Below are 72089 nucleotides of genomic sequence, written 5' to 3'. Positions count from 1 at the left end.
CAAAAAAAACAAAAAAATTTTTTTGTTTTTTTGCCCCGCGGGGCCCTTTTAAAGCCTCCACATTGACGCCGCCTCACGTGCCAACGTATTTTCTCCGCATTTTACACCCTATGCCGCATAACAGGTCATATGACTTGTTTATAAAACTTTTCATTGGTTCATTTTACTTTTGGTTTCCTAATGATGGAAGGCATGATCATGTGACCTAAAAACAACACTTTTCATAGGATGAAAACTTTTTTTTTTCCCAAACGATGAAAGCCCCACCTTGTTTCTGGATGTTTCAGACTGAAGCTGGCGTCAGCATGAAAGCACCACCATCTCGTAGCTCAGTCGTGGTCATTCCGCGAGCAATCATGGCAGCCGCTCCCCACCAGAAGCCTGCAGGAGTCGGAGCCCCCAAAACTTTTGATGAATTCTCAAGGCGGAGGGGACGCTTTCGAGAATGGGGTCCAAGACCTAGCAGACAAGCGTCCGATTTCCAAGGTGTCCCAGGGCCATTTCAGTGGACCAGGCCCAAAAAGGAAACAGCCTGCCGCCATTTTGAGAGTCCTGTGACAGCCGCCTATCGCTGCACCGCAAGAGTGGGCGCAACTCAGCTGAATTGCGGCTTTTGACACAGTGGACCAAAAACGGACGGAATGGCAACTGAAACGGTAAAGGGGCGCCCCACTACAACAGATGACACTCCACCTGGAGAGGCCCGTTCACGCCGCCTCCCCCGGGGCGCTCCACGCCGTTATTCGGAGCAGCATTGTAGGATACCAAAACCAGTGCGGCAACTTACTGGACATCACCTTGGTGCCATCGTTCTGCTGCCTTGGAACTATTCGCGCAACAGTTTGCTACTGATGACCCACCCCCCGCGACGCCCCACGCCGGAAATCTGGACGTTGTGCTGCGTTGGGACTATTCGCACAGCCGACCGCTACTTCGTTGTTTTTCCCTAAAAATGTTTATATGTTATTACTATTTTTGTTTTCTTGTATATATTTATAAATTATTAAAGTTTTATAATCTTACTACTTTGTCGGAGTGCTATATATTTTTAATGTGACACATAATTGTAAAAACTTTGATGTACAAACAGTCATCCCTGGAATCTTCCGCTTCAGGCTCGGTCCCCTCCCCAATCACAATACAGGATGGTTTTCAGATAATAGCAACGTTTCTGATGTGACGGATCTCATCGAGTGTGGGCCTTGATCTACTATAACTCCTTTGAAGAGGGGTGATTCTTTACAGCTGTGGCCATAAACTACATCTGCAGGGCTAGCTGATACCCTAGGACCAGCCTGGACAATCGGACACAGAGGAAAAGGAGTGTCAGAGGGTGCGGTAGTGAATAGGGCGAAAGGGAGGTGTCGGGCGGGCACAGGGTGTGATTCTCAGGGAACAGCAGCGCAGATGGGGGAGGTTTATTACCCATGCATAAGACAGAGAGCGGGGGTGACCACTGCCTGGGGGAGATGCTTGCGAGGGTGGGGAGCCATGCTAAGGATCGACAGCGTGCACAGAGTGGGTCTGGTCAAGGCATCTAAAATGGCTGCCGTGCACGACAAAAGTGTGGCATTTGAAAAAAGACAAGATGGCGCAGACAATGTTTTTCAACACTTCCTGATTTCCTTCGAATCGAACGTTAACAGACGTTGGGGCATATTACCAAAGTTAAGCGATATTTATCCCTAACGATGCTTAGCAACGATTTTTTTACCGTCAGAAATTATCGCAGATAAACCTTGCTATTATCAAAGTTTATCGGAAATACGATAAAAAACGACCGCAATGCATTAATATCGCTGAAAACTCCGCGATATTCATGCATTACCGAGCTAATGCTCTTAGCCATGTTATCCACCTCCCATTGGATAACATGGCTAAGAACTGCTCAGGGCAGGTGGTAGCTTTTGGAGATATTCGCCCTTATCTCGAATATTTCCAAAAGTTGATAATAGGAGATAGCGATGTTAGCGACTGTTTCCAGTCGCTAACATCTTGGCATGCCCACTTTGCATGTCATTAGTGATAAATATCACTCACATGCAAAGTGGGGCCCAAGATGGTCGCTATCTTCTACTAGCCGTCGCTAACTGGTGTTAGCAACAGCTAGGTAATACACATATAATTTTATCTCCGCGAAGCGGAGCGCTGTTACAGATATATATCTTGTTTCTGAACGTTAATTTCTCAAAATGCACTGAAGCACATATATTGAGACCTAGCAAAGGCACATCGGGCTACCAGTCCCTACAATTTTGCCAAGTTTCGTGCAAATCCATTCAGCTGTTCGATCCTACCGAGAGACAAGATGGCGGCCGCTACGGACTGTTTGGAATGTTTACAGACACCGGAGAGCCAATCAGCTTCGCTTCGCAAAGCTCCGTAACGCGAAAAGTACGCGAAGCGGTGCGCTGTTACAGATATATACCTTTTTTTGAACGTTAATTTCTCAAAATCCACTGGAGCACATATATTGAGATCTAGCAAAGGCACATCGGGCTACCAGTCCCTACAATTTTGCCAAGTTTCGTGCAAATCCATTCAGCTGTTCGATTATTATTATTTTTATTTTTTTTTGCCCCGCGGGGCCCTTTTAAAACCTCCACATCAAACCTAGGGGGTGAGCGACAATGTACTATGCCCCCTTATGGTCATTTGCCCCTTCGCTTTGGCCTCCTCTTGTCTCTCGATCCTACCGAGAGACAAGATGGCGGCCGCTACGGACTGTTTGGAATGTTGACAGACGCCGGAGAACCAATCAGCTTCGCTTCACAAAGCTCCGTTGCGCGAAAAGTACGCGTAGCGGAGCGCTGCCCAGTCCGCTGTTACAGATATATATCTTTTTTTGAACATTAATTTCTCAAAATCCACTGAAGCACATATATTGAGACCTACAAAAGGCACATCGGGCTACCAGTCCCTACAATTTTGCCAAGTTTCGTGCAAATCCATTCAGCCGTTCGGGCTAAAAGTGAGGCCAACCGCCCTATGGAAATTAACATGGGAAAAACGCGTTTTGGGACCCCCCTTTTTTCTCGGCCCCCCCTTGACGAACCCCCCCAAAATTTTCAGGGGCTGCTCAGAAACAAAATGTGCCATTTTCCTGAAAATTTCAGCCAATTCCGTCCACAAACGCCAAAGTTATTAGACATAGAATTTTCAAAAAACCCATAGAGAAAAAATCCTAACTATATATACCTACTGGCGACCGCCAGTAGGTAATAAATTGAAATATACTAGTTGCAACTAGATTTTTTGTCACCCAAAAATATATAGATAAATACCCATAAAATTAGACAAATAAATGGGAATCAATGCAATATCAAATGTCAACAACTAAATATAACTCTCGTAGAAGTAATTTAAAAAAAAAAAGTGTTCTATGTGCTTATAACACCTATTGAACCTCCTGTGATTGCATGTAGCAATTATTGCTTAGTCGCCGACAAGTGAACAGCGCAACTCATGCACTACTTCTGTCAGGGCTGGCTTGTGATGTGCAACGGTTGCCGTCATACCTGGTGCTGGGCTTGGGGTGTGCTCGGTTTAGAAATAACTTATGGGTTTAAAAGCACCAGCTGTAGAGTTCCCTGTATGTCCAGCAGTTTTCAGGCAACAATAAAAATGTCAAGGTAACTCTGGTGATTAATATTCCTGCTGGAGAGAGATGGAGTTTTAGCTAGTGGGAGTTTTGACTCATCAACATCTAGCACAAAGTGTTAAAAAGACTGCTGCAAAGAAATCGCCCCATGCAGATCACAATACTGTATTTTAACTGAATAGCTGAGTGGGTTGCTAGTTTTGTCACAGAGATCCATCAGTTACTTGCAGTTCATATGTTACCGTTCTAATATAGCACAGTAACCTTGGAAGTGACATCAGAGAGCTACATGTAAACTGCATGGTATAGATTAGAAAGTTATGTTTTTCCCCAGTCTTTCATAATCCTAATGTAGCTAAAAATTATTTTGTTTAGGTAGAAATACATTCTTATTAGTAAAGCCAGCCCCACCCACTGTGGTACGTTTTAAGACCTGAGCATGAGCCTCTCCAGACCATACACTCTTAAAATATAATGTCGAATAGAATTGATAAGGTGATTCCTTCAGTGTCTTATTTAATATTTGCTATAGAATGTTAAATATTATAGAATGTGGGGGTGTAAAGTGCTCTGACACTCTTTACACTGGTATGAGTAGCACTGTAAAACAAATGAAATGCATGTGAGATGGGGACTTTTAAAAGATGAAGTCAAAAAGAACAATTGATGGACAGAATGCAGAACAATGGCATACATTCACCCCAGTACAGAGATCTGGGCCTAAATCCATCATTTTTGCTCACCATGCCATTCCAGTTTGAACCCACCCATATGCAAATCAGTCTTGTCCCTGTGCCTTATGGGAATAGTCCAGCCTGAACTGCCAGGACAGGTCCTCACTGGACTGGAAACAAGCATCCTAGAACAGGTTTGGGGGTTTCACCCCTTATCAGCCAGGATAGCCTGACTCCTGTGGCATGGAGAGCAAGGGGCCCACACCTGGGCATACCCGTCCCACTCAGGGTGACAAATGCAACAAAAAAAAATTGATGGACAGAATGCAGAACAATGTCATACATTCACCCCAATACAGAGATTTGGGCCTAAATCCATCATTTTTGCTCACCATGCCATTCCAGTTTGAACGCAGCCATATGCAAATCAGTCTTGACCCTGTGCCTCAAGGGAACAGTCCACCCCAAACTGCCAGGCCAGGTCTTCACTGGACTGGAAATAAGCATCCTAGAACTGTTTTGGGGGTTTCACCCCTCATCAGCCAGGAAAGCTTGACTCCAGTGGCATGGAGAGCATGGGACCCACGTCTGAGCAGGCCCGTCCCACTCAGGGTGACAAATGCAAAAAGAAAAATTGATGGACAGAATGCAGAACAATGTCAAACATTCACCCCAGAACAGAGATCTGGGCCTAAATCCACCGTTTATTTGCTCACCATGTCATTCCTCTTTAAACCCAGCCATATGCAAATCAGTCTTGACCCTGTGCCTCAAGTTTCAGCGCTCCGTTCATCATCTCCTTGTGGTTGCTTTATTCAGCCTAAGTTGGCAGGGTATGGTCAGATGTGGGTCCCTTGCTCACTTTGCCACTGGATTCAAGCTACCCTGGCTGATGAAGAGTGTTACCCAGAAAACGGTCCCAGGATACTTTTTTCCAGTTCAGGGAAGACCTGGCTTGGCAGTTTCGGCTGGACTGGTCCCATGAGACATAGGGTCAAGACTGATTTGCATATAGCTGGATCTGAACTGAGGTGGCGAAGTGAGCTAAAGAATTATGATGGATTAAACCCAGATCGGTGAATCGGGGTGAGTGACTGAAAAGTTTCAGCGCTCCGTCCATCATCTCCTTGTGTTTGGTTTGTTTGCCTTAAGTTGACAGGATATGCCCAGGCTTGGGTCCCTTGCTCACTTTGCCACTGGATTCAAGCTAGCCTGGCTGATGAAGGGTGTTACCCAGAAACTGGTCACAGGATGCTTGTTACCGGTTCAGGGAAGACCTGGCTTGGCAGTTCGGGCTGGACTGTTCCCATGAGGCACAATGTCAAGACTGATTTGCATATAGCTGGGTCTGAACTGAGGTGGCGAAGTGAGCTAAAGAATGATGATGGATTAAACTCAGATCTGTGACTGGGGGTGAGTGTCTGAAAAGTTTCAGCGCTCTGTCCGTCATCTCCTTGTGTCTGCTTTGTTAGCCCTAAGTTGGCAGGGTATGCCTATCATCTCCTTGTGTCTGCTTTGTTTGCCCTAAGTTGGCTGGGTATGCCTAGACGTGGTTCCCTTTCCAACTTTGCCACTGGATTCAAGCTAGCCTGGCTGAAAAAGGGTGTTACCCAGAAACCGGTTCCTGGATGCTTGTTTCCGGTTCAGGGAAGACCTGGCTTGGCAGCTCTGGCTGGACTGTTCCCATGAGGCACAGGGTCAAGACTGAATTGCATATAGCTGGGTCTGAACTGAGGTGGCGAAGTGAGCTAAAGAATGATGATGGATTAAACCCAGATCTGTGACTGGGGGTGAGTGTCTGAAAAGTTTCAGCGCTCCGTCCATCATCTCCTTGTGTTTGCTTTTTAAAAGATGAAGGGCACTTTTGGATGGAGGTAGTGAGGGAATCCATGGAGAACAACGTCATGGGGGGGGGGGGGGTGATTGTCGCACCAGGGGCCTAGTGATTCTGGACAGGATATCCATGGAATATGTGCGTCTCCAAAAACTAGTCACATACTGCGATGTGCTGGAAATTAACCCTGAATGTGAGCAGTGCGTAATCATTTTAAATGGAACAGGCCGTCGCATCTTTGGGAATTTTGAGAGAAAAAAGATTGTCATCATTTAAAATTATCCTGATGAAAAAACACTATAAAACAAGTAAATAGTGCCACATTTTACTAAGCCGTTTCGTTGTGCTTAACTGAATTTATGACTTACAATACATGACTGCTACTGTATTTTTAATTTTGTTTAGGATTTTTATTTTATGCTTTTTTAAGCAGATTTATATAGCGTGAACTTGACCCAAAGGTTTTGGAGCGCTTTACATGAGCACTAGTTATGTTACACAAGGACACATTCATTGTTTTGGTAAGCAAATGAGATTAAGTGATTTGCCCAGCATCACAGGATGCGGGGTTGACCCGGAGGCTCGAACCGTGGTTTCCCAGCTCCAAAGTAGGCTGTCTAGTCGTGAGACCACATCCTCTCTCCATGCTTTGTATGAATACTCTATGAAATACCATTATTTCTTGTTCAACTTCTTCTGACACGGCCAGATTGAGCTGGAAGCTGCGCCAAGGCCCAGTAATACCCTTTTATCTCACCCCAAACCCCTCCCTCCTTCTGCTGGTCCAGTGGCATGTGAACCCCTGAGACTGGTGGGGCTCTGCAAACAAGGGTTCAGGACAGGGATGCTCTGACGACAGAATTAAGGAGGATGCCGATAGAATGAATTAAGTAAGAGAGGAAGAAATAAAGAGCCGCAGGGCCGTGATCAGTTGGCTTTCCAGCTCTTAGAAAGTGTCTCTGGGAGAAGCAGGCGAGAACTAAGTGGGTGGGTGGGTGGGGGGGGGCATGATGGGTCAGAAATGCATTTTCAGGAGAGGCTGCAGGTAATGCAAGCTGGGAAAAGTGAGCCCCTGTCCCCATTTAGATGGTGAAAAAGAGCCACTATTGGGTGCCGATGGCCTATAACTCCCCTTGGCCCTATGCCTCTTGCACTTGTTGCGTCATTAGTAACTACGCCCCTGTATTGAGGAGCATTAAAAGATCTGTCAAGGTGAGTCGGTTGGTGTTGGGGTTTACTTTTCTCCTGCTTTTTTTACACGTCGGTAAGAATGTTATTCCACAAACATCCTCGAGGTGGCAGTGTTGCCAAATTGCAAAAATGTAGCCACAGCGGCAGAGCGTTCACCGCGAGTGCCAAGTACATTTCCCGCCATTGTTGCCTATGAGAGGGAACTCTCCCGCCTCCAGGGAAGAAGTGCCCTCTCCTCGGCCCCCCGGCAGATATCTAGGGCCTGTGTACAAGTTACGTGTGTGTGTTAGACCGTGCGAGACATTATTAACCCTACAAATGCTGCCATGCCCTAGCTGTGCGCCTCAGCGAGCACATACCAAGTCTCCAGTCACGGCAGTTTATCACTCTTAGGCTAATAATACGAACTAGGGGGCATATTATCAAGACAGGTGATAAAATTATCGCCGCTTTAGCGGCAGAAAACTGCCGCTAAAATGGCGATAATGGGCTTGATAATATGCTCTATGGAATTCCAATTGAAGCCCATGTTAGATGTGAAGGACGTCTAACATGGGCTTCAATTGGCATACATAGAGCATATTATCAAGCCCATTATCGCCGTTTTAGCTGCAGTTTTCTGCTGCTAAAGTGGCGATAATTTTATCGCCTGTCTTGATAATATGCTCCCAGTATTTTATATACCGCTTTATTCACTGGTTCTGTCATCTCTAACTGATGTAAGTTAAAAAAATTACCCTTGCCTAATGTACCGACCTCTGAAGGATGAAGGCGACACTTTAGCGGGATGTGAATTTGAAACGTGCAGGCCACTGTGCAGCCATCCACCTTTGTGCCAGTAGATGTAGGCGTAGACACGAGTGTCTTCTCTAAGGTTGTACGCTGCAGCTCATGTGGTGCTAATTATTGTATAGATTTACTTACCAATTTATAAGCTCAGGGGCGCGCTCAAATTTGCGAAGCATTGCACGCGCCCCTGCACACCCCTTAGTAAATAACCAGGTGCCCTTTAAATCGGGCAGGAAGCGGCTAGGGGTTACATGCTTTGGGCCTTGACATTTCATTTATTCATCTACTCAATATATGAGCAGCACTCGGCACTGAAGTGAGCTGACATGGTCCTAAAGAGTGCTTAGCAGTGGCACCTTGTGCTGAAATGTGACCATGCTTTCATGGACATTCATTCACTAAAGGCCAGGAGTAGGAGAAGTGATATCACACAACCTATGATCAGTGCGGCAGGCTGGACCAAATAATGTGGCATGGTTGGTTAGATTATGCAGCAGGAAAGGCAAAATATGTGCTGAAATGCGGCACATTTGAGGTAGTATTACCTCATTATTTTTGCCATTTTACACTTCAACACTATCTGGACAAAGGTTTCCCCTCATTAGTACATCTTTGATACAATAATACAGAAATAAGCAACAGAAAGATGGCTCGTCAACCTTTTCGGAGGTCCTTCCACTGCGCTACGAAACATGTTGTCGCGTTTTTAGTAACTTTTGATCCAATTGAATGAAAATGTTTTGCTGAAATCCTCATATTATGCAGGAGATGGTGTCTCATGTGGCAAATGCATACTTTTGCAGATGACATGGAGGCCGCAAAAGCGCATAATTTTAGTTGCGCTGCCTTTGAGGAAAACGGGCTGCTTTACAAAAAAAAGGTTGCTTTATTTAAAAGCAATCACGGACATGCTGGTCTGCTGACCTCAGCAGGCCACCATCCCTGTGATTTTTGCGATTTCTAATGAGTCTCAAATTGCGACCAACCACATTAATATTCATGCGGTAGGTCATTTGCCTCCCACTGGAAATCACAGAAAGTGTTCAAAACACTTTCATACATGCTGTTTTGCGATTTCCTAATTGAGATTTGCAAGGATTCCCAATTAGGGAATTGCAAAACGGTGTCTTCATACATCTGACCCAAAGTCCTTCTCAGCCCCCATACTGCCGAGGGCTAATGAAGGAGCAAGGAATGAAAACTGCAAGTACTAACCCACAATCTGAGAGCCCCGTTTATTTTCTGTTTCTGCCACTGCCTTCTTGACCCAGACCATGGGATGCAGGGGCAGTGCCAGAGATTTCAAAGGGTGAACCAGGAGTAGCAGCTGCTACCCCTGCCTGCTCCTCGTTAAAGCCCATTGCATGCCTCTCAGGAGTCTCTTTGAGAAGACATCACAAACAGTACAAGTCATGACGTCCATCTCACTAGGTAAGAGAGTGCTAACATTAGCCAGCATTGGCGTGGATTGTTAACATTATTGTTTGCTGTATCACTTTCACTGAGTGACAGTGTAAATATGTGAAATGGCAATCACATCTATCAGTGGGGCAACATATATCCTACACACAGTATAACAGACATGTCTCCAGCGCCTGGATGCCCTCGCGGCTGACAAGCGGCGCTCTACAAATGTACTGATTGATACTGTTCCTATCGTGAAGCACTCTGACACCTTCGGGTAAAGTCCCCGCAATATAAAAACACATAAAATAAATAAATAAATAGAGGGCCTCTAGGTATATCTGCTTTAGGCTGTAAACATGCCGACCACCGTTATATCTCCTGAATATTGAAGGGCACATGCAAGAAAGCATCTAGGGACACCCTTGAACACCTGAAGAGGAATATTACCTGAGGTTGCCTATGTAAGTCACCCATTAGCCATGAGCATCATCACCTTCACCTTGCTAGTCATATCCTGTTTTTACTATAACAGACATGCACCCTATGCATGGCTGGTATACGCCCTCTATACCACTCTAGGAAAGATGTCTACCTTTGCTGCTCCAGATGTGTCCAATGTATACCATTAGATACCTGTCTAGCGTTACCCCTGTGCCTGCCTCTGTATACTGGCCTTCCAGAACCTGTCTATGTATATTGCCTCCATACTCCTGACCCTCTCTGTGTACAGGTAAGAGACATGACCACTTTCTGCTGTTTAGTTATAGCCCTAATATACTGTAAGAAAGGTGGCTAGCAACGTCCTGTATGTTCCAAGACACATGCCCTTTCACACAGTGCTTAATTGGTAAACAAAAAAAAGTGACAGGGCCCTCGTCAGGAGACCACTGCAGCATGCACCACACATTCTTGCCAATGATGGTACCAACCCAGCTACTAACCATCACACTCCTGCAAGTGCAGCAATTCATACTTGTCCAGGCCCCTAAAGCAATAAGAATGGCTTGGGCAGCAGGTGATCTTTTTCAATCTATTTGAATTAATAAACAATTGTTGTTGTACTCATGTCTAAATTCGATAGATAGCACCACCATGTGGCAGACTGTCACAATAGCTGGTGTTGACAATTCAGTGCCGGTGCTGAGCACCAGAAACCACTGGCTGAAATTAAGCACTGCCTTCACCTCTGTAATTATCCCCCTGCATACTATAAGAGACACGTTGACTATCTCCCTAAGTATATTGCTTGTATGCCTTAAGAGATATACCATCGGAATAGGTGCAGTTGGATTTCAGGTATACGTGTAAACCACAACCCAACTAAATGCACCTCCTGTATATGTGTATGCTGTAAATGATATACCCCCAGAACCTTTCTAGCTATAACTCCCTGCACAGTACAATACATGAGCCCGGTTTCACCTGTGATAGTATATCCTCTGTGCGCTACGAAAAGGGGCCCCTAAACCTGTACAGGGATGTTCCCCTGTATTCTGTGGTAGACGTGCACTACTTTATATATGTATTGTAGGTATATGCACTGTTCACTTTACGTTAAACGTTAAAAATATTTGTACCGCGCACGTTCACCAACGGTTTCATGGCGCTCTTGACGTAACAGCAGCTAGGGTGGGGAAGTTACTCAGGTAGTTGTTGAAATAAGAAAGTTTTAAGGAGCTTACGGAAATGATCGTAAGTAGGGCAGAGACGAAGTGCAGTGGGAAGGGAATTCCAGGTGGCAGGTGCCATGGCGGAGAAACTAAGGCCGCCATGCTTTTTTCGCCTGGATTTGGGAATGACCAGGAGATTGAGGGTGGCGGAGCGGAGGTCTCTATGAGGGACGTACCGTGTCAGACAGGAGGTAATGAATGCTGGGGCTGAGTCAGACAAGGCCTTAAAAATGACACAGCCAAGCTTAAAAAGACAGCGTTTGGTGATGGGAAGCCAGTGAAGACTACGCAGGAGAGGAGTGACATGCTGGTACTTCGGCTGGCGGAAGATGAGGCGAGCTGCCTGATTCTGGACAAGTTGCAGCCGGTGGAGGTGGATAGATGGAATTCCGGCATACAACGTGTTAGCATAGTCGAGTCTGGAGGTGATCAATGCTAGGATGACTAGGATCAGAGCATCTCTAGTGAGGAACCTGCTGATCTTACGAATCCGTCTAAGGTGAAAAAAACAGGATGAGGTGACTGCATTGATTTGTGGCCTCATAGAGAGGTCCTCCGAAATGATCACCCCCAGACTCTTCACCGTGCCAACCGGGTCAGGTGGAGTACCCAGAGAGGGGGGCCAAAAGCTAGAATTCCACGGATTGGTGGAGCCCCCAACTAGTACCAGCTCAGTTTTTGTTGGGTTTAGTTTTAGTTGGCTATGAAGCATCCACTCAGCGATGTTGAGCATGGTGGACTGAAAATTGGAACGGGAGGAAGGGAGGTTAGAAATAGGAAAAATTAACTGAAGGTCATCTGCGTAGTTGAAGATAGTGACAGGGGTATTCCGGAGGGAGACAAGAAGGGGCTGAAGATACAAATTAAACAATAAAGGTGAGAGCGCGGAGCCCTGAGGGACCCCACAAGTAAGGGGTGAATAGGAGGCAGAAAAGGTAGATAGGTGTACTGCCTGAGTGCGATGTCTCAGAAAAGATCTGAGCCATTCGAGGGCCATCCCCTGGATACCGGCATTGTTGACACGGTCGATCAGAATAGTGTGATCGACCGTGTCAAAAGCAGCCGACAGGTCCAAGAGGACAAGGGCCTGGGGGATGTTATTGTCGGCACCCTTCCTCAAGGCATCCATGACGGCTACTATGACCGCCTCGGTGGAGTGGAGGGGTCTAAAGCCAGCTTGTTGGTTATCCAGGAAGGAGGAATTCTCTATAAAGGTACTCAGGCAGCGAGTAACATAGGTCTCAAGAATTTTACCCAAATAAGGAAGAAGGGAAATTGGGCGGTAGTTACTTAAAACGGTGGGGTCGGCATTGGTTTTCTTAAGGATGGGAATAACCGCTGCCTGTTTGAAGGAACGAGGGACCTCCCCAGAAGCAAGAGAGTGGTTAAGCAAGGCTAATGGGGGGCTAGGACATGACAGAAAGGCTTCTCTAAGAATATGGGGAGGGCAGCAGTCATTAGGTGATCCTGAACTGACTTTACGAAGAAGAGCGAAGAATTCCTCTTGAGAGATAGGTGGAAACTGAATCAAACGGCTTGGGTTCATTGGAGGGGGGGGTAGAGTGGGAGGTGATGATTAAAATACTTCCCTCTGAACCGGCCCATGTATACTGCATGTATACTTTAACACACATTCACCTTTACCATTCTGTCTACATCCTCTGTATTTTAGAAATACCAATTATCTGTTTGCATCCATTAGGTATATCCATTGTATAACATGAGAAAAATACACCTTCTGACTAGTTATAATACCGCCAGATAGCACATGGCGCTATGCATATTCCCTTGTATATCCTGAAAACGCAATCAAACGCGTGTACACCCGCATTTAATCCTGTGTATGCAATAAAAGCAATATCCCCCTATGTCTATAAAAGTACACCGATGAGATCAGTCGGCACTCATTTGAAGGGGTGTACCTTGTTTTCTCAAATGTTTTACTTCACTTTTTAGTTGAAATGTGTACTACTTTTCTACCTTACCTGGTGTTTGTGCTTTAAATGTTTGCCACTCTTGTCCCCATTTTCCTTTGCTTGTTTTAGCACTATTTTATTTGTTTCCCTTTTAGTGCTCAAACCCCATACCTCTACTTTTCTTTTTTACATGCCCTTGTTCTTTTTCAGCGTGTTGCCTGTCCCTTTAAGTTATGAATTCACTATTCGCTCGTTTTTATTTTTGATGAGAAACATAATTATCCTCTCTCGTCTTTTGCTCTTTGAATATATTGTTTTTTATCCTTGAATATCCTATTCTTCCCATTTTTTAATGCTATTGTGTTGAATTTTGCTGGGGAGTAAAACTTTCAAAAGAATAACTTGGGAAGTAAAACGTTCGGAGTTTTATCATTTGAAAACTACAGGCTTATTTGTCCTTTCAAGCATTGCTTCTACCACCATATTTTACTTGGGATGTCAATGAAAACCCATTGTCTTTTTCTAGAACTCTCGCCGCTGTGTTGACAATAAGGATGCATCGCAGAGTATCCCTCTGCACCTGTGAACACTTGCACCTTCATGTCGCGCTGAGAACTACGAGAGGAACCCCCATGCATGAAAGAGGAATTTGCAGACGCTCCCTGGCGATGACAGAGCTTTGCAGCATTCCCGGCACGATTGGCCAGGAGGCGGCAGGGTGCCTGGATACCAACAGCCAATCAGAAGTCTGGGATATGTTTAAAGGGCTCTCCATCCTCCCCTCTGCAGCCCTTCAAAAGGTGAAGTGGCAGCGCCGTGTCTGCTGTCTGTCCCTCTCAGGTCCAGGGCTGTGAAGGACGTGAACAGTGAAGAACCCTCACCCACCCCCTCGGAGCCGACACCTCGAGGGGCGCAGAGACTTGTGCACATCGGATGCTGTTCAAAAGCCCTGACTGGGCTGTAGGATCCTGAGGAGTTCACCCCGCGGGGGCAACTGCACAGCAACCGGTGGATCCGTGCCACCGAGACTGGCACCATCGCCAGCTGCGCGGGGGCTACGCATCTTCCTTGGCGCCTAGAAGCATAAAGCGTTCTGCAGAGAGCTATTCCTCGGGCACTTGCACAGCAAACCTCAATGCCTGAGCAATGAAGAGGCTCCACATCCGCCGCCGGGACTGATACCCCCTGCACAGCCGATACCACCCATCACCGCCTGCACAACTCTAAGAGGCAGAGGAAACCTCAGCCCTAGACCGATGCATCCTCATCACTGGGGCTAGCAGCAAAGCGCCTGCACAAGGGACCATTGACGGCTGTTCCTCTCGCGCATGACAGGTGCCCAGCTGGTCCCATAGATCCCCGGCCTCCTCTCCCCTTGGTGCCCCTGCTGCCCAGAACCTCCACGGAAGCAGAGAAGCACTTTGCTGCAGTCTCCAAAAACGTTTTTTAAGAATAAGGTAAGACTATTAATACCTATAGGAAATCTTTTATAAAACAGGAGCTCGTTATAGCCACATGATCAGTTGCTTTCTGTATTTTCGAGATGGCTGTGCCACATACACATGTCGTATCTGAGGCGTCTGGGCTGCTGCCTTGAGGCCGACAGGGTAGCTCACTGGGTTTACACACCTGCTGCCGAGGTCTCTGTGCAATCTGTCAATCAGAAGCCGGACTATCTTTGTTAACTCCGTTTTTAGCTTTCGGATATTTATCAAATGAGCCCTATTAATTCCGCTAATAATGAATCTGGGATTGACAGCACGGCTCATGAGTCAAATCTACGCTAAGGGTTAATGGGCAGTCCACCCTGCCCCCTTCCCGGAGACAGACTCCCTGCTAACCCTGAAGGAACTTGACTAGTTGCTTATGGGTTGTACTGGATCTAGTTGCTGGCGTAGAGGCTTTTTGGGATGTAGTGACATATTATGGAGAACATTCAAATTAATGTTATGTTGCTTCCTGCAGCTGGCTATTGGTACCTATATGTTACAGTAGTTATCTGTATGTGAGTAGTACCATGAATCTTGTTTTGTGCTAGCTTTGCCTCTGTGCCCATACGCACAAATCATGCAGTTGAATACTGTGGAAAACACATGTAACTGGCAAACTGGGACTGTAATGGGCTTCGTTTTCACGATTGTGTCTGAACAGTATTTCAGAGCGCTTTAACATTTTCTGCAGAAAACATTGTTCTGTGTGCATTTTTGTTGCTTCAAATAAATTTAACTCATTACCTTAGTTCTGGGCCATTACAATTTTATGCGGCAGTGGAGGACCAAATTATGCGGCAGAGTTGATTGAATTAGGCAGCACGCAAAGGCAAATGTTGTGACGTAATGCAGCACATTTTGTGATAGTATTCCTTTATTGTGTAATTTTTCCACCTGCTAAAACTGCCTGGGCAAAGGTTTCACCTCGCATGTACCAGTTTAACACCCTAATACAGCAATAAGCAACAGAAAGGTGATCAAGTCAACCTTTGTGAAGGGTATACCCCTTCGTGGCAACAAGTGCAGCCACATTTTGTGTAACTTTTGATCCATTTGAGCTAGAAACAATTTTCTTTTCTTAAAATCAGCACTTTGTGCAGCAAATTAGGGATTGTGTGGTGAATCCATAATTATGAGGAAAATGCCACTGCAGCAAAATCTCATAATTCCAGTGGCCCTGCCAGTTGTGGCTGCCAGATGTTCTTTGTTCTGTGGAACAAAGAGAAATCGGTTCTACATCTCTGAGCTAGAAATGTTACCAAAGCAGCTAATGTCAAGTTGCTCCATGTCAGGTGGTATTAACTCCATCAATCCTCTGGTTTCTCTTTAAGTTCTGGTACATGGGATTTGCATTTAAGTGAAAAACTACAAGTACAAGCATTCAATAATAACACGACGCAATGAATTATTATTCAATGATCAAACCCAATTTACCTCATTGAAGTAGCGCATTCTTTCACCTTGCATCTGCCTTAGGATAGGGACACCAGATGGCTCCGTGCAACACCCTAGTTCATGCCACAGACTTTCCCTTTTACTAACATCTATCTGGTAATTTAGTGCAATTGATTTCATTTATAAATATGAACAACTACAAATCCCACATTTCTCCAAATTATGTGGCAGAGTTTTCGCTACATCATGCTGTAAGAAATGACAAATTATGCAGTGTAATGCAGCGCATTTTTTGATAATATTACTTTACTATTTTTATACATGTCATCGTTGTCTGGGCATAGGTTCCCCTCATTCGTACCGATTTATCTCCCAAATACCACAATAAACAACTCAAAGATGACCAGCCAGCCTTTGTGGAAGGGTTTCCACTATGCAGCAATGTGGGATGCTTGTTTTTAGTAATTTTTGAAGTATTTGAGATAAAAACACATATTTTAAAAAAATAAAATCTGCAAATTATGCAGCAGATAAGTGATTATGTGGCAGATGCAGCAAATCCATAACTCTGCGGCAGAATTGCATAAGTCCAGTGGCCCTGCTTAAAAGTTGTTTTACACGCAGTGCTGTTGCATGCCCAATTGGCCCTCTCTTCTAGTGAGAATAGAGGCAATAGTATATTTACTGTTGGTAACTTCGTATGCACCACGTGCCGTATATAGGCATATGCATAGTCCCAAGGATGCACAGAGCAGGGTCCAGGCGAGGGAAAGGTGTGAATGGTTAATATACATATAAGATAGAGATCTAAATAGAGTCAGGTTCATTCACTGATTCAGGTTAGCTGCATTGCAGTCCCTTGTTGTCCAGCAGGGCTGTGAAGGGAATGAGAGCTCTACTTTTAAAAGCTAAAGGGATAAAAGAGGTCGTTAATTCTCTCTGGATTTAGCATTGAGTATGGTACTTATGGTACTTCACAAAAGCTGCTCCTTAACAGGCCTGCCACATCTCCAGGTCCATGTGTGGCTAGCTGCTCCTGTCCAGAGTTTTCTTTGCATTCTGGAGTGTGTACCCTTGTTTATTCTGTTATAATAACAAGTCTGTGAATGCAAAGTAAAAAGCTGGGCTCGAGCAGGTAACTTTGAAACTATACATTAAAAGCTGTTCTTCCTTTATCAGATTCTTCCTGGAAGTGTGATTACCCCTGCAGACGTTGAGTGTTTTTGATCATATATAAACATATCGTTTCCATACGAACTCATTCTAGCAATTTCTTTGTTCATGGTGTTCTAAAAGCTGCTATGATTTAAGCATACAACATTGCACTACAATGCACATACCTCTCCTCAAATAATGTAGGCTTTAATATTGCTATATACAAGGATAATCAAGCCCTGGATTCTCTTGGAGTTTGCAACAATGATGCGCTCTCTCTTTGTCTCCAGCCACCCCAGAGCCCCCGCCCTCTTTCCAGAATATGCAAGTGTCCTCCATGTTTATCTTACACAGGTTAGCCAGTTGTTGGATGTACTCTGCAAGCTTCACTGGTCCTCAACTTTCATCTCAAGCTCTCCATCCATTGGATGGTTGGAGGCCTCATCCACGGTGACTTTCACCAGCCACTACCAGGCCCGGACTGGCCGTTGTGGGCACCGGGCAATCCCCCGGTCGGCCGCATGGGTGGGGGCCGGTTTTGGGCCCCAGACGGCCGTTTTTGTTACAGGGTCGTTTTTTGCAGCATAAACGGCCCTGTAACAAAATCGGCCGAAAACCGGCCCCACAAAGAGTGCGGTCGCACCCCCAGGGGAGAGGGGGGGACCGGCTGAGCACTTTGCCAGGGCCGATTTCGGTTCCCAGTCCGGCCCTGGCCACTACAGACCCACTCCAGGCTTGTGAGGTTATAAAAATGTGGACCCTCTGTAGCTCACAGAGATAAAGTCACTGGAGTTCCACCACCCATGCATTCCTTATCCACTGGTGATGTTTGCCAGTCTTTGCCGATCCTCGCCCACTTATTATCCTACAGCTTTCCGAGATCATGGGCGTGGATTCACCAAAATGCCAGGGATAGCAGAAGTACATCACATTTTTTTTTACCCCAATGACATCACAGGCATTGATGTCATATGACTTTTGACACACTGTCACCCTCCCCTCATCTGTTTGTGATCTGTCTAACCTTTCTATTATCTGTCACATCTTTCACACCTGTTGCTGACACTTGTTCGCCCCTCCTGTCTATCTTAACTGTGTCTTTCTAACTGATCTCCAAATAATATATGTTTTCCCCTCCCTTACCTGTTCTGCCTTTTTTCCTCTCTATTTCACCTTTTTCCCTCCTCTCCTATTCCCATATCTGCCCCTTTTCACCTGTTTACGTCACACTATTATTGGTGTTTCTTTCATTCCTCTTTGTTTCTCAAACATACACCCTCTTGTGTTTGCCTCTTGATTGCTTACCCATCTCTCTATAGTGTCTTCTTCCTTTTGTTATTTTACCCTTATTTCGCCTCAAAGCCTTTTACCTTTCCTCCTCTCTCTCCTTCTCTCCCCTGTATTTGTTTCTTACTCTCTCAACAAGTTATGGGGCAGTGGGAGGTACAGAGGAGATCCACGCCACTTGGAACGATAAATTATTCTTTTCCAAGTTAGCAGCTTCGACCCCGGGCGACCGCAAATGCCGTCCATGTCAGAGATACTGTCCAGCCAAGTATCTCATCCAGGTTGTGTTTTTCTAACTTTTGGGGATCCCACCAACCCATAACTTCCTCACCGTTATATAACTTCTCCATCCCTTCCAGCACTCAAGATACTCGCAATACCTGTTTATTAGTTTTACAGTCTCATCATGGCACAATACAAACATTCACAACTTCATAATGGAAGCCCATACTTCTGGCTAGTTACATCTGCTTAACCTCTTGTGTGCTTTGGACGGCCCCATGCCATCCGACGTCAGGGTAGGCGTGTGCGGAGGATGGCCGGGGCCATCTGAACTCCGCCCACTCAATAAAACGCCCGTACAGCGCAAAAATGTGTGCAGCGCGGAATGGGTTAATGTACAATACTATGGCTGTTCCCCCGTCCTTGGGCCCACAACAGGACCACTCCTTCTCCCTGACTGGGATCGCAACCCGGCCCTGGCAATTATGTCTTAAGGTGGTAGTGGGTGGTGTCACTGGGGAGAAGACTGCAAAACCTGACAAAAACAACTCCCCACCAGTCTAAAACTGGCCACCACCCTTCCGGCTCACCGGGGAAACGCCTGGTGCCCGCTTCAGCCAATCCGGCCCTGCCTGATGGTTAGGGTCACAGAAGGATTTACTCGTGCTCAGAGGCCATGGAAGTGTGTGGTAAAAAAACTGCTCTCGACTAAAGACTCTCGCCTCCTTCCTTCAACTTCTATTGGTTCTATTGGTGACCATTGTGACGGAGTAACCCGTCCACCAAGATCAAAATCAGGTCCTGTCTTACTGTGGTCTACACAACCAATAAGTAGCCTCAAATCTACCCCACAAACCCCTCCATCATAAATAACCTGCTGCTTAATTTGTGCTAGTGGTTGTAAATGGTGGGCATCAGCCCTCGTCACTGGGGACTTTTGAGGCTTATTTTCATCATCTGACTTTGATTCAGAGCGAGAGAGAGAGAAAGGCAGAAAGGGGCAAGAGAAGGAGGAAGGGAAAAATTTGAAAAGGCAGAAAAGGAATAAAGCCAGGATGAAAAGGAAATGCAAGAGTGAGATAAAGACACAGAACCCCTAAGGTGGTGGAATCAGAACTAGGAAGCCTTGGTATTGAGGAACCCCTACATTAGGCAGTGAGTTCCTCAGAAAAATGATGTGCCCCCACAGACTTTAATTTTTCTCCTACAATTAAGCATTTCCTTCACCCCATCAATGGTCTATGCCTCATGTCCTTACTCTCTACCCATTGAATACCTGTCCTTCAGTTAATTAGTGCACATCACATAGATGGTGCCTGCATCTCAGTCATGGCCACTGCTACACCCATATACTGCTTTCCACATAAATTACATCTGTCTCTTCCAACTATCTCCGACCCAGCAGATGACACCTGCTACAACCAGATGCATCTTGCCTTATGGGCACCCTTTTCTCAACTGCTCTTTACACATTGACAGGACATTAGCGCTTAGATATCCCGGGGTGATAAGGCGCTCTATAAGCTTATGATAACATAACATAACATGTACCAGTACAATCTCCCACCAAACAGGCAATACTAGACCCTCTACAATATGGCTGCCGTTCCCGCTGCCTGAGAGTTTGACGAGTGTGTTGTAGATGAAAGAGCTGCTGCCAGTAATACCCAGTCCCTTCCACCCTCGCTTACTCTGGGCCACGTTGGTGCTCCGATAGTGGTACTCTTCAGTGCAGTTTGCATCACCGCTGTTTGCGGTCTAATTTTGTCCGCGTGCTCCGTTAATGAATGTAAATATATCCTTGTTCTCGCTACCACAGAGCTCACTGGGGCTGCAGGCGCTCACCCTGGAGAGCTGCTAATCACCTGTTTGTTCTAGCTCAGATGGCACAGCCCTATTATCTGGCAGAGCTGCTTGCAAACCTGCCAGTGCATCCTGCTTGCAGTTTGTCACAAGAAGCGTCAGGGATGGCGTGTCTTATCTAAAGGCAACACGTTTCACAACACTGAAACCTTAGATATATGTCCCTAATTAGCGACATCGCCAATACCATCTCTCTATAGAAAACGTCACTCAGGGGAGCTGCTATGTTACAATATACCACTTACCGAGTGGCACTGGTTTTGCATTATTCTGTGGCGGTTTATTCAAAATTATTTATTTACGTCCCTTTCCCAGTAACTAATCTTTTGCTGCATAATTTGTAGATTTGAAAGAAAAAATTGTGGCTCGAAAGTTACTTAAAAAGCAAAACGTGATGCTTCACGTTGACAGACCTACTGCAAATATAACTGCTCATCTTTCTATTTGCGTTCCTGTATTCAGCTGTTAAACCCAATCAATCAATCATTTGTAAAGCGTGTCAAATCACCCGTGAGTGTCTCGAGATATTGGAGATGTTAGCTGCTGGGTGGTGGGTTGTTCGTTCGAACATCCAGGCCCTGAGTTCTCTCCTGAATTGTTAGAGTGACAGTGCGGTCCTGAGGTGGAGTGGAGGGCTGTTCAATGTCTTGGCCACCAGTTGTGAGAGAGAGCAACCTCTGCTCTTGGCTTGGTGGATCCATGGGTTGTCTGCAAGGGAGAGGGAAGCTGATGGAATGTGTCTGGCTGCTTGGTGGAAGGTAAGGCATTTGTTGATGTATGCTGGTGCTTCGATGTGCATGGTCAACATCTTGAACTGGCATCTCTTCTGGATCAGGAGCCAGTGCCGTTTCTTGAGGTAGGGTGTGATGTGGGTCCTTCTGGGGAGGTCGAAGATGAGTGTTGCTGCTGAGTTTTGTATTGTCTGGAGTCTCTTCAGGAGGTGTGCAGTGATTCCTAGGTAGAGTGTGTTGCTGTAATCCTGTCTGCTGGTGATGAGGGCCTGCATGACAATCCTTCTGGTGTTGACTAGGAGCCACTATAAGATCTTGCAGAGCATGTGAAGGGTGTGGAAGCAAGGGTTGAGACTGCGTTGACTTGTTTCTTCATGGATAGCTTGCTGTCCAGAATGATGCCGAAGCTGTGGAAGTGTCTGTAGGGGTGGGGGGTGGGCTGAGTTCCGCGGGGCACCATGCGCCGTTCAATGGCGAGGTATTGTTCCAAAGAAGAGGATTTCTGTCTTGCCCGTGTTGCGTTTGAGACAGTTGTCCTTCATGCAGTCAGCAATGTTCATCATACATCTGTCGAAGTTGGCTCTGGTGGTGAGAGGATGAGCTGGGTGTCATTGGTGTAGGGGATGATGTTGAGTCTGTGCGATCTGACGCCTTCAGCCAGGGGGTCGTGTAGGTGTGGAAGAGGATGGGGCTGAGGGACGATCCTTAGGGGACTCCGCAGATATTCATCTTGGACTCTGAGGTGAATGGTGGGAGATGCGTCCTCTGGGTTCTACTGGTCAGGTTTGAAGCGTTCCATTTGAGGATGTCTCCTTGGATCCCGATGTGGTGGAGTCTGTTGATTACAATGTGATAGGAGACAGTGTCAAACGCGGCTGACAGGTACAGGAGGATGACAGCTGCTGTTTCTGCACTGTCCAGGAGGGACTTGATGTCATCGGTGGAGCAAACAGGGCTGTCTCAGTGCTGTGTTTGGCTCGAAATCTGGATTGGAAGGGGTCCAAGAGGTTGTGGTATTCCAGGTGTTGGTTGAGTTGCTGGTTGATAATTTTCTCGAGGACCTTTGCTTTGCTGGACATGGGAGCAGAGAGATGGGCTGATAGTTATTCACTTCGGCTGGGTCAGCTCATGTTTTTTTCAGAAGGGGCTTAACTTCAGCGTGTTTCCAGTCCTCAGGAAGGAGGCTGAGTTGATGGAGGTGTTGAGGACTTTACTGAGCTTCCAGGAGGTCGCAGAGGATGAGCAGGTGGTCAGGTCAGTGTTTATGGGTGTGAGCTGGTTGATACTGTCTGTGGCGGCGGATTGGCATTCTAAGTTTTCGTACATGCCCGAGATCTTGTCGTGGAAGAAGTCAGCAAGGTTGTCACACAGTTCCTATGAGGGTGTAATGTCTATCTCGGTGGCAGCGGGATTGGAGAACTCCTTCACAAAGGCGAAGAGTTCCTTGCTGTGGTTTGAGCTGGCTTCAATGCAGTCTGCTGGGGAGTTCTTCTTAGTTTTGTCAGGAGGCGGTGGTACTGGTGGAGTGCTGTCCTGAAGGTGGTGCGGTCTTCCATCTTTTTCTTGATGCAAGATTTCCTAATTGTCGGTTGTTGCAATTGGTAAAATGCAGTTCGTCAGTGAACCAGCTGGCTCTTTTGGTTGGTCCTTTGAACTTGGCTGTCTTGGCGGGAGCAATAGTATTGGCGCATTCTGTGATTCACTGGGAGAAGTTTTGGCTGCTAGCTCTGGGTCGGGTGTAGAGTCTGGGAGGTGGGACCAGAGAGCGTTGTTTCACTGGTCAGCTGATATCTTTTTCCAGTTTCTGCACGTGGATCTGGAGGGCACGGAGCCGGAGTTGGGGGGGTTCTAAGATGGTGAAGTGGACGCTGTAGTGGTCGTACCAGGTGAGTTGTTTGGCGTGTTTGTACTTGACTCTGTTGCTGGAGGTGAAGATGGGGTCGAACGTGTGTCCTGCAATGTGGGTAGGGTCAGTGACAAGCTGCTTGATGCCAATGATGCTCACACTGTCCAGGAGGTCGGTGGTGTTGGCGTCACTGGGGTCATTGATGTGGAAGTTGAGGTCCCCTACGAAGATGTAGCACTCGGAGTTAATTGTGATTGGGGCGATGAGGTCCAGGATGGCGGTGCAGAAGCTGGGGCGTGGTCGTGGATGCCTGTAGGCAAGGTTTACTCTGATGGTGCTTTTTCTGTCTGTTTGAAGTTGGAAGTTGAGGTGTTCCATTATCTGGGGATGTCATGCAGCGGATGGTGTCCTTCCACAAACTGGTACTAACATGGTGAAACGTGCGACCAGATAGTATTAATGTGCGCTAAACTGACAGAATAGTGAAATATTAAAGCCATACAATGTGCCTCACTATGCCACATAAGTTGCCTTTCCTTTTTACCGCATCATTTTGTCCACCCTGCCTCATAATTTAGCTCTTCATTGTCGCATAATTCAAGTGGTCCTGCTAGCACTCAAGACACATCACATAGTCCTTGCCTACTTGGAGGTATCAAAGGCCCCCTGTTCATCATCTTCTGTTCTCTCTTTGACAGGAGGCCCTGGTACACACCTCGTGTGTCGTCATCGAAGGCTCACCCTGCAGGATGCCTGTTCTCACCTCACCCGATATCGCCGCCAAATTCAAGGAGCGATGGCTCATGCTCCACCCAGAGGACCAGGAGAATGCCAACGGGGCGGTGACCCTGGACGACAGCCTCACCAGCCTGCAGTGGCTCCAGGACTTCTCCATCCTCAGCGCCAGCCTGGACAAGCCGCCCGCCACCAGCCTCCAGCTGCACCAGCTGCACCAGGCGCACCAGAAGCTGCTGCTGCAAGGCTCGGACGCCCCCTCCAGCCCCCCGGCCGGGGACACGGCGGCCTCGGGCATGCCCTCCCACCTGGGCAATCCCACCTCGGCGGCCACGTCACCGAGCGGCTGCCAGCTGGGCCTACCCAGCATCCCCCGGGGCTCGGCCGAGGAGATAGACTACAAAGCCAACCCGCACGTGAAGCCGCCCTACTCGTATGCCACTCTCATATGCATGGCCATGCAGGCCAGCAAGAAAACCAAGATCACGCTGTCGGCCATCTACAACTGGATCACAGAGAATTTCTGCTATTACCGGCACGCCGAGCCCAGCTGGCAGGTGAGTCGGCGGCGTGAATAATTCATGGCCCTGTCGGGGGCCCGGCCAGGAGGCAGGCGGGCACGAGGCGCCCCGGCCGGGCCCGCACCTGCAGCCCGGGGAGGCGTGGGCCTGATCATTTATTTAAAGACGCAATTTGTGCGGGTGCTCCGCGGGCGGATGGGGGTATCGGAGGGCTCGCCTTTCGGTAACCCCGCCGCCCGTGAAGGCCGTACCTCGAGGGTCCGTGGGAGCGGGGCTGGGGCGGGCCAAGGGGTCTCTGGAGAACAGTGAGGAGAAATGTGAGCCATTGAGGGTGGCCCCGTGCCAGTGAATGGCCGCTCACGTGATTATTCTTACACACAGGAAGAGAAACTATATAGAAAAAAATGCGCAGGAGGTTTTAGACAAGTCGTATATGTGCTTCCTTAAAACTGGTATCCATTGTAGCTGTGCCAGGCAACTGTGGGAACGTTTTACTTTTTTTTTATGTGAGGTACAGAGGGCAGGTGTTGTATGTATCCCAGTACTTAGGGCAGTTTCTATATATATCAAAGCACATAGAGCAGTTCTGCACGCGTACAGACACACAGGACAGTTGCTGTGTTTATTTAGGCACACGGGCACTTTCTGTACGTGTACAGACACAGAGGGTCGTTTCAGTATGTATCCAAGAACGTAGGACCGTTCTGTACACGTACAGGCACTTAGGGCAGTTGCTGTATGTAGACAGATACACTGGCGGTTTATGTATATGAATAGGTACAGAGGGCAGTTTCAATATTTCTACACGAAGAGCGAGGCCAGCTTCTATGGGTACAGGTACAGAGGGCAGTTTCAGTATGTCTACAGGAAGAGCGAGGCCAGCTTCTATAGTTACAGGTACAACAGAGGGCAGTTTCAGTATGTCTACAGGAAGAGCGAGGCCAGCTTCTATAGTTACAGGTACAACAGAGGGCAGTTTCAGTATGTCTACAGGAAGAGTGAGGCCAGCTTCTATATTTACAGGTACAGAGGGCAGGTTCAGTATGTCTATAGGAAGAGCGAGGCCAGCTTCTATAGGTACAAAGGGCAGTTTCAGTATGTCTACAGGAGGAGCGAGGCCAGCTTCTATAGGTCTGCAAGAACACATCTCATACTCTCACGTAGAAGAGCAGAGTGGGCCTCTACTGTATGTACAGAGGAACAGTGGGTCAGTTTCAGGATGTGAACATCAACAGTAAGGCCTGCTTCTTACTAGGTAGAGAAACAAAGCAGACTGTTTCCTTAAGTGTGCAGGAGATTGTGCATCATTAGAGGAACAGAGGGGGTGGTGTTTGTATGTACACAGGAAAAAAGAAACGTAAAGCCCACCTGTAGAGAGGTACATTGAGAGAGAGCATGTCTACGGTAACACGAGTGGGCTGCCTGTGTACGTATACTGGAGCAGAGAGTGTTGTTTCTGTATGTGTGCAGAACAGATATAAATGCATCCATCTATCAGCTTACAGGAAGAACGAAGACTGTTTCTGCACGTATACTGACACATTTTGGGCCATTTATGTATGTGTACATTAACAGAGAAGTCCGTTTTTGTATACGTTTTAGAATGGAGGGGCAGCTTCTCTGTGTGTCCTGGAACAGAGTCTGCCACTGACAAAATGCACAATGACGGACAGTTCCTTCTAAGTTTGACAATGGTCCACGAAAATTCACAGTTAATCAGCTATATAAAGACCTTTGGCGCTGCATTCACCCCAAGAGGGGCATGGAGCCCACATGTGCCCAGGGACAGAGAATGCTACTCATGCTGTGAACAACAACCGAGTGCGCCACCCACAGTTTTTCACAGCACACACCAGGCCCAAGGGCATTGAGGCTTTTTACTACAGAACCACATTCTGTTTTTCTTTTGGCACAAGGAGATTAATTGATTTGCCAGAATCACAAAATAGTGAGCGAAGGTAGGAATTAAACCCGTCCCTCCTGTTCCGAAATCGGCAGACAGCAGCTCTAGCCACTAGGCCACATCCCTCTCCTTCTAGGTAAAGAAGCAGGGGGGACGCCTTTGGATGTGCTCAGAAGCGGAGTGGTGCTTCAGTGTGTGTATACGAACTAGGTTACATATTTATGTATAACACAGAAAAACGTTTCTCACCCTTGTGTGTCAACTAACAGAGAGAGGGCCACTTAGGCTTTTGTGTGAATCAGGAGATGGCGCTTCTTCATCTGTATATGTACAATCAGGGCTAGCTTTGTGTGTGCGCAGGGTCAGTGGCCTGGCATGTGAGAGACTGCAGCCCTTACATAAGAGGCACAGTAATGTACCCACCAACCTCTGATCTGAGCCGTCCATGATCAGAACCTTCTTGGCTTTCTTCCCTTTTATGGGTAGCTAGAGCTCAAACATAAACAAGATGTAAAAATGTTAGGGTTTCTTACACCCATAATTATATAATTCTTCCTTTCCATCAGTTACTTACCACTTTCCCCTGACCGTCACCCTACTGAACCCTTTCCTGGCTCTCACATGGTATTATTTGTGTTAACACAGCTGTAGCCAAGTTGCTGTGCTCCTTGGTACGCCCTGTTGGATTGTAGAATCCCCTATTTGAATCGGGGAATTGTTTCACCCTGAACGTCAGGTGGTCCTTGCAGTGGGAGAGTCTATGAGGGTCATATGTTGGAGTGGTGACACTGTATGCAGTGTGGGTTCTTTACTAGCCCCTGTATAAGGAGCCTGACGGGCCTAGGGTCTAGACATGCATGCGTTGACGTAAGCTCATAGTGCTTGGCTTTGCACAAGCAGGAACCACATCCAGAAGTTATCAAGGGTATTTTCTTAGCTTCAAGTTTGATTGCAAATTGTAAAATCCCTTTGTGCACCATTCACAGACTGGTACCTTGCACCCATGGCTACAGGGGCATTTGTATGTATTGAGGGATTTCACTGGTTATCTTATTTGCCTGTTATGCAGTAGGCAATTGCGGTGAGGCCCCAGCTTCTAGTCCAATCAAGTTTTGACTGTGGGTTTGCCTTTGACCCTGTGCAGTACTCGGCTACCTTCTGACTAGGTTTATGCTATACAAATACAATATACATACACACAGGAGGCAGGCGGCCTGCTACCACTTGCTCCCTGTTGGATTTGTGAACCTCACAACCCTCATTCCCATGGTGACTCTTGGCCCTATGGAGGGAGGCATCTACGTTCTTTCACCGCAGAGCAACTCACCTTTGTTGACTCCAGCAGGCTTCCCTCTGAGTGAAGAAACCACTGCTGCTGGTTTGTGATATTCAGTAGTCGGCCAGTCAGGCAGTCCTTCATGCACTGATTGCTTCTGTCCAATGGCGGATATGTACATCTTGGGCTAGGCCACTCAGGAGGGTGACCCGGCCTACCACTGAGGCCGAATTCGAGGATGAAAAATCTGATTAACCTAGATTTAAAAATGATCCAAGTTCCGAATTTATCAATGGAAGAGACTCTGGTTTATGAAGCCAAAAGTGGATTTATTTTAGGTGTCTGCCGCCTAAAATTGTCTCTGCTTCAGTATATGTCTGTGAGCAAAATACATTCCTCTGATTTTTTTTTATTTATCTTGAATGAATGAATAGGAAACTCATTGAGCGCAACTATTCACCTCAGAGGTGAATAAATGTTAAAATGTTTCCCCTTTCTCTATTAAGACATTACCACCGCCCTCTGCTCATGTCTTATAGGCCTTATGAGTGAGGTTTATTCTGTGCTAGTGTTGTTTTTGTATGGGTTGCCTTTCCTTCTAATCCTCAGAGAATGTTAGATTTACACCCGTCTCCCTCCGCCACCAGAAAATAGTCCCTTGGGTCGTGGGAGGTGTTGTTCGTCACGGGCAGGGGTGTGTTTGCTCCTTCTTCAGTGTAAGGTGTTCAGGTCGATACGTCTTCGCCTCCTGGGCATTAACATTTCAGGAGTTGGCCTGTCGTCTCATTCTTAATTATGCCGCCGTGCACCTTCACCGGGGCTGAGCAGTAACCAGAGGCCCGCCGACGAAAGCCGATCTGATACTGGTTTTGGCGCTGGCCTGCAACCTGCTGTTGGGAGTCACTGAGAGGGCCCCGAGGAAAGTCCTGTATCGCTTTGGCTTTCAAAAGCCCCTTTGGAGGTACCAGGCATTGCTCCGGGAAACTGTTTCTCACCTCAGGTCATATCTCTCCAGTGCATTCAAAGACGCCGCCGGTGGTGGACTCCTAAGAAAAACATTATGCCCATGCACTTATCTTTAAAAAAAACAAAAAATAATATATATAAATATATATATATATATACACATAAATAAAGCTGCTGCTCGCGTGCTACTCATAAGGTGGACAACCTTGGAGCGTGAATATATATATATATATATATATATATATATGTGTATATTATATATATTTTTTAATGGAGTTTTATATTGCACGAACTTGACCCGGTATAGGGTATCAGAGCACTTTACGTAGCACCAGTTGCGTTACATGAGGACACACATTCATTTTTGTTAGGCACGGGGAGATTAAGTGATTTGCCCAGAATCACAGGATGTTCAGCTCATTGCCGAGACGCGAACCGGGTTCCCCAGATTCGGCCAACTCCTCTCTCTCTCTCTCTAAAATATATTTTTATATATGTTTGTGTATATAAATATATACATATATACACACACACACACACAAACACGTGTATTTTTTTACAATAAGAGCATGGGCATAATGTTTTTCTTAGGAGTCTATGGGTGGCCTCTTTGTCTAACTCTCACAGGTTATTTTCATTCCTGCTTTTCCGCCCCTTTGCCATTGTTTTCCAATCTTTCTGGTCCTTCTTCCTTTTCCCTTTTCTGCCTTTCTCTTTCATATTCCGGGTAAAGCATGTCTGAGGCTGATAAAGTAGTCCAGATCGCCAATAATGAGTGCCAAAAATCTGTGCAACCGGCAACCGTCATTCAGCACCGTGCTTGTCTATCCGGGATTGCAAAATTGATTTAAAAAAGTGATTGGATAAGAAGAACAAGCATTAGAAATGCAATCGGGCTCGGATTTATTTGAGTTTGAGCTAATGGCATTGTAAATGCCAATGTATTGTTGCTATGTGTTATGGAGTGTGTTCATGTGGTGTGTACTGCCAGTGATCTCCTTGTGAGTGTGAGAATATTGCACCGTTACTGCCTGTGATGTCCTTCTTGTGAGTGTGAGAAGCTTGCACCTCTGCTGCCTGTGGTCTCCTTGTGAGTGTAAGAAGCTTGCACTGCTGCTGCCTGTGATGTCGTTCTTGTGAGTGGGAGAAGATTGCACCTCAGCTGCCTGTGGTCTCCTTGTGAGTGTAAGAAGCTTGCACAGCTGCTGCCTGTGATGTCCTACTCACTACTCTACTCACTACTCTACTCACTACTCTGCACTCACTACTCTACTCACTACTCTACTCACTACTCTACTCACTACTCACTACTCTACTCACTACTCTGCACTCACTACTCACTACTCTACTCACTACTCTACTCACTACTCTGCACTCACTACTCACTACTCTACTCACTACTCTGCACTCACTACTCTACTCACTACTCTACTCACTACTCACTACTCTGCACTCACTACTCACTACTCTACTCACTACTCACTACTCTACTCACTACTCTACTCACTACTCTGCACCCACTACTCACTACTCTGCTCACTACTGACTACTCTACTCACTACTCTACTCACTACTCTGCTCACTACTCACTACTCTGCTCACTACTCTCCACTCTACTCACTACTCACTACTCTACTCACTACTCACTTCTCTACTCACTACTCTGCACTCACTACTTTACTCACTACTCTACTCACCTCACTACTCTACTCACCTCACTACTCTACTCACTACTCGACTCACTACTCTACTCACTACTCACTACTCTACTCACTACTCACTACTCTGCACTCACTACTCACTACTCTACTCACTACTCTTCTCACTACTCACTACTCACTTCTCTACTCACTACTCTGCACTCACTACTTTACTCACTACTCTACTCACCTCACTACTCTACTCACTACTCTACTCACTACTCACTACTCTACTCACTACTCACTACTCTACTCACTACTCACTACTCTACTCACTACTCACTAATCTGCACTCACTACTCACTACTCTACTCACTACTCTACTCACTACTCACTACTCACTTCTCTACTCACTACTCTGCACTCACTACTTTACTCACTACTCTACTCACTACTCTACTCACCTCACTACTCTACTCACCTCACTACTCTACTCACTACTCACTACTCTGCACTCACTACTCACTACTCTACTCACTACTCTCCACTCACTACTCTACTCACTACTCTGTACTAACTACTCTACTCACTACTCTGTACTAACTACTCTACTCACTACTCACTACTCTACTCACTACTCACTACTCTGCACTCACTACTCACTACTCTGCACTCACTACTCACTACTCTGCACTCACTACTCACTACTCACTACTCACTACTCACTACTCTGCACTCACTACTCACTACTCTACTCACTACTCTACTCACTACTCTACTCACTACTCACTACTCTACTCACTACTCACTACTCTGCCCTCACTACTCTGCCCTCACTACTCTGCCCTCACTACTCTGCCCTCACTACTCTGCCCTCACTACTCTGCCCTCACTACTCTGCCCTCACTACTCTGCACTCACACGGACAAACAGTTGTACGGCAACACTCTCCGTAGAAACCTTCTTTTAAACATAAATATATTTTATTTCATGTTAAGAAGTATATATAAATAAAACAAATATTGTTATTACAAAATATGTGAATAACTTTTAGTCAATGTAAGTATTTCTTTAAAAAACATTACATTATTTCAAATAAATTCTATACGTAAACTTTAAGATGCATGCAGAGGGGTGGGGGCAAACCTGAATTTGTCAATATTTGTGAAGCACAGCTTCGGCGTTTCCTCTGCACTGGGAGGGGTCAGAATTAAGGGTATGGAAAAAGTTTTGGTTTTTTTTTTACACAGGCTACTTTTGCCAAGTGTCTGGATTCCGACATTCAAGTTGGAGAAGTTCCTCAGTTTAATTGCATCTTTGCCCGTGTAAATATGAGCCACAGGTGTCTTTGCCCTTTAAACGAAAGCCTCTCTCCGTTCTGGGGCTTTGGAACTCTCCCCGGCCTTCGGCGTGCCTGGCAGCGCCTCTCCTGCCTCTTCGCGGTGAAACTGACCCGGCCCTACCAACGCTCACGCATCGGGCGTGAGCACGCCTGTGCCGGCCCCGGCTCTTCCTCTCGGCTCGAGGACAGAGTTAAAGGCGGGCCGGCCCAGCGGTGCAGGAGGGCTCCGGGAGCAGTGCGGGCGGCAGGGGGAGGCTCGGAGTCCCTGACGGGGAGTGCAGACGAAGCCTTCAGCTTTCACTCACCCGTGGGGGCTCTGGGCACTCGGCGACTTCCAAGGATTCCAGCGGGAGGGGCTGGAGCGCGCTCACGGCTGCAGGCAGGCACACAGAGCAGAGCGGTGCGAGTCTGGTGAAAGGAACGGCTCGCACCGCGGGGGATATTAACAGTACCTTGGCACTTGCAGGCAGGAGCGGCAACCAAGGGGAAGACAAACGTTGCGGGCCCCTAGCCCGAGCATGTATGAGTCATCTTCTGTGAGCCTCGCCTGCTGCCTCTCGTCATTTAACATTGAACGCGCTCACCGCTATGAACGCGTTCGCATCATCTGGCTTGCATTACACGGGCACTCTGACAGCTCGTAATTAAGATTAATCACTCTGCCATGCTCGTTCTCGAACACAAAATGCCACATCGGGCACGCGTACATTACTTACAGCCTATCACTTCAAGGCTACTACATACACAGCACAGGGAAGACGAATCACTGACCAGATGCCAGAAAACGCAAAGGAATGTGTGGAATTCCTCTCACCAAGGCCCTTCTTCTTCTTCTTCTTTTTTTTCTTATAACATTAGGATCTCTTAACTCCTCCCCCAGGGGGAGGAGTCCGAGCCCTAAAAAGGCATACAAATGTTGGACAACTCTAAGGTGGCCTGCAAGTCCTTTACCCCATAATAGTGGAGTGGATAGGTTACTACTCTGACTCTAGAATACTTGAAGAAAACTACTCGCCGCATGTCTAATGGAGAGTTGGCTCCTACACTGTGCATGCACACAAACACTCACTTATTCCCCTGTCACAGGCAGGCAAGTTTTTTCATTTTTCTTCCAATTGCATTCGACAGACGGGTTTTAAGCCAGAAAATAATGGGTTAAAACGATATCCATTAGAAAGCGAAGAAAGGAGAAACATTCCAAAAGCAATGAAAGATGTATTTATGTTTGGGTTGAAAGTTACTGGTAAGGGTACGTCGTACGAGAGATTGAGGGATTTCCTCCTCTGCGGTCCTTTGGACGAGCCATACTTCATACATAGGTAATAATAGGCAAAATAATGCAGGAGCAGCCTCCCTTCATCTTCACAATGATGTCACTGTGCCAGTGTTCTCAGGGACCGGTGCTCCCTTTCTCTTCACAAAGGCTGGTGCTGAACATAAATGTATCATATGTTACTAGATTTTGTCATTGTTCTAATCAGGTAGTGCAAAGCATGCCTCCATCTATCTTGATTTGTCAGGATTTCACTGCTGAACATCGTCAAGATGAGAAAAGGGGAGGGGTACATGCCACTAGTTTACGAATTCAGAGTGGAGCCTGACCAAGATTATGCTAATTGCTTTCAGCCTTCATATTAACAGTTGCAATTTGGTTCCAAGTAGTCTAAGGCATGTATTAGAAGGTTGCAAACCTTTCCTTACTCCCAAGGGTTTTACGTTTGATATATCCCTGTTCTTTCTCCGATCTGCTTACCTTCTGCTCTACAGCTCTCTGTGTGCACATCCCTAGCGTAGGAAAAAGTAACGTCCTTGTCTTCTGCGTCTTTGATTTACTATTTGGAAAGTTGCTTTGCCTGCTGTCTATTATTATCACCATATGATGGGTCACACTCAGATATGCAAATCCTCTTGGCTGACTTCAGATTTTTGGACACATGATTGAACTAGAGTCAAAACAGATTTTTTTTAAAGCCACTTTTATTTCTTAATCTGTCCCAAAATTTGCTTTTCGTTATGTTCAGGACATTTTTGATGACCACATTTCTTCATTTGTTGACCCCAGGTCGTAATCTCAAGGTGCAGATTAACGACATAGAAGACGTTGACCTCAAAATGCATCCATCTGAAATGTTCTGATTTCTCAAGAGATTTTCATCCTGCCTTCTTTTGAAATTTGGATAGGTCTGTGCTGGCAATTGCTTGCACTTCAACATATGTGTTGGAGGTGAAGTGGGACTTTAAATAAAAGGGTGTTCAAGGCAGAAACCATTTTTTTAGTGACTTGGTTGGTCGTAGGGTTATGTTTACGTATTATTTCATATTTGTTTTCTCCCATTTTTATCACTGCCTTCCCTGTCTATACTTCTCTTTTAAAGTTTCACCAGTTTCTGTTATTGTCCGATAGACGATTTTAATTACCAACTTTTTACGCCATGTTGTAAGCATTACCTTTCCTTGGGTATCTGAAATGTATGGAACATCTAGCAATTAAATAACTCTGCGGTTTTGTTGTTGTTCCACCTCCAACCAAGAATAGTATATTTTAGCTCTTGGGTTTGGATTCAAGTTAAGCGGGCGGTGCACAAGAGAATGGGGCCACTGAGAATTGTTTGTTGAACGAAAAAAAGAGTGGTTTGCTCTCATGTTGTAACCTATAATAAAGAAAATACAAAATTGAAAGTTTTAAAAAAACAAAAAAATTAAATTGCCCAGATGCACCCGATACAGAAGTACAATACGAATCAAATGTTTTGTATAGTTCCGGATTATCGAATAGGCAAAGTAGGCACCAGGCTATGGGCCCAACACCTTTTAGTGGCTTAGCAACAACGGATCAAAATAATAATGATTTGATCTTGAAAGAAAATTACAATCAAGCTTTCTTAAATAGGGTTTCCAAAAGATAGAAAATAATGAATCAACTCAAAGAAAAGAAAACTTTAATAAAAGACTCTATAGAGAAAAAACTGTATTAATGTAATGTACTCATTAACAACTTAAATTACATAAACCAGAGACATCAGAGTCACATAACAGTTTGTCTCTTAAAATCAAATCTTCTGGCAGCTGTCAGTTTTTTAAAAAGAATCCCGTGCATTGAGTATTAGGAGATAATTTGCGAGAGGGGCCCCAAAATTTCAACTGCCTAGGGGCCTCCACAGGGTTTAATCCAGCAGTGGTTTTGTGCAGAAAAGTTGGTGACCTCAATATGCCATGAGGCCATCGTATTTTTCCCAATTAGCCAGTTTCTCAAGCTCAGAGGTGGGGAGTTTGCAAGCATATAGGTCAGTAACGAGCATCCCTGAAGGAGCTAGGTGGAACTGAAGTGATGGAATGAATTGTGCTCTGGACAGAATTGAGGTGCCTTGGAAGAGCTGTGCATGGAGTGCTAATATTGTAACAGCAAGGGTGCTGGTAGAAAAAGGAAGTGTGCTCTGAGTGAGAAGTGTAGCATAGACTAAAACTGCAAGCAAAGACCACTCAGCATTGAGAGTATTTCCATGCCTGTTGCATTTTCTCCCAGTTTTTGTGGTCTTTAGGTTCACCATCACTTTTTCTGCTTACATTTGGTCTCCTACGCCTTCTCCAGCTCTTCTTGAATCCTATTAAAACAGATACATACAAAATAAATAAATAAATATTTGCCTTGCTAAACAGAATCCATAATAAAAATGCATGGATATCGAACCAAGGTAATACATTTGTTTGCTCACCTTTGAATAAAACCCTTTTTAATAAATGTTTCACCTTCTGCTATATCTTGGGCGTCACTATGTTAGGCAGAGATTGGTTTGACAATGAGCTGTGTGCCTGTAGCATTGATTTATAATTTCCTGAATAGCATTTTTGTTTATAATTGCAGAATTCCATCCGACACAACCTGTCCCTGAACAAGTGCTTCATGAAGGTGCCCAGACAGAAGGATGAGCCCGGCAAAGGAGGCTTCTGGCAGATTGACCCACAGTATGCCGACATGTTTGTCAACGGTGTGTTCAAGAGAAGGCGCATGCCAACCGCACAGTTCAACGCTCTCCGACAACACAAACTGGAGCCCATTCCAGAGACCTATACGGCTACGGCACACTTGTATCACCTCATGAACGAGCAAGCTTCTGCTGATCTTATGGAGAACGATCAATACAGCCAACAGCATCAACACCCACATTACCACCACCATGAACAGCAGGATCAAAGTTACAGTCCTTCCGAGGCTAATAGAACTGCCACCAAGCGCAAACAACCCATGCCAAGGCGCAGCACGAAGGTGATGAGAACTTCCAATGTGGCACAGGTTGGGATGGAGGAGAGAGAGGCGGAGTCCCTAAAGGGAGATTTTGACTGGGGGTCTGTTTTTGAAGATGTTTTCAATGGCATGGATAGCAGTTTTGAAGATATAGACATTAACGTGGCCCTGAACTCTGTGAGCAGTGATATAGATCTCACCGTTCAGGGTAGACAAATCAACCCCTCCAACAAGTGGTGTTCTGCCTATGTGGACCACACTTACCTAGAGTCAGCTCCCCAAGGACCTCACCTTGAAGAATTTGCCACATTCTCTGACCCTTCGCGGCACCCTTGGGAAGAAGTGAAGGAAGAAGTTGTGTGGAACTTTGATCCAAATTATAACTTCTGTGAAGGATATCTAAGCGAGCTTGCCCCTTGGGAGAGAGCTGATGCATCAATCTAAAGCATTGTGCGATTCCTACCCTAACAACTTTGGGGCTCGTTCGGCTTCACTGTCATAGACTGATGCACTGGCATTCAGATCATGTCCACGAACAGGATGTACAGCTGACGTAGCTTTACCATCTCTCTAGGACTGGTTGTCCAATAGATGTGAACATGTTTCTCATCGGGGCAGGACGGCGATCACAAGACACATTCAAACTGTTGTAGAGCTCTAGGAATTTGGTGGATGGGATTCACCAAGCAGTCCTGGCTGAACTATTAGCAAAATCAAAGGGTTCCTCCAGGTTCAGTGAGGTTTTGTGAGCAAGTTAACCCATCTCTTATAACTTCCAACAGTGACCGTCATTATTCCTAATGGAAATGCAATCAAACACCCTATTTCTTACATAACTCCCAGATATGGTCGTAACGGAGAAACCGATGATCAGAAAACATCTTTTCCGCATGAGAATCACTGGGAGCTTCCCATGCACTTGCCACTTTATTTCACAAAAACTTCCTTGAAATCCCTTTCTGAGGTTGACAACGCTTGCCCTTGACCTGTAGAAGCCAAGAGACTGAGCCTAATATGGAATCTGTAGACATTTGGCCAAAGCCTTTGACTTTGGTCATGAGAATCCTATCTTGGGACACAAGGAATCAGAGTGGCATGACTTTTTTAGGGATTTTCAGCTATTGTCGCCTCTCAGAGACTCTGCCCTGAAGAAGCCTTCCAATACGATGCTATCTTGGGTGTCCAATTGAGAACACTGACTAAGAATTTAAGTGGTGGGCAAGTTAAAGCCCCAAGACATTGAACAGATCATGTATTTTAAACCTATTTTTGCACTCTTGTATAAAAAAATAAATGTGTGTTTAAGGTGATGTGAGTGATGTCACGTTCAGGGTTAAAATCTGAGTAAATGTTATGAGAAGGAAGAGTGCAAGAGTAAAGCTTGTTTTCCAAAATATTGAGCCCCTCAACATATGCATTTTTGCACAATCTCACCAGAAGGAAATGGCTTTGAGGCTCTTACTCGTAAATCCTTATTGAAATAACATAATAACGTGTGATTGGGTGTCAGATGGCTTAGTTATTTAAATATATGAAAAAAATCCTTTGCAATTGCCAGCGCCCCTTGTTGGAAATCAATCCAAACCACACCAGTTTCCCTCTATTGACAAACCACATCAGTGTTTTCAAGCCAAGGGAAAGTTGATCTGATCAATAAACACAGAAGTTTCATCCACCATGTAGGGCTATCAACAGGGCCTGATTGATACACAAGTGCACCAAGCACATGCTATGGCACCTGAATGCGGAGGGGGTTCTTACGGTGGAGCCTATGGGGTGTCCGCCCACCCTCTATTCTCTAAGTAGTGATTGTTAACGATTGACATCCATATACAATTTTGCCAGCATGTTAGATAGATCTATCTTCATATGTATAGTTTGGCTGTCAATCTCTGATCCATACACGATATCCCAGCAAAAATTAAAACAAAGGCCAAAAGCAAGCCCTCATTTAGTTAAGCACCTCAATACCCTATCGGATGACTAGCCATAAATCCTGATTGATTGATTGTGCTAGACAGATGCAGCCATTTGCCCACTGTTATCTATTGATAGATATTCAGCTCTTAGAGAGCTGAGAATTGCTCCAGTTATTTGTATTTTGACACCAAAACATCCACAAAATCGTTGTGTAGGGAGTTTTGTGCATTCTTGAGTAAAAACATACCTGTGTATATAGAACCCTTTTGCATGCAGTTATTATTATCCTGCTTAAACTATTTTCTCATAAATTTAGTCAGGGCTTTCGAGAGTTCAAATAATTTACATTTGTTTTCGAAGGCCTTATTTATTTCATTCAGGGCTTAGATTGCTCAGATGGTAGGCACCATTACTCGTTTTGGGGAACTGAAATGTATTTTTCATCATTAGACTTTGATTCAGAGTAAGAGAGACAGAGGCAGAAAATTGAGAAACAAGTAGGAATAGAAACATAAGAAACCGGTCTCCTTGATTCTATAATAATCATCTTGTGCATCCCCTAGACACCATGTTTAACCCTCCTAAGATCCTGGTGGGGCTCAGGTATTACTTCACCTTCTCAGGTCAATTTAATTTTTTGCTTTGGACAGAATAAGCTCCCCTGTGTCTGCCTATGCCCACTTTCCTAACTATATAACTTTAAAATTAAATAATGTGTGCAATACTTAATTTGTGCCGGTGGTTGTAGGAGCTGGACATCCGCACTCATTTTTAGGGACCGGGTCTTATTTTTCATCATCTGTCTTTGACTCAGGGTAGGAAAGAGTAGGGCAGGAGAAAGTAAAGGATATGAAAACTGTGACACAAGGAGAAAACGGGGATTAAACAAATCTAGCGAGAGTGGGATAAAGCAACAGGAATTCTTAGATAACGCAAGAAAGAGGCATGAGGTGGAATCAAGACCGGAGTATTCAACAATCCCAGCATTTAGCAGTGCCGGCGACATACTCCTAAAGCAGGGTTTTCCATAATCAGTCGCGGAGGGCGGGATCCATGCCAGATTTTTAAGATAACTGCATGTTATTAAATGTGGATATGTTAAAAATTTGGCATGGATCCGGCCCTCCAGGACCGACTTTGGAGAACCCTGTCCTAAAGGAAAGCACATAACTCCATAGCTTGGCCTACCCATGAACAGACAATGCTCCCTTGTCCATTGCGGTGGCATCTCAGACATAGAAAATGTAGACCTGCTCTGTAAGCAGGAGGACACTTGGCAAGATGGCACGGCTAGACTGATGTAAGCAGGTTCGCAGGAGTGCGCTGGATTCTTGTAGCAGTTGAGAATAAGGTGGCAAGACTAGTATGAGATCCTTAAGCAGATGTGTAGGAAACTGGCACAAAGAGGTCCTTCTCTGAATTTGTTCAGAGTTGTCCCTGATGGGTTGCAGGCCCTTGAGGCACTCAACGTGTGTGTGGGGGTTACTGGTTCCCAACCAGCACAATTTATTGAAGAGAGAATATTGTTACACATTCAGACACACTTTCACAGAAATGTTTGTGATACATTGAAACTGTCTCCTGGTTCGGAGGGAGTCGGTGAATTGCCGGGGAAAGAGACCCTGGTGTAATGTTTTGCATGCCATAAACAGGTTGCACCGCTGGAGTAGCAGAAAGTTGAGGTTGGCTATTGAGCATACAAGATTGCTCTGCATAAGAGCCCTTTGTCAAGCACTGCTGAGGCCCTCCTCTCAAAGGGTTTCATCTCAGCCCTGCCAATCACCAAACAAGAAGGCACTTCTGACAATCTCAATTTTACAAGTCAATGCCTTTCACAATCATAAATGATAAATTCAGTCCTCTTTGCCAAAGGGGAATTTGGTGTCCTGTAATTTTGCATTTAATTTAGTAAGCACTGTCTATTGAGGAATCCTGTAAAGATACAAGCCTACAACATGCAACCAACAACAATCCTGCTTCATAATATAAATAGTCTCCCACCAAGCAAGGAAACCATTACTCTACCTGGTGAGATTGATCACTAGAGAGATATAATATAATATTTATCTCAATCCAGCCAAAATCTAAAAACGTCTGTGGAAGCACATCAGACATGCACTAAAATGGCCAACTTTGATTACAGAGGCATACTTACTTATGCCTACTACCCCATCTAGGGTTTAGGGCATCAATCAGGACTCTACAGCTGTCTTGGGCTTTTCTTTCAATGTAACTCCAGGTGTAACCCATCTCCTAGCAGTCAGTCTCAAGGCCTTGACGCCAGGTGTTTCCTGGCCTTCCTCTTTTCCTTTCCCTCGAGCGCTTCAGGTCAGGGCTTGACTGGTCGTGTATGATGGGGGCTTGCAGAGTATGTGACCTATCTAGCCCCAGTGTCTTTTCATGATTTCTTTATGAGCACAAAGTTGGAAATTCTGCTGCCATGGGTTATTGTTTCTGATGGTGTTTGGCCAGTGGATTTGGAGCATTTTCCTCCGACAGGTGTTGATGAAGGTCTGGACTTTCTTGGTGGTGGTCATTGTTGTCCTCCAAGTTTCTGCTCCATACAGAAGGTGCAATTTTTTATTGTTGTTAAAAATCCTGATCTTTGTTTGCAGCATTAGGTCTTTGGACTCCTGATGTTCTTTAGCTGAATGAAGGCAGCCCTTGCTGTGCCAATTCTTGCCTTGACTGTCTTGTCAAGACAAGAATAACAGAGGCTACGTATGTGCAATTGAACAACAAAATGAAAAGATTCCAAAAGCTGCACTGTAGTTATAATTAACCATTTCCTATCACATTTTTAATTCTTTAATTTATATTGATAAACTTTCTGGATTGCTTAATGTTCTCTTTCAGCTTTTCCTAGAATTGCTTTGCAGATAACACCTAAATCTTCATGTTCGCTCTATAGTAGGCTCGCTCCACACAATGGTTACACCTTTAGTTCAAGAAGCGTTGGGGGAACAGCTAGGTTTCCAACGTTGCACATTCTACTGTCTCAGGTGCTGGAAATCTATGACTTAGTGGTTGGTTCACCATAGGGCTGCCTAGTCAAGGTATTGGAAGGTCTGCACTACCCAGGGCTGGTCTCCGACGCATATGAAAGGTCTGGCAGTGCCAGGGAGCCGGAGTTTCAAGCAGAACTTCGGTTTCCCTTTGATCTGCACTCATTTAGCGATGGTGTGCCCTACACCGCAGCTGCAGGTTCTACTTTGCCTATCGGTGTAATTGAACCGACTCCAACAGCACGTCTCTTGATCTGTGTGTTCCTTAAAGACCCTAAGACTGGTGATGACATCGGATGGAGTCGACTCTCCATGGTTAAACCAAGAAATTGGGATATGCTCTATTTTTATCATGACAAGATGATAGGATGTCAGGAGAGGGGCTCCCTTACATAGAATGATTGGGATTCAAGGTGTTAGGTGGGGAAACATGTACATTCCAGGGCGAATGGGGGGGATAGAATAAGGAATATCCCAGCACTAAAAAGCAATCTAGAAAAGGCAGTTAAAAGGAGAGGGGCCAGTCTGAAAAGCTGCCCAGATTCTGTTTCAGCAGAAAATGCTCAACTTCTGAATGTGTCTTGTGGCTGTTATCAACCCTTCCTTTGTACTCTGGTGTTACAAGTATAATTTGTGATGCAAACATGCACTGACCTATGCTACTTAACCGTGGCTTGATATCAGGAAAACAGACCCTTCTTAATCATGCTGGTTTGCAGCTGGTGTGAAAGTCTGAACTCAAAAGTACGTCTCTATCCAGATAGAAGCATTTGAACAGGGGCCTGAAGAAAGCAGGGACATCTTAAGGATTTTGGGGGCACGGGGCCGAGCATATTTTGGGTTCCCTATTAGAAACAGTTCTGAATTAATGATTCAATTTCAGCTCTTTCATGCCCTCTTTGGCCAAGTCACTGCCAGTGCACAGGCTCACTGGTCTATATTTTAATATGCTAGTATTTAGGGATAGTAATGTGTGTTTTCACTATTATAACACAGCAGCAGCTCACTATTGTTATTGCAAATAATATCTGTGCAACCCTCCTATTTCCCATATATGAGGTCCTCATTTGATCCAAAATAACTTTTCTTATGGATGTTGTATGTAACACAAACAAAACATTTCTCTCTGTAAAATAAATGTCTGTGACTCACACATCACCCACATTAAAAACAAAACAAAGGAAAAGGGTATTTAAAACAATCTGTTTAAGAATTACTCGCGGTCATTGGGGCAAGACTCTGTTGACCAGAGCTGCTCTATTAGGGGACTCCTTGAAAGGCTGGGGCCCTCGGCCAGAACCCACTTTGCCCATGCCTTAAAACGTCTCTGAAAGATGTACTCGAGAACGTTCCCTAAACAGTGCTCACAGTCTTCTTGGGTTCTTGTCGCTCACATGTATGCTGATTACACTTAATAACACTCAGTAAGTCTTCCCCTGATTCTGTGCGTGTGACCTTAATAGCAAGAACCTGGGATCCGCGTCAGTCTCCGATGTCGCTTGGAGCCACTGGGTGGGGGCAACCATTGTATTGATATCTGCGCATCTAGAATAGAGTAAATTCTGAAGAGGGTTATAGGGCTCGGTTAGAACACGTGTAAGACTTACATCATACGCAGTCCTATGAGGGATTAGTTTGAATTCAAAGCTGCAATCCACTAAGAGTGATTGTCTGTTCCCCTGTAGTCCACTTCATGGAAGGTGTTCTCCCCCTGAAGCACCGTAGGTATCTTCCTGAAAGTCCACACCTTGCCTACAAAATTGGCACGGTTTTACTAAGTGTGACTTATGCACAAAGTGACAGCGTGAGTCTGGACCTCAGCAGGGTTGCCCATTTTTGTTCGGCCGTGCCCGACGGAGTTGATGGGTTTCATTGCAATCCTTTAACGAGACATGGCCTCCAGTGCTTGCCAGAGTCTGCTTTTCCAACTCTGCTGGTTCCGTTTTCTAGGGCTGATTCTGCACCCCATGTCTCCAAAGTACATTACAGGCGGGTCTTTGTCTAGTGGGGCACAGTGCGCCAAAAATGTTGGGTTAGACTGCTACCCTGAGCGATTGCCAGAAGTTAGACTATTTGAAAGCATTCCTCCCATCACCTTTGTGTACAAAACACATTATATGTATTTGATACAATTTGCTACTGTTAACTCTGCACGCTGGGATTGGTAGAATGTTCTCGGAGTCAAGAAAACCTGTGTTGCCCTTCATCTTAGTCACCACTCAAGTTTCATTACTTGAACCTTGGACTCTAACAGAAAATTCTCTCAGTCCAACATCTGGAGAAAAATCCACAGGTGGACTTTTCTCCACCATAGGGATAGCATGGTGGGGAAAATCAGGTTATAACCCTGGGTTTTAAAAACTCTTTATTCGAACAAGCACATCTTTGCCCAGTAGACATAGACTTCCTAGTGGCTAGAAGGTTGGCTCCACTGCCTTTAGGCAAGCTATTTATGCCACTAAAGTATCTGTGTTGCCCTTCATCTTAGTCACCACTCAAGTTTCATTACTTGAACCTTGGACTCTAACAGAAAATTCTCTCAGTCCAACATCTGGAGAAAAATCCACAGGTGGACTTTTCTCCACCATAGGGATAGCATGGTGGGGAAAATCAGGTTATAACCCTGGGTTTTAAAAACTCTTTATTCGAACAAGCACATCTTTGCCCAGTAGACATAGACTTCCTAGTGGCTAGAAGGTTGGCTCCACTGCCTTTAGGCAAGCTATTTATGCCACTAAAGTATCTGACACACCTGAGAAAATTGGAAAGACAAAGTGAGTGTCCCTAAATGTTTATTTAGCTAGACGATTGTAACATCATTGGTTCTTTATTTAAAAAGGATGAATGCCCTCACACATCGAAGCGAACCTGGCGTGCTTTATACGACTTTCTATATTAGCAGATATCCTATGGAAGGAAATGTCCACTGTTTAACAAAGGGAGTGGGCATAGTGTGGCTACTCCCCACTTATTAACCACACACCAGACACTGAATGGATCTTAAGCACGTTGTGTTAATACTGAACACCTTAACTCGCTTCATTGGTTCTCCAAGCCTTCAACTTTGCCAGGATCTGAAGCTGCTGTACTCACTGATCTCTGAAGCAGGTGTTCGTTCTGATGGGCATCGGTGTGTGTAGTGATTGTGCCTTAGTAGGTAAGAGTCACAAATCTGGGCCTCACAAAAATCTTCAGCTTTGCATTGCACAAATGTCAAAACATTGCACAGTGCCGCATTTACAACCCGGTGAACGTTGAGGATGTCATCAATCATCACACACAAAGAGGACCTAAATGGTAATATTTAGTGACCCAAATGTGTAACTCCCAACATAACACAATACACTAAAGATACACAGTGGGTCCACCGTGTTGCAGCTGGCGACGGAGAAGGGCCAGCTTTACCTGGCAGGGATCGTCAATCTCCCTGTATCCTGATTTCACGGCCATGGTGCAGGAGGCCAGACAGAAATACACAGGATTCAAGGCCACACTGCCTAATCTGGGCCTCAAATATGGCATGATCTACCCTGCCTTGTTCCGTGTGATGCTGGAGGGCAGAGTAGGACTCTTTGATACTCCCACGGCGGTGCAGGAATTCTGCCACGAACACTCGGAGTCCCGAGGGGTAGGGAGATGGGATCGGTTGGGGGACTCCCTGCCGAATAGTGGCTCCGGAGCAAGCATGGACCTCTTCTCCACAGAATAACTGCTGCCCGCATGTATGACCACCAGAAGCCCATGTATCATGAGCGGATGAATAACGACATAAAGGTGTGAGAATGTCCCTGTGACTGGAAATATGGCAGAAATAATGTTTTGTTTTCGAATTTGCAATCTTCTACAAGGTCGGGTAACTGGCCTAGGGTTGCCACCCCTTCAGTGTGTATCACTTTTTCTGCTGGAAAGTAGATAGGAATGTCTTTTATTTTCTTTTGTTCTCTTTCTTCTACTCTTATATATGATCAGCAACTTCTCTTTGTTGGGGTTTCCCTGTTATGGGTACAGCAGGGATGGGAAGGGGTGGGGCATAAGGGCTACAGGATTTAGTCTGAAGTGTATGTTGGTTACTTGTTATGGTTGCTGGTTTTCACACGCCTCAACACTAGACATACACACCCAAGCTTACGGAATTCACCACATGACCAGGCAGGGAAGGAACTAACACTAGTCACCTGGGAATTAAATAATACACAAAAAGGGAAACAGGTCCTGCACTTCCTGCAAAGACAAAAATCAGACATAGTCTTCCTGCAGAAGACACTCCTCCAGCAGGTGACAACAGCTGGATACGCGTGCTCATGGGGGTACACCGATACTTCGCTAATTACAGCACATATGCCAGAGGGACCACCATTTTGATACATAAGCGTATACCCTTTCAACCTTCGATGATCCGCACTGACGCTGAGGGCCACTATACCATGGTGGTGGGCCACCTTACGGGGCACCGCATGGCCTTTGTTTGTGTTTATGCACCCAACACAGATAGCCCAGATTTCTTTCACAATCTGCATGCCCAGCTTGAGCAGGTAGATGCGGACTACATCTGCATGGGGGGTGACTTCAATCTATTATTAGACCCTAAACGTGACAGCACAGCAAACACTCCTGACTCCAAACCCCAGGCACGCCGAGCTATTACACACCTCCTTGAGACACATAACTTAATAGATGTGTGGTGCCACTATCACTCAGATGAGCCAACCTACACAGATTATGCTGCACCATAAGACACCTGGACGCACCTGGATTATTGGTTGCTGTCCCTATATATGGTACCATGGCACAACGCTATACACCCCCTCCCCAGAACACTGCCAGATCATCTCCAGTTACCCTTAAGCTTCAAGTGCCCAGAGCTGGTGGGTGTGAGAGACACTGTAGATTCCCGGGGCAGGCGGTGCTCGGCGGGATCTTTCGCACTGAGCTTCAGGCAGCCATAGTGGATCAGTCAAATCCTGGGCTACAGTATGGGAAGCGTTTAAAGCTTACATGAGGGTGATTTGTATCTCAAAACATGCCGGTATCCTAAAAGACCTCAGATGCACGATCTTCCATTTGGAGGAGCAATTAGAAACCTTAGACTGGGAGCATGCAAAGAGTGAAACACCAGTGACTTTTAGTCGCCGGATGACTCTACTATCTGAATTCCTTGAGGCAGCAGAGACAGAAACACAATTCTTAAGCAAATATGCCAATGCCAGAAGGTAAGCGGAGCGGGAAAGGCCAGGGCGCACGCTTGCACAGCAATTGCGGCCCCCAGAGGTAAACTGTGCATAACTAGTCTTCAAAACAGTGCAGGCTCCCAAATAACTGGCAGTTCAGCCATACGGGATGAACTCTACACTGATCTCTACACGATGCAGCTGAAAGAACAAAATATGTGGAGGAAATCGTGATGGTATGGCTGGAATCTGCTCAGCAACATTTCCTGGTGGAGCCCTTCACAACCGAGGAAATAATCAATGCAATTGACTCCATGAATGGCACAAAGGCACTTGGCCTCGACGGCTAAACCAGTAATTTTTATAAGATATATAAAACCCTGCTTGCCCCGTATCTCCTTGAAGTATATGAAGAAGCACTTGGAAACAAAGTGCTGTCACCCTCCTTGTGCGAAGCAGTTATCATATTGCTCCCCAAACCTGGGTAGGATCCTCAGATTTGTGGCTCCTACAGGCTACTTTCCTTACTTAACTTTGATAATAAAATATTAGCAAAAATGATTGCAACACGATTATCTCTCCTACTCGATCAAATAATCTCACCAACTCAATCGGTTTTGTCCCACATATGTCAACGGCCTTGAATGTACACACTTTATTTGCGGTGCTGCATAGGATCACGCTGAACGTCCCAGCTGTTGCCACATTGGCAGACGCCGAGAACGGCCGTTCCTACTAGCCACAATGAGTAAAATGGGTATGCCTAAGCAATTTATTGTGCTCACTGCACTACTCTATACACAACCCTCTTCCTGACTATGAATAAACGGCACCCTATCCTCTCCCTTCCAATTGTCACGCGGCACGAGACAGGGCTGTCCACTATCTCCCCTGCTTTTCATTATCGCACTCAATCCCCTAATTCGGCATCTACAGGAGCGCCACCTCCATGGGGGTTCAATTCAAAACAGGTCCACTCCTGATAACGCTCTATGCAGACAACATTATACTTTACGTCCGTCACCCACAGGAGAATCTGGCGCAATAATCAGAAAGTAATCCGATTTAGGGTGTTCTCTGGGCTCCGCATAAATTAGAGCAAGTCCCCTTAACCAGTGTTACAGCGATCATGGACTGCGAATTCCCCTTGGCATGGTGTGACATATTGGTAAATTTCTAGGAATACATAAACATAGGGAGACTGAACAGATTATACGGCTGAAGTACGGCCCAGCGCTAAGTACACTTGAATCACAAGTGGAACGTTGGCTAAAACTCTCTCTCCCTGGCGGGACGTGTTGCTATCATTAAAAGGGTGGTACTGCCCACATTTTTGTACATGTTCCACAACATTCCCATTCCTCTAACAAATACGTTTTTCCAGACACTATGCACCACCATCATCAGACTGGTCTGGGGTGGCGGAAGGGCCAGGATCAGCTGGGATACAATGACCCTGCCATACAAAAGATGAGGGTTTGGGGTCCCTACTTTTTAAATGTATTATCTAGTGGCTCAGTGCAGCTTTGTACACCATTGGTATCACCCCGATGCCTGGATTCCATACGCAAGGCCTGAGGCGGACCTCGTGGACCTGACCCAGCTGGTGGCGATACTGCCAATGGGCGTCTCTAGAGACCCCCAGGATATATAAATGGAGTCTGCCACTAGCTGGGCCTGAAAGAAGCTGGCCTTCTTGACTGGTAGACGGTCACAGTACTCCTCAGCTATCCCCCTGGCTAATAACCTATGGCTGCCCATCACTCAGGAGAAGCTGGTTCGGCGCACTCTTACTAAATACTCTCTTGTCATAGTGGGTGAGCTCTTCCTGGGGGGACATGTATACTTGTGGACGGTAGACACCCGCTTCCGTGAAGCTCCATATACAGACTTATTTATACTAAACAGACTGCAAAGGGCTTTGCGAGCACAGACCTTGAAATTTCCATTAGAACCAGACAGTATCCCTCCGCTAAACGAACAATTCCCATCTCTGGGGGGAGGAACACCTTATATCTCAATTATACAGGGCCAGTATGGCTCTAGTCCCCAGCAGGGACACCAAGGTTCGTAAAGCATGGGAACGGGATCTTGGGAACCCGCTGCCAGACCTACAATGGGAATATTGTTGCGCTTAAACACAAAAGGTATCCCTCAGTAATAGACATAAACAAATCCATTTCAAATTTTTATGGAGGGCATATGTGACTCCGGCAAAAATGCACAGAATGGACCTGTCTCACACCCACACATGCCCCAAATGTCATTCATAACACGTGGATTACGTCCATATGACCTGGAACTGTGACAGGATTGGCAGCTTCTGGAGGGGCATTTTCACAGCACTATCGCAAATGGTGCACTCCATCATTGACCCTCAACCAGGGATAGCGCTGATGGGTTAAGTGTACAAGGTCCCGAAACCTGTGCGTAGGTTTGTTGCAATTGCCCTGTTGTTGGTAAAAAGAGAGATGGCGATCCATTAGGGCAGCAGAGTCACCCCCACACTGAAAGTGTGACAAAACAGCTTTATCTATTGTAATACAAACTGTGAGCTATACGCTACGTTACAACCCGCCACATCCAGGCCCCGTGAAATCTGGCAGCAACTGAAGCAATAACTCCTAGATAAGGACACCACTCCCAATTCCCAACAACCAGATAGGGATGACCCTTCTGGGGACGGGTAGTTTCGCCCACTCATGTACACAAAATGTGCTGAGTCTAATGTGTTGGCCTAAAGACATAATCAATTAATACCAGTATACCTATTGGGGAGTGCATAGACAGTGATAGCGAATTTTTGGAAAGTGATTATGGTGTTTACGTATAATAATGTTTTAACACTGTGTATGTGGAGAATGAGAAATTAGCATTGCAACCGGTTGGTTACTTTAAAAAACAAGCATTTACAATGCAACGGTTTCGCCTTTTCAAAAGTTAGAGCTATTGGCATTGTAAATGAATTTTTTTTTTATTTATGTGTTGGTTTTGAAAACAGATAAATAAATGGCATTGTCATTTACATTGCCAATAGCTTAATCTCTCACAAATGTGAGACCTATTTTACCCTACTGGATGAGCTCAGCAGACAGCAATTACTACCACACACACACACCCAGAGCCACAGACACCCAGAGCCAGCGACACACACCCAGAGCCACAGACACACAGCCAGCCACACCACCCAGAGCCACACACACCCACCCAGAGCCACACACACCCACCCAGGAGAGCAAGCACAGCAAGGGGGCAGGGAAGCAAGCACAGCGAAGGGGCAGGGAAGCAAGCACAGCGAGGGGGCAGGGAAGCAAGCAAGCACAGCGAGGGGGCAGGCAAGCAAGCACAGCGAGGGGGCAGGCAAGCAAGCACAGCAAGGGGGCAGGCAAGCAAGCACAGGCAGGGGGAAGGGAAGCAAGCACAGCCAGGGGGGCAGGGAAGCAAGCACAGCCAGGGGGGCAGGGAAGCAAGCACAGCCAGGGGGGCAGGGAAGCAAGCACAGCCAGGGGGGCAGGGAAGCAAGCACAGCCAGGGGGGCAGGGAAGCAAGCACAGCCAGGGGGCAGGGAAGCAAGCACAGCCAGGGGGCAGGGAAGCAAGCACGGCCAGGGGGCAGGGAAGCAAGCACAGCCAGGGGGAAGGGAAGCAAGCAAAAGCCAGGGGGAAGGGAAGCAAGCGCAGCCAGGGGGAAGGGAAGCAAGCACAGCCAGGGGGAAGGGAAGCAAGCGCAGCCAGGGGGAAGGGAAGCAAGCGCAGCCAGGGGGAAGGGAAGCAAGCGCAGCCAGGGGGAAGGGAAGCAAGCGCAGCCAGGGGGCAGGGAAGCAAGCGCAGCCAGGGGGCAGGGAAGCAAGCGCAGCCAGGGGGCAGGGAAGCAAGCGCAGCCAGGGGGCAGGGAAGCAAGCGCAGCCAGGGGGCAGGGAAGCAAGCGCAGCCAGGGGGCAGGGAAGCAAGCGCAGCCAGGGGGCAGGGAAGCAAGCGCAGCCAGGAGGCAGGGAAGCAAGCGCAGCCAGGGAAGCAAGCGCAGCCAGGGAAGCAAGCGCAGCCAGGGAAGCAAGCGCAGCCAGGGAAGCAAGCGCAGCCAGGGAAGCAAGCGCAGCCAGGGGGCAGGGAAGCCAGGCAAAACCTAATAAAAAGGGTATGCATGGAAAACTTGTGCAACACCCCGAGTACACACCGTATGAGCCGCCCAGGAGCAGCGCATGACCAAGTACACCCGCCTTCCCTCCAATGGAAGTCAGCCCATTCCACCCCCCCAAGAAGGACAATGAACTTGGCTCTCATGCCCAGCGTGTCGCACAGACGGCACCGAAGTGCTACGACAAATAAACAATTGTGCAAGAGCTCCCCGGAGACCCATCCACTGAGCCGCACACAAGCTGTCCCGGGCCGACCCAGCTCCACAACTACGCAACCCGGCTCTGGCCGCAAGGCACCTCCAACCCCAATGCCGCCGCCCCCCCCCCCGACAGGGGCAACAGAACATGCAACAAAACACACCCTCCGGCCTCGGGGACTGCAGGTGAGGGGGGGAGACAATGCCCGGGCACTCACCGCAACATGCCAGCGTGTCCAGCAGACCATAGCATCCACAAGGGGGGGCAGGGGACTCACCGCCAGAGGCGCCAAAGGCAACCACTGACCCGACGCGTGAGCGGCCTGACCATGCAACGCGGACCCTTGTTGAACGAACGAGAACGAGAGCAATGGAGGGGGGGTGGGAACGGAGACACGGACAGCGGGAGGGGGGCGGGGGAACATCCACAACACGGAAACACTGATGTTAGCCTCACAATCTGGAGAAACCCGAGAGTGAACTTCACCTCCCGCCCCAAGAACACCAGGCTTCTTCTTTTACTTCGCTTCCAACTCTAACCATCGCCAACCAGAGAGAGATAATTGGGAAAGCTGGGTTTCTTGAGATGGACAGGCCAGGGTGCCGCGCTGGGAGTGTCTGTCTGGCTGCACCTCCCTCCAAGCTCCTGCGATTGGTTGGAACGAGCAGCACGGCCAGCCAATACTGGAGAAAACCACCGCTGCACCGGAAGAGGTCGCAGAACTGCCCCGGAAAACATCGCTCAGCCTCAAGGGGACCGACACTCCACAACTGTGTGTCCTGAAACTTTGTAAGCCGAAAACCTGCAGCCAGCTGCTTCTGGCAAAAGGAGCGTGAGAGCTGGCTGGCGCGGGAAGATACAACTCCAGCATCAACGAGGGAGTTGAATTCCGCATGCTGGCAGAATCTAAAGAAGCGCTATAGCTGCAGAGTAGAGCGGAGGCATGTGCCATATTAATATCTGAGAAGACGTCAGTATTTTCTAACATGAGATTTCGCCTGCGCGAACGCTGCTGTGCAGCTGACGCCAGGCAAAACCTATAAAGGGTCAGTTTGCAGAGGAAAACTGTGATGTGTTTATGTTGTGTTTTGTTCCATGTCCTGTTGCAGGCACCAAGCCTACCCACACAAGTGAGGTACCAGACCTCCACCAAGCAGCAGCCTTCAAACTTCTGCTCGGGTTCAACTTGCTTATTTGCCATGATGAAAGGTTCTTGACTTCCCAAAAATTTCCTAAGATCGAATGTAGAACATTTCACTGGGACCAATGCAGAGGAGCAGCCCACCACAACAACACCTTCCCAGACGTGTTTTTGGACTTCGCCCACTCAGCTATATGAAATTACTTCGTGTCTAACATGGAACACATTAGACACAGTTCGTACTGGGGTGGGGGGGGTTGGTACAGGCAACGGGAGGGGGGAGGATGGAAAACATTGATAACGGGATCAGGGAATACAAATAAACAAAGCAAAAGCTGAATTGCAACCGTTTCTTAGTCAAACTGCAAGGGGGGTGAGCGCAAAGCCCGACGCCATCTGCAGTTGTAGCCACCTCATTCGCACAGCTCCGAAATAGAGTAAATAAAGCAGAACTGGAAAATAAAAATCAAGGCACATTAATTAAGCGCGGCCGAGCTGGGCACGCGCACAATGCAAATAAAAACAAGCACAGCCAAAGACAACAGCGCTGACAATGTAAAGAAGTGGGTGTGGCCAAAAGCAGACAGTGTGGCAACCCTCAGCGTAATGATTGTCTCCGGTGCAATCATTACACTGAGTTGCATCATCCATGAAGCAAAACAACGCGCACCAATCACACGTGCTCCCCTTTACCTGTTGTACTCTGAAAAAACGTAAATGGAAGTCCCAGCGTCGCGACTACCCGACCCCGCCACCTGCAGGTACACAGTTGCTGGCCCCGGGCGGTCTACACCCCGCCGCTTTTCCAGGTTCTTGATGTGCCGCAAGGTATCCTTCGGTGGCCGTGGCTTCCGGGAACACAGCGGTCGGCTGTATCCTTGCTGTTCCTCCATCCTGCGGAGCAGGAAGGAACGGCGTAGCAAGAACGCCAAACGCGGCACCAGCATTCAGCTGCGAGGGGGCATGCAGCTCCTGTTCACAGCAGACGCACACTAGAGGATGTCTCTCTTTTATGTCAGTCTTCTGTGCAGTCACCCTCGCCGAGCACCTAGTGCTGTCGCCAACGTCAATGCAGTGTTTCTGAACGTGTTACACGAGTCAGACAATATTCAATGATTTTTTCCCCTTTTCAAAATGGCGCCTGTACCGCACACGAAAGGCGCAAGTAATAGTCTGACATTACAGCTCCCCTCCAAGCTAAGCTTCAACCTTAGCATTCCAGTTTCATATACATAACACCGAGCTAACAATAATTTTAGGGTACAGATTCTCTTCAAAGTTCCTTGAGAAATTGGCTTAATGTTGCATCTTCTAAGTAGTTACAACAAGTCAGGTCCCGGGCCGGCCAGCCAATCACAGCGCGGCCCGGGAATGACGTCACGGGGGTGTCCCGGGCCGGCAGCCAATCGCAGCGCGGCCCGGGACAAAGGGGCGGGTCTTAAAAAAAGCACCAGAAACGCCCCCGAATCGCGTTTTCGAGAGAAAGCGCGATTGACAGCCTCTGCCTCCCAATGGCTAGCCTCCATTTATGGAGCTAGCCAATGATAGGCAGAGGCGGGTCATCACCCCAGATAGAACTCAAGAGGTTTTGCTAGCGCATGCGTACTTCGTACGCATGGCTAAGGCAAAACCTAAAAATATAAATAAAGTTAGAAAAAAACCAGTGGGTCTATAAGAAGCACTATTTGTAGGGACATCTTAATCGTCTACATGGTTCAAAGAGAAAAAATAGCATCTGTGGTTTTTAGGACAAAAACCTTCATCCACCCACAGTTAGCATGCTTCATTACCGGCTTCCACCTCACACCAACTGCAAACAGGTCAGTGGTGTGGGATACAACTGGGTGCTTCTTACAGACCCACTGTTTATCTTTTGTGTATTTGATGTCATCAGTCATGCCTGTGCTAAAAATACGTTGTTGGAGCAGCGCTACACTTGATCTAGCAAATTGCCCAGGTACGAAATGAATGATTGGTGTTTTGACTTGAGGCCCATCTTCCAATATAAATCTGTAGCCGCAGACAGCTGCTCTAGAGTAAATCACACTCCATGTAATTTTGTGGAAATTACATTTATCACGTAAGAAAATATCATGCGATTTGCCTTTTCCTCTTTGGTTGCATCTGTTTTTATTTGGCACAGGGATTCTACGGGATTCACACGGGATTGTGCTCTTTTGTGTAACTTATTTGATCTTGCTCTTAGTGGAATTCAGTGGGTGTTAGTGTAGTTCCCACCCCTGTTATGCCAACTTTGCACAGATTATCCAGGTGTTTGGACAAAAATGTTGAAGAACATTTTTTGTGAGGACACAATATGGTGTCAAGAATATCAACGGCAAAAATATTGTGCAGGTAAGTTTCTACGGATAAGCAAAGTTTTACTATACTTAACTCCACATCTATGTACCTTGATTATATATATTTATATATTTTTTTTCAAGGTACTTAGATCATGTTTAGTCAACACATGACTCAATCCTGTTTCAGAGCTGGGCTCGCAGTAACTTGAAGCCAACATAGATTCCGTGTCCAAAAATTATTCTTGAATTGTCATTAGCGCCACTTTGCGTCCTGTGAGTACCCACTCTAAAAGTATACTGAATCTGGGCACTAGAATGACTTAATTACTTGCATGTCAGAATGGCATGGTGTGGCATCCAGTTTGACCTTGCGCAGTATGGATGGATGCAGCCGTGCCATCCCAGGACACGATTGATTGAACAAGGCAGGGCAACTCCACCCAGGATACCTTGTTCAGGAACAATGTGAAGTTCACACTCACGCTTTGTGGCTAATTATGTCTGGGGCTATCAGATGGCATCCTGGCCTGTTGCGTGTACCAGCGCATAGGGTTTCTTGATCTCCACACCTGGTAAAGCTTGCAAGGTGACACCTGAATCAGACACAGTAGTGCTGGAATAATTTTCAGATTGAGGGTGCTGGTCCTAATGTCACCTTGTAAAAGAATTAGGGGTGTGAAAATTCTAACTATTACTTAAAGAGTGAGCGTACCAGATAGTTCAAACACTTTAATCAGCTGTAGGGTCACTGCAGTGGCCTTTGGTGTTGTTTGAACTGCATATTCGCAAAATTGTGGCACAATGTTTTGTGTTAGGGATATGCTTATTTTTGTAGGCAGCTGATTCTCCAAAAAAAGGCTTGTGAGCAATTGGAACCAAGCTCGTCTCAGGTTGCTTGTGTTCTGGTTCATGGAGGACGTGGATTGGCAGTTTGGGCTAGGCGGTTCCTACTGAAGCAGCATCAAGACTACAATTCACTCGTTATAGTTAGCTGAAGTAACTATAACTCGCGCCCCTGCCATGCACAGTGTTGTTATCAATGATGTTTCTGAGTAAGGATCCAGCTTTCTACCGATTTTGGTGTAATTCCGTTCAGGTGTTTTGGCTGTGGTGCTGTTCAAAAAACCCATACGAACATTGTGTTTTTGAACCCTTCCCCCCCTTTTATCGCCCCCCCCCGCGCTTGTGGATCACACCAAAACTTTCCAGGAAGGAGCTGAAGTTGATTAACTTTTTTGGGAATGTTTCATGAAGATTCATCAAATGGTGCCAAAGTTATTAGCAAACCAAAAAATCTGTTTCTTATGGTAAATTCAACCTAACTATAAACTATTCAGTGGCAATTGCCACTATGAATGTATATCCCGCAGGGGAAGGCCTTCATTTCCCACTGTTTGCAATAACACATAGCGAATATAATGAAATAGGGACATTTTCTGTAGCCATTGGGATTGAGGACTGATGAAAAAGATATGCATCCTTCTTTTTTGTATATGTGTAATAGTTCTTAATCCTATCTGGATCCTTACCAGTGCCAACACAAACCAAAACTTGGAAAAATACATAATTATTAGAAGCCTCAAGAAATTCTATATTCATTCAATATAGCCAACAGTGCCATGGAAGCATTGCTCACCTGTAACTACAAAAATGTGTACTTATTAATTACAAATATTGTATGCCTATGTCGTGCAGTTTAAGAAATTGGGTCACTTTGAAACACTAAACCACAAGCATTATGTCACGGGAAGTGGTGGCCACCAGAAATATTGTAGTTTTTTAAAAAACGGAAGAATACCTTGTGTGTCAGATAACTGCTGCTACCAGAAGTTTTGCCCACACAATACAAATAATGTCCCATTGTGTAATTCTCAAAATGCTAGTTTTCTTCTTGGAATATTGGGACAAGATCAAGTATATAAAATATAGTGTCTGAGGACGGTACAAACAAAGCAAATTTTGCTAGTCTAACTAAGAATAAGATGCCACGCCAATGGATTACCAGGTAAATTAATATTTATTGAAGCTCTGCCAATCTGAAGTGCCACCACTACCTTGTCCTCCAACTGCCCAATGGCGGCTCTTCCGCTAAAGCGGAGGAGCGTCGTCCCACTGCTTTTTAACAGTGTAAATAAAGGAAACATAAAATGATAATAACTGGTTGTTATGTTTCCCTGCTGCTGCAGCTGTGTGGGTGGGGTGGGGCTGCTCTGCTCTCAGAGAAGGACCGGGCAGGGAAGGAGAGGTTTGCCTACTCCAAGTGTGCATGAATGCTTGGCAGACCGTCTTGGACTGGCCAAATGTTCACACGCACTTTGCATGTCCTCCACGCAGGCTGCATTACAGCCTGGGCGGAGAATATGCCTAAGCCCCCAGTCCCTAGCTGAGCTCCGAAGCACTAACGCTCAAACCAATCACAGCGCTTCATTGGAGTGTTGTGAATGGCTATGGGGAGCCTGGGAGAAGCGTGATTCCTGCTTCCCTGTTCCGGCCTGAAGAGACAACGTCGAAGAGATGAGGAGAGACGTGGCAATCAGGTACGTTTTTTTCAACCCCTTTAACCCCCTCCCCTGTGCTGGATCCGTGCTGGCCGCCACTGCAACTGCAACACTGGAATCCCCAATCCCCCCCATTACACACAACCATTCTACTTTCCAGCATGTTTTGGAATCCCAACATAACTTCCCCCTCAATGAACAAACAAAAAAAAGAAAAGATACAATGGTATTTAACAAGGATCAATAAAGTGACTTTAAGGATAAAAATTGAAAGAATAAAATGCATAAAAACTTAAATTACATTATTACAAGGTCGACCATAAAAAATACATCATGCAAATATGCATTACCTGAAAGAACTATTACAAGCAAGTCAGTACATACTACCTTACTAGTTCATAACATAACCCTTAAAACCAGCGGCGGCTCCTCGAGGGAGTGCTGCGTGGCGGCGTGGCAGGGCAGGGTGGGGGTAGTAAACTCCCGCATACGGACGAACGGAGTTAAGTAAATAAATAAATAAAACGAATTACATTGCGCGTGCTGCATTGCCATTTGCAATGTAATTTGTTAAATTTTTTTATTTATTTACTCAACTCCGTTCGGCCGTATGCCGGAGTTTACTACTCCCCACCCTGCCCCTCCCCTGCCCCACTGCCCCGCAGCACTCCCTCGAGGAGTGGCCACTGCTTAAAACTTTCAGGTACACATCTATATTTTTGTGAGCATGCGTAATGTGGCTTATCACCGTTTCCTCTTTGAACTATTTCAGTTCTATAAAACCTAAAAGAGAACATAAAAATTCCACCTTCCCACAGGGAATTACTGCAACTTACCACTTTTGACAAGAACGAAATTATTAGTACAGGATCTGAATATTTTGACTTACCCTTGATAACATAACCTTGTTCCTTAATTCTCACTCAACTACCTACCAACAGATCCTGCACATCTTTTCTCCAGGGAACACTTTCATGCTCGTTTTGCACCTTTTTCCTCACATCCACCAGACTTGATAAATGTGCCTCATCAATTGTACATCTATTCATCCACTCTCTTTTTAGTTTGTACCAGAAACACGTCCCCTCAAAAACACAAAAGGAGATACATCAGTTGACCCATTGGGTGTCGGCCTGCAAGATATGGTACATGGTTTCAACCACTGGCTTCCAAGTTAACTTGTTGGCCAAAGCCAGTTGTAATTGATCCTTCAACGTGGGATTGAAGTGCTCAATCAAACCATTACACCTAGGATAATGTATATATGTTCTTCTATGCTTGATACCATTAGCATCCAAAAACACCTTATTTTCCTCTGTCACCAACTGGGTGCCATTGTACGTCACAAATTCATTGGGGTACCCCTCTCTCATAAACACCCTTTCTATGAACTGAACTACAGGCCCAATATTCACACTATTCACAAAAGTGATGTCAGGCCATTTAGACATGAAATCAATCGGTGGCAAATGTGGAATTCTCACCTAACACTCTTATTGGTCCTGCTACGTCTAATACTAACTTAGACCAAGAACCAGAAGCTACATCCACGGAGCTGACTGGAGATAGTTGAGGCACATGGGTTTTAGCACTTAAAATACAGGGCCCTCAATCCTTCACAAAACACTAAATGGATTTATCCACCACAGGCCACCAAACATTTTCAGGCACGCTCTTTTTCATACCGCAAATTTTAATGTGCCCTTAATGAGCTAACTCCAGCAACTTATTTCTCCTTCACGATGGAACAACCAATACTATGGCCCCCACCACAATGCCAATGTCTTCTTCACAATAGCAGAGAAAGTGCCCTTGCTGCACAGGCTACAACATCTTTTCTACCATCCTTTCCTTTTTGCATCAGAACAGCACCTAGGCCAAAATTGTTAGCATCCATAACATTAATGATAACATCTCTAGTTTCATACTGTTGTACAGGTTCACATAAATAATTTCTATGTGTATACCATTGAAAGCCTTCTGGCATTGCCCATTCAATACATAAACGTCACTTTTTTTTGTAAACTACTCAAAGGATTGGTACTATTGACAAGATGGGAAACACATTTGTTATAAAATTCAGCTAAACCCAAAAAGGTCCTCCATTGCTCTTTGTTGGTAGGTGCCAGGGCTTCAGCAATAGCTTTCATTTAGGGTCTAATCCCACATTTATATATGTGATGTCCCAAATAATCAACCCCATTTTCTTCATACATACACTTGTCATGTCTGAGAGTCAAACCTCTAGCCTGTACGATTTGCAGATCTTTGTTGAATCTCACAATGTGTTGCTCCAAGCTATTTTCAAAGACAAGTATGTTGTCTGGGAAGTACCAAACACTCTCACAGCCTTTAAACATCTCTTTCACAAATCTTTGAAATACTGACGAGGTTGATGCTAAACCAAATGCATGTGCTTAAAGTGGAAAGCACCTTCAAGAGTTACAAAGAAAGTTCGAAGCTCAGATTCCTGACACAAAAGCCTCTTGATGTATTGCAGCAAACATGTCAAGTGTGGGGAACACAGGAACACTTTATAATGTACTCAACATTTCATTTATATCGGAGAGACATTTTCTGTCAACCCAAATAATAAGATTGAAATCATATAAATCAAAACACAGGTTGAACACGTTGTCCCCTTGCCCGCCAGGACTACTGGAGCCAACCATTCTGACCCTTCTATTGGCTCATCATGTCCAAATCATATAGTTTGCCTGAACCTTTGCGTAGATTAGTTCCTAATGGTAATGGGACTCTGGGCACTTTTTGTGCTATCGGTACAGACCCTTTTTTTAGTACTATCCTGTGAGAAGTTGGCCTGGCATATGATGTCCACTATTCTAGTGGGCACCTTGCACCAGTCCAAACGACCCTTATTGATGGTAGTGTTGTAGACACATCTAGGACTCTAGTTAAATATTCCCGATTTATGCCCTTATGTGGTTATATCAAATCATATCCTTATATAGGCATAGGAATCATACCCATATTAAGACATAAGCAATGCAGTCCAAATACGGCAAGGCTACTCCCATAGACTCCTAGAAAGCACAACGTGTTCTTAAACAAACCAAGCCTCCAGCAGCCCGGGAATTCCCCCTGCTTCTGTATTGATTTATCCTAGAACTCCCGGAGTCCTGAAAGAACTGCAAGTTCTTAGTGACGTCTTATGTCCAACCTTACGTCAAACTCGACACCTTCCAGGTATAAATATACCAGCATCTGCCCTAGCAAAAGACACAGTGGTTTGGAGCAGATCGACTATCTACTTGCCCGACGCCCTGCTGTAGCAAGTGCCGAAGGAAGCCGACCCTCCCGCTGACGCACTGAGAAAGACGCTGTCTTTTCTCCTGCCGAGAAATCCAGCTCCAGTGTTTCCCTGTCACCCTTGCGGGTTGCTGGGAGATCGAGTCCTGAGAGAGAGATACAAGACCTCCTTCATTCTATAACCAAGGTATGGAGCTGATTAGACCCTTAGAGAATTCTTGATTTAGATTCTTGGCAAAAACTATCTTAACTCACACCACATCTCACTTACTCCTTCCCATGTACTAGGCTTAGGTTAGGTACACCGGGGTAGGCGTATCTTAGAAGCACCAGTTGAGTAAGTTTAGTCATTATTTTATCATTGTATGTATTTTATCCATTTTAAACACGTATGGCTTAGAAACCATACCATGCTTTTACAGTATTATTTTATAATACTCCTTTTACTGTACACACTTTACTTTATGACAAGTATTACGATTGTAGCAATTCACTTCTCTTGCATGAGAAAGAAGACTGTTCAATAAATAACCTCTTTTATTGAAAACGCCCGTCTCTCTGTTTCTCTGCACTTCTGGTGAAACTAAGCATGCACGATTGACTGAGTAAAATAGCTATCTATTGTTTCCGCGACTCTGGAAGTATACTGCTTCTTCTTGAGGGAGGAAAGTTGTCATGTTTATGCGGTTGTCAGAAACGAATCCCTTCTTGTGAATTTGAGAAAGTTTCTAGTGACCTCTGAGCTAGCTGGCATTCATAATTAAGTCTAACATATTCAATAGAGACCTAGTCGACCTAAGTCCTACGTCTAAACTATCGTTTATGTTATTCCAATGCGCAGAGCCTATTGGGAATATAGGAACTACACTACATGGCGCCCAACGTTTGGTAAGGCGATAATTTAACGCTAGATACTAGAGTAACTCAGTCGTGCTTTTCACATAGACCCCTTTTTTCCCGTAAAAACTCCAATAGACGTCTGGAGTGGGTGAAAGGTTAATATCCACCAAAACTTAGTAGGAGGAGAATCCTATGAATTAGTTTTTGGTTTAGTCAACGTTGAAGGATACAGTGTTCCAAAATATTGTGCACCTAATCTTTGTTTCCTTGAAACTTGCTCTGCAAACCTTCTGTCAGCAAAAATGACGGAAAGTGACGAGGAAAGGGAAAATTCTAGAATAGAAGCTCAAGCAGTCTTAGATGACACAGCCCTCCAAAATGACCCGGAGGCAAAAAATATCCCGATAAATATAAGAAGAAGTGTAACTTACAAACTTATAAATAATGGAGTATCATCAAGAGGTGGTACAGTCATATTTGTGGTAGAGGCACATGAAGATCGGCAGACAGAGGTATTCTATTCATGGATAACTTTTCCAGCAGCAAATGCTGTGACACACGAGTTCCAGTACTACAAAGCAGAGGAACCTCCAGCGGAATACATTCCTTTTGAGGACGTTGAAATTCCACTAACTTACCAGAAGCATCAGCTCTGGTTTAATGGCGCCCTAAAACATCAAAATCACATTACCAGGCTAGGTCCACAAGGTAGACCAGAAGCCACATGGGCGGTTCTAGCCAGCTATACACCACACCCTGACATTGAAGAAATGTCAGAGAGAGAACTTTTAGTTCAGCTAAAACAATTAATTAAAATATATAGACAATTGGTCCAATATGTCATGCGGACTTTAACAATCCAACCAGCAATAAAAATTCCACAGCACACACCTCACCAGGGGAACACAAACAAAATTACACCACAGACTATACAATCAGTCATCGGCAAATTACCCGCAAAACGGGAACAAATTCCGTTCTGGTTAGCTAAAAAAATTACTCAAATAGAGGCAATATTTCCTGATAGTACACCTCATGAAAAACACAGAATTTTGACAATCTGTCTACCAATGGGGATCGCACCACATGTGGAGGACTGTGACACTTGGGGAACAGTCTTTGCTTTAATATACACAAAAACACATGGTGTTCCGTCTATGGCGGTTATACCAGACGTACTAAGACAGATTCAAAATGAATACGGTCCGGAACCTGCTTTAAATCTAGGTATGAAATTACTGAGAGACTTTAAGCAAGTCTCGGCTATACTACTAGCCAACATAAAAGGGGAAGCAGCATCTGTGGTGATCCGCCAAAAATTAAAAGAAACAGAAATAACAGACCAACCTTTTGAACTTGCCAGAATAATTAAAAAGTGCTATGAAGAATTAGGTAGAGATAGTTTGGGTGGGAAACCAGTAAAACCACAACTAACTGAAAAACCTGAAAAAACCTTTATTAAGAATAATCTCATTACTCCAAAAAAGAAGTGGGAGGGTAATAAACAAACCACTCCCAGAGAAAAACAGTTTCGGTCCAGAGGAAGGTCTCCCCAACGGAGAAATAGATCTCCAGGACGAGGGGACAGGTCTCCACAACGGGAGCCCTCTGAAAAAAGTTACAAACTTACAAATAGGGACAATTTAAGGAAACCTGACAGATATCAAGATAATGATACACGTCCCTCTCGATCTTTTCATACTTCCTCACAGAAATCGGAAAGAAGAGGACGGTCAGAACATAAAGAAGAGCGCGTCAAGTCCAAAGACAAGGAACATGCTCTTCAAAGTAAAAAATTACAATTTCCCAAAAAGAAGGTAGCTAGTATTAAAATAAAACATGCCGAGGATTCTGAGGACACAACTCAAGCACGGAGAATGGGCCCAGACAATGCTAGACAGCGCTGCAGAAGTGACCATAGCTCGCAAGATCCTGATGAATCTTGTGGAGACAGTGGACACGAATGAATACATTCAGGTGGAAACTGCAGACACCAGAGTTAGTGTACCCCATAAATTATATGAAATAACATTACGTATAGAAGGGGACAAAACTAAGAAAATAAGAGGTCTCTTTTGGGAGAATCTATCTAAAGGCTATGATATCCTTCTAGCAGAGAAAGACTGGCCACCAGAGTTTGTCAGGGAGTGCCCACATGGCGAAGAAATGATTATGCCTGCCTTCCCAAAACAAATTCCAATTCATAAAAAATACACATATGCTAGAAAATGGGCAGTGGCCCAAGCCCCTGCATTATATAAAAATCATGTAGGATGGGATGAGGATTCTCCTCACCATAAAATTCAGTTAAAAAATCAACCTACTGCACAAAGGCAGTATCCTGTTAAGCGAGAAGCTAAAAAACAAGTCAGGGAGATCTTAGATCAACTTGAATACCAGGGGGTGATTGAAACATGCACCTTACAAATGAACAACCCTTTGTTTCCTGTCTCCAAACCGGACGATTCATATCGTCTAGTTTTGGATTGCAGACACCTAAACTCTTGTTGCAAAACATTTGCAGTACAAAACTCACAGTGCAGCACTAATGAATAACATTGTGCGCAAAAAATATAAAACGTCATTAGATATTTCAAATGGTTTCTTCTGACAAAATATTGCACCAGAAAGCAGGTATTTGACCGCTTTCTCCAGTATAGGGGCCCAGGGGCAATTTTGTCGTCTCCCCCAGGGATTCAAGAATAGCCCAGGATTATTTTCAGCCAGGGTAACAGAATTACTACAAATGTATGATGATGAGGCATTATCTTATGTCGATGACATCTATCTTACAGACGATGACCTGGAGACACACTTGAAAAGAGTGAACACCATTATACTTGGGTTTGCATCTGAAGGGTACAAATTCAACTTTAAAAAATCACAAATTGCCCACCTCACTGTCCTATTTTTAGGGTATGAGTTATCAAGTGAAGGCAAAAGCCTAGCAGAGAACTTCTTTTTTTTTTTTTTAAGTTTTATTAATGAAGCAAGAGGAGGCAGTACAAATATCAGGTGTCATACTATAAAATACAGAACAGGTACAGGCGGGGGAAATATTCATGCAAATAATAAATGCGAAAGGAACATGTGACGTCATCTCGATTACGCATATTGTAAGGAGGAATAAACAGCATATTAGACGACCTAGAACAATCCCATCCGCAAGCCCCAGTCCTCAGAGGTACAGGATAATTAAAGCTAGTGTAGACCCCCAGACAAATAAAGAATCAGTGAAGGATAAACAGCCCACCTCTCGTGAAAGGAAAAAGGAAAGAAAAAAAAAGGAGCCATAGAACAAAACAAAGGCAAAATAACCCCCCCCCCCCCAACCAGCAGGGAATGCTGGCGATAATCACGGGCTCGCTGGCTGTTAATTGGGAGCCGACAAAGCACATTAAATCCGGGTTCCGCACAGGGACCTCGATCTCAGGCGTACATTGCACCGCCGGTACCACAGCTAGATGAGAACTTAGCGAAGAGTCGTTATCCGGTCCCAAGATACCGTCCACTTTCACAATCAGTGTCAGGAGTACAGCGGTGGATTGCGAATGGAGCGCCCCAATGGCGGCCATGACGGCCTGCAGCGATGGCGTGCCTTCCGTCCGCCCCATCCCCTCTCACGAAGCGATAGAGCAGGACTCAAACCCCGGAGGCCGGCTACTCCGGGGTAACAGCCCACGCGAATTCGATGACAACAGTGGGCGCTCTCCGTCTTGCAAGATCGACACCTTCGCCGTCGGCAAGGGCCCCAGCCCGTCCACCCCGGGAAGGTAGCAGGGTCTCCGGGCGCCGGACCCCCGACCATGGCAACCGGTGCGGTACGCTGCTGTTTCCTCGGTGTAGACCGTTCACAGTGTCGCCATCCAAAACAAACAGTTTATGGCACACTTCGGGAGACCGGGCTCAGTTCAGGTCCAGCGGCTGATGTTGATCAACTCCAACCCGGATAGGCTAGAATTCGAGGCCCCGGCTTCCACACGGTGTTAGGCCGAGAATAGAAACACGGCGTATCTTCGTCATCCGATGAGATAAAAATCTCGGGATTGCACCTTTAGAAGCAGAAATACTTCATGAACACGGGAATCTGGTGCGAGTTCAGGATTGATGGCAGGATATACGAGTTGCTGGCGGAGGTCGACGGAGCCGGGAGCTTACGCAGCCATCTTGATAGCTAGCGTAGCTCCTCCCCCAGTAGCAGAGAACTTCTTAGAGAAGTGTGCAGTACTCCAAGCTCCAAAAACGCTGAAAAACTTACAATCAATTCCAGGTTTCCTGAATTTCGGAAGAACTTACATTCTAAACTACGCAGAGAGGGTTAAACCCCTCTACGAATTAATAAAACCTGATTTCAAACAAATTATTTGGACACAGAAACACGCAAAAATTTTACGATCAATACAAACAGACATGTTAACTAAAACAAAACTGCAAACATGCGCAAACGAACGCAATCTTGTAATCCGAGTCATCCCAGGAAGATGCGGATTTACGTACCTGACCTCTAATGAGGGAGAAACGGTACCAATAGCGTACACACAAGCTGAAATGAAATTCAGTTCTACTGAAAAAATTCTGACTGCGGTCCAAACTGCCGTAGCAAAAGAAAGAACCCTAGCCAAAGGGAAGAGCATATCTGTTTTAACAGCAGTATCAGCCCTTGAGGCAGTAACAAGACCGAGCATTCCAAATGCTATGGCATACGATCCAAAATGGATACAATGGGTTAATTCTCTTGCTGCAACAGACGTGATACACGCATTTGATCCCAAAATGAAAAAGCTAGAACATCTAGAATACGAACATGAATGTCCTCTGTCGATCGAAATTCTGCCTCTCGAACAGTACGCCTGTGTAATCTACACAGACGGATCTGCACAACACTATGTTGTGGATAAACAAGTTTACAATGCAGCATGCGCGATTGTTAAAGGTCGATGGCGCATAGGTAAATTAAGACCAATGGTCACTAAAACTGATTCACTCAGAAACTGTACAGCTCAGCGAGCTGAACTACAAGCTTTAAAGATGGCGCTTGAGAAAGCCGATCGCGAGTTCCCCACACTAATAGTGTGCGATTCGCATTTCTGCGTCCAGTCTTACAATGATTTCATGCAGACCTGGATTGAAAATGGTTACAAAGATGAGACAGGTGTCACAATAAAGCATAAAAAACTATGGGAACAAGTAGTTCTTTTACAGAAAGAACTACGAAAGACTCACATGATACATACGCAGAGTCTTCGACGTGATGGCGTTCACGTTGCAGGGAATTCATTGGCTAACAAAGCCACAACGGCAGCTGTTCAACCGGCTTCCGTAGCTACAAAAAAGCGTTCTAAAAAACAAATAGATGGAGAAACCATGCTGGCAGTAAAAGCCTCATTAAAAGGGGAATATGCGGCATTACCTCTAAAATATCCACTCAATAATACATACATAATTGATGCGAAGGTATTAGGTTTGGGTGATGGGTGGGTCAAACATCTAATAAGTGTCCAACGTAGTCTTAATAATCTGCCAAGACATTCTCTGGGTGGAATCACTCCGTATGAACTTTTGTTTGGTACAAGAATGATAATCGAAGACCTCGATAGTCAGACTTCAGTGGTGGAACAAAAAACCTTTGATATCAAAGATCGTTTGGCTGTTTTACAGGACTTAAATGAGACAAGAAGAAGTCTAAGTAACACACAGCTAAAGCCAACGGCCACTGAAGAAAAACCACCTGTCCCAGCAAGACCTGTCTGGATTCCAAAGATTGGGGATCTGGTCAGAGAAAAGATCGCGGTGAAGAAGGAATTTGGGCCTTCTTACAGGAAAGCAGTACCTGTCTTAGCAATCAGCGGAACAAGATCAGTAGTACTACCGTCCCTTGCTGGTAAAAAGGAGAACAGAGTTGTATCAATCGACCTGGTAAAACCACAATCATGTGGCCAATAATAAGTAGTAGGCCCAGTGGACTCCCAAGATGTAGCAGAAGACCAAAACTTGCTACAATTCAAGAGTCTAATCACATTTGATAAACCTGCAGTGAATAAAGAAGGACTATGCAACAAAGCAATGGAACTTGTGCCTCTTGAAACCCAAATTGCAACAGCTCGTCAAGAAATACCTGTCTACAATGATGTAGCCTCTGACCATACAAATGCAAATATTAATGAAAATCCAGAAGTAATTCCAACAATTGACAGAACTGCATCTGGCTACTTCATCAATTTTGATGACTTTTCTGAAGATCCAAGTGAACATGAAGAAAAGCCAGAAAATAAAACTTTCAAAGAAAAAATAACTGAACTCTTTCATCAACTTGGAGAAACATATCTGATTTCACCATGGATTGAATTGTGGATTGTGTTAGGTGTACTTTTACTCCTACTCTGGCTCATTTTGGTTTTAAGCTTGGGAAGAATGATTGATGGAAAATACAGTAAATGGACACAGCAAGTCAGAAAATCAACTTGGTTCTAAAGCCCACAGATCTTCTCACATTGAAAAAAGAGAACTATCATCAGTAAACATCACAGCCATTCCTATACCTGGTGGTGTAGCATGGGACGCTACTGATTACGACATCTATGGCCCGGTTGAACTCTTGAAATATCCACATCAGTTCAAGGTTTCTTTAAGTGACTTTGTATCACCTAGCAAAAATGATTACCATTGACAATCTCCGAAAAACCTGTCATTGAATGGATAATACATGGCACCATTACAATTCCGATAACGACTTTTCAGTTTCAATATTGCCAAAAGCACATACCAGCGGGCCTGTATGAAAGGTTGGGTAAAGGGTACATCAAGTCAACCTGGAATTTACCTTACACGCATAGATGTTGGAGTGGGGGGAGAAAAGAGGTATTTCTTAGTGGTAACAACTGTAAAAATTCACTGAGCGGTCCACTTCTGTGTAAAGGAATCAACTTGCATGGAGCCTGCGAAGGTTCATCAAATAACTTTTCATGCCACCTGCACGGCACCCCTGCTACACAAATAGAGCCTTTTTTCAGACAACTTTCCAACGGCAGTTACGTTATGTTACTTGACCGCAGCTGTTGTGGCATGTTGCCAGGAACGGCCTATCTCTTCAGTGTTACATCCAGGGTCACTTGCTGTATGCAAGTATTGTTTCGAAACAACAAGCCAGACAAGGAGGCAATGATATGGCCTTCTTTGAATATCTCTTCTATTCGAATTGATACTTTAAGCAGAATGAAGTCCATTTTTTTACAAACAACTGTGCCTTTAACCTCGTCTAGAGAAACGTATGATCTGCAAGTCGCAAAGACAGCAGCAGAGATACATGCATTATTATCAACAAATTGCCCCGTGCATTTCGTAGAAATGTTAAGTCAAATCTTAAACATGTCTGATACCAGTGGCATCACACATGTATTTAAGACAATTTTTTCGGGACTGTTAGCACCCTTTGAAGCAGTCCTGAGCATCTTCCCGAATTTCGTGCACTCTGTGTTCGGCAGCCTGCCTCTCATCTTGGGACTCATAGCAGGAATCTTATTTTTGTTCCTTCTGCTCCGATATGGCAAGTCCAGTCACAGACAAAACTCAGGCTACAATGGAAGAAACGCGCCTATCAATGCGATACCGAGATCGGATTACTAAAGTCCTCGGCTTGGCTCGGCTAAGAGATCTGAATACTACCTGATTTCTTTCGTTCAGACCAATCTGGCAAGATTGCATCCTACCTGTTCTACGATGCCTGCTCTGTGGAGAAGAATGTGTGTTAGACATCTGTCTCACACTCCCATCAGCAGTACCTATGGATATCGATACTTTGCTTGGTTCGGTAACAGCTCATGCAACGTGTTGTCCCCAGCGGCTACCTATTCTGATGACGGCATTCGTTGAGACCTCACCATTACGACTAGGTGGCGGTGAGGTACGAGATGAAAGCGGCACACAGGTACAACCTTCTGTGACCATTGCTGATCTAGACAACGATGACGGCAATGCATCTCACATATGCACTATTTCTACTTTTTCGGACATGGTCTAACTTTCACCTACTGTTGTAGATGAATTCTTTGCCAGCCTATCTGAGTTAATGTTCTCTGCTAACAACGAGAATAACTTTTGAAAACACGAGCACACAGCGTTCCCTGAACTCTGAATTCGGCCTTCAGTTTTGATAAACAGAACTTCTAAAAACTCTGGAACTATTTTTTCCTTGAAAGCGAAATTATTTTTTCCCGTTCCCAAAATATCTACTTTTTGGCACATGATACTCTGCTTAAAGTAGAACTATTCTTAGCGAACAAGATTTCTATTTTTGAAAACTCTAGAGACAATATTTTGACTTAGCCTCTACCACATGTACAGTCTTGTATAAATATGTGATGAAATGGTCTCGACCCTCTCTTCTGTATTAAGAGCCATTTCAAAAATGTAAATTTCATGATTCATTCAGTCCACATTCCAATGTACAATATATGCATTATCTGAATGATACTACTGCTTACAAAAACGTACAGTATAATATTAATGTTTCGTGTATGTACCATTTCAAATGCATTTTATGTATTTTGGGGTGGGATGGAAAACACATGCATAGATATGTTTCAAATTGCTTAGTATTTAGTAATGATGGACATTATACGTGGAGTGGGTGTTGTAGCCGAATCTAGGACTCTAGTTAAATATTCCCGATTTATGCCCTTATGTGGTTATATCAAATCATATCCTTATATAGGCATAAGAATCATACCCATATTAAGACATAGCCAATACAGTCCAAATACGGCAAGGCTACTCCCATAGACTCCTAGAGTCTTAAACAAACCAAGCCTCCAGCAGCCCGGGAATTCCCCCTGCTTCTGTATTGATTTGTCCTGGAACTCCCGGAGTCCTGAAAGAACTGCGAGTTCTTAGTGACGTCTTATGTCCAACCTTACGTCAAACTCGGCACCTTCCAGGTATAAATATACCAGCATCTGCCCTAGCAAAAGACACGGTGGTTTGGAGCAGATCGACTATCTACTTGCCCGACGCCCTGCTGTAGCAAGTGCCGAAGGAAGCCGACCCTCCCGCTGACGCACTGAGAAAGACGCTGTCTTTTCTCCTGCCGAGAAATCCAGCTCCAGTGTTTCCCTGTCACCTTTGCGGGTTGCTGGGAGATCGAGTCCTGAGAGAGAGATATAAGACCTCCTTCATTCTATAACCAAGGTACGGAGCTGATTAGACCCCTAGAGAATTCTTGATTTAGATTCTTGGCAAAAACTATCTTAACTCAAACCACATCTCACTTACTCCTTCCCATGTACTAGGCTTAGGTTAGGTACACCGGGATAGGCGTATCTTAGAAGCACCAGTTAAGTATATTTAGTCATTATTTTATCATTGTATGTATTTTATCCATTTTAAACACCGTATGGCTTAGAAACCATACCATGCTTTTACAGTATTATTTTAAAATACTCCTTTTACTGTACGCACTTTACTTTATGACAAGTATTGCGATTGTAGCAATTCACTTCTCTTACATGAGAAAGAAGACTGTTCAATAAATAACCTCTTTTATTGAAAACGCCCGTCTCTCTGTTTCTCTGCACTTCTGGTGAAACTAAGCATGCACGATTGACTGAGTAAAATAGCTATCTATTATTTCCGCGACTCTGGAGGTATAGTCCTTATTCTTGAGGGAGCAAAGTTGTCATGTTTATGCGGTTGTCAGAATCTAATCCCTTCTTGTGAATTCAAGAAAGTTTCTAGTGACCTCTGAGCTAGCTGGCATTCATAATTAAGTCTAACATATTCAATAGAGACCTAGTCGACCTAAGTCCTAAGCCGGGACTGATTGTTTGCGAGTGAGCAGCAGAACCGTACTTTAAAGCGCACTTGTGTTACTCATTTGCACTTTGTTCTTTTTAACCGACCCATTGTTCATTCTGGGCATTATTTTTAAAGTTTACCTACTGTCCTTTTGCTCCTCCGATCCTGCTCGCCCCATCGCAGCCGATTAGGCGCTGCCGGGGTCCAGAGCTGAATCCACCATCTTAGGTGAGGAGCAGGCGAGCGGTATAGTGCTCGGCCCCTCCCACCTCTACATCCATAAAATGAATCTCCCGCCTAGGAAGCGCAGCGGGCGCGCCAAAGACAAGCCCGTCTGCGCCCACCGCGACCAGTCGGGACTAGGGGCAGAGCATGCTGCCTGTCCTATTCATTATTCCAGGGATGTCTTTATGGAATACAACAAAGGTCAGGGCCATCTACCGAAGGAGATACTCAGATGGGTCAGTAGATATGGCATACTGACTAAGGGTTGTTCTCTGGCAGCTCCTGTAAACAGCCAGGTCAATCCTGGTCTGCACCCCCACTCACTGGCAATCCTCTATTTAAACACTCGTTCCCTGGTGAAACACCAGATGGATATCTTCCTTCTGTTGGACATGGAGAAACCGGACATCCTCCTACTCACCGAGACTTGGCTGACCCCTGACTCCGCCCCCGATATAAAAGCAGCCCTTCCACCTAATTACTATATTATTCATGCAGATCGGGATACAGGGAAAATGGGCGGGGGGTAGCGGCAGTCATCCGCACAAGTCTGGAAGTCACCACTCTGACCTGCCTAACGTTATTGAACACGGACAACTTAGTGTTAAGGATCGACTTTTCCCATATGACGATGGCATGTGTCCTCCTGTATAGACCTCCTAACTCGATGCCAACATTTCCTCTGGTATTAAGCAATCAAGTTGCTAGTCTAGCACTGGATCATGCCAGGATTTTCTTAGTTGGCGACCTAAACTATTGGTTCAATGACCCCATGGAAAGCCCTCAATCGAGCGAATTTACTGAACTTATGACAAATTTAAATTTCTCACAATTAGTGCTCTCCCCTACTCATTGCAAGGGCCGCATTTTAGACCAGGTGTGGACCAACACTTCATGTGTAACAACCCCGATAACCCAGCCCTGCCTTTGGTCAAACCACTTACTTCTTAAATTCAATTTAATTTTCCCCTCCGCCAGGACAACCACAACGGCTAAGGGTAGCCTAGCTAGGAAATGGAATACTCTGGACAGAGCAGCATTCCTACAGACACTAGCCAACACTATTCCCACCCCTCATTGTGACATTAATTCCTCAGAAACCAATCTTTCTGGCTGGCTACAAGCGTCTAGTGATTTGCATGCCCCCTATAAAAAAGTCAGACTGGTACGGCGTGCTGACGCCCAAAGATGGTTTTCTCCCTATTCCAAAAACAAAAAATTAGCCCTGCGGCAGTTGGAACGTCAATGGCGACGCAACTATGACCCTGAGTTAAAGATCGGGTTCACGAAGGCCAGGAAGGAATATATGAATGCCATTTCCGCTGCGAAAGTGGCTTACTTTTCTTCTCGAGTCCTTAAATCCTCAAACAGATCCAAGGACGTTTTCGCTATTCTTAATGAATTAACGAACTTGGATAGTGTCCGTCCCAGGATAATTCCGACTCAGTCCCTCTGTGACTCACTTAACATCTACTTTAGTGAGAAAATTGTGAACATTAAAGCCAGCATCCCACAGTCTGTGACTCCAATTACTATTGGTATGGCAATCAATAATAGTTCTGGCACTCTTAGCAGTTTCCCGCTTACCACCCAGAATCAATTTCAGGAACTGTTAGCAAGAGTTAAATCCGGCGCTCCATCGGACAGCTGTCCCCCGTACATCCTAAAAGAGTGTTTCTCCGCCCTCCCGGCCCCTGCCCTTACGCTTCTGAACGACTCTCTGACCTCCGGACTAGTCCCATTGGCCTTTAAGGAAGCCACGGTCATACCGCTCCTAAAAAAAACCTGGGGCTGACCCATCTTGCAAGGCAAACTACCAGCCCATCTCTTTGCTTCACTACTTGGCAAAGGTGTTGGAGGCTCATGTAGCTAAATGCCTTTCCAACTTCCTAGAGGAATC

At 45.5% G+C, this 72089-nt stretch overlaps 1 protein-coding gene across 1 annotated transcript; it reads left to right on the top strand.

Annotated features, from left to right (window-relative positions):
- Positions 1-23775: 23775 nt before the first annotated feature.
- LOC144785398 (forkhead box protein J1-B-like) lies at positions 23776-37333 on the top strand. Its single transcript, XM_078664334.1, has 2 exons — positions 23776-24363; positions 35317-37333. The coding sequence occupies exons 1-2, from the start codon at positions 23821-23823 to the stop codon at positions 36139-36141; spliced, it is 1368 nt and encodes a 455-aa protein (XP_078520460.1). The 5' UTR covers positions 23776-23820; the 3' UTR covers positions 36142-37333.
- Positions 37334-72089: the final 34756 nt, after the last annotated feature.

This window comes from Lissotriton helveticus, chromosome 10, assembly GCF_964261635.1.
Source record: "Lissotriton helveticus chromosome 10, aLisHel1.1, whole genome shotgun sequence".
NCBI lineage: Eukaryota > Metazoa > Chordata > Amphibia > Caudata > Salamandridae > Lissotriton > Lissotriton helveticus.
Note: the sequence above shows the minus strand (reverse complement) of the source record. Positions and strands in the feature narration are given on the sequence as shown.

Bases quoted from the DNA above. Each gene is read 5' to 3' on its own strand.
- LOC144785398 (XM_078664334.1), top strand. From the start codon at position 23,821: ATGCCTGTTCTCACCTCACCCGATATCGCCGCCAAATTCAAGGAGCGA. The intron at 24,364-35,316 runs GTGAGTCGGCGG...TTATAATTGCAG, and splicing joins ACGCCGAGCCCAGCTGGCAG to AATTCCATCCGACACAACCT.